General features: G+C 43.2%; 1 protein-coding gene across 1 annotated transcript; it reads left to right on the forward strand.

The window, feature by feature from the left end:
• Positions 1-12,710: 12,710 nt before the first annotated feature.
• Positions 12,711-57,698, forward strand: SLC9A4 (solute carrier family 9 member A4). Its single transcript, XM_004460399.4, has 12 exons — positions 12,711-13,525; positions 18,756-19,219; positions 29,711-29,970; positions 31,179-31,396; positions 33,721-33,923; positions 34,439-34,525; positions 37,630-37,700; positions 40,984-41,145; positions 47,235-47,331; positions 51,068-51,199; positions 51,913-52,000; positions 55,268-57,698. Exons 1-12 carry the CDS (start codon positions 13,270-13,272, stop codon positions 55,621-55,623), a joined length of 2,394 nt encoding a protein of 797 aa, XP_004460456.2. The 5' UTR covers positions 12,711-13,269; the 3' UTR covers positions 55,624-57,698.
• Positions 57,699-72,089: the final 14,391 nt, after the last annotated feature.

The following is a 72,089-nucleotide window of genomic DNA, read 5'->3' on the forward strand; positions in this document are numbered from 1 at the left end:
GGCACCCTTGTTAGGGGCATAGATATTTATGATTGTTCGATCTTCTTGACAGATTTTCCCTTTGACTAAAATGTAGTATCCTTCTTTGTCTCTCACAATTGTTTCACATTTAAAGTCTATTTTGTCTGATATTAATATAGCTACTCCTGCCTTTTTTTGGTTATTGTTAGCTTGTATGATTGTTTTCCAGCCTTTCACTTTCAATCTCCATGCGTCTCTGGGTCTAAGATGTGTCTCTTGTAGACAGCATATGGATGGGTCATATTTCCTTATCCAGTGTCCCAGTCTGAATCTTTTGATAGGTGAGTTTAATCCATTGACATTCAGTGTTATTACTATCAAGGAATTATTTGTGTTAGCCATATTTTGATTGGATTTGTGTTTGTCATATTTTGTTTGTATATTTATTTTTGTCTTTTTTGTTGTTGTTGTTGGTCTTATACTCTCCTCCAACTTTGCCTTTCCTGTTTTTTCCTTTCTTCCTGCAGAACTCCCTTTAGAATTTCTTGAAGGGGAGGTTTCTTGTTGGTATACTCTTTCAGTTTCTGTTTGTCTGCGAATATTTTGAACTCTCCATCATGTTTGAATGCTAGTTTAGCTGGATAGAGTATTCTTGGTTGGAAATTTTTTTCCTTTAGTACCTTGACTATATCATACCACTGTCTTCTTGCCTCCATGGTTTCAGAAGAGAAATCAGCACTTAATCTAATTGAGCTTCCCTTGTATGTGATAGTTTTCTTTTCTCTTGTTGCTTTTAGGATTTTCTCTTTGTCTTGAGCATTGGATAATTTGACAAGTATATGTCTTGGGGTGGGCCTGTTGGGGTTTATGACTTGTGGAGTGCGCTGTGCTTCTTGGATATGTACATCTGTCTCTTTCAGTAGATTTGGGAAGTTTTCAGCCATTATTTCCTGCAACACTCCTTCTGACCCCTTTCCCTTCTCTTCACCTTCTGGAATGCCTATAATACGTATGTTTGAGCGTTTTGCATTGTCATTCAGGTCCCTAAATCCTAATTGGATTTTTTCTATCTTCTTATTGACCCCTTCTACTATCTGTTTGATTTCTGATGTACTGTCTTCCACATCACTAATTCTCTGCTCTGTCTCTTCTAGTCTGCTGATATTTGCTGCAAGTGTATTTTTGATTTCTTGAACTGTGGTGTTCATTCCCATCATATCTGTTATGTTTTTGCGTATGTCTGCAATTTCCCCTCCAAGTGATGTCTTCATGTTGTTAACCTCTTTCATTACTGCATCAAATTTGTCGGTGATAAATGTTCTGAGATCTTTCATTGCTTGTGCCAAGTTTTGCTCCCCTTCGTGATTATTGGTTTGTTGATTGGATTCAGCCATGTTTTCCTGATTATTGGTTTGGTTCGTAGATTTTTGTTGCTTTCTGGTCATCTCTTTATTTTGACGAATTTAATCAGTTCCTTAGCTTCTTTGTCTGCTCTTGGAGGTTAATTAGTTGTTATTTTTGCACAGGTGTTATATCTTCTCTTTGTCACTTTTTTCTTCTTATTCTAGTTACTTGTTGTTGGTTAAGTTCACTTTAGAGGAAAGTATTAGTGTTGGGGAAAGGCAATTGTGTAAGCAAGGGAAAAGTGTAAAGTTGTATTGGTGATGTATGTTAATAAAGCAGGAATATGAGATCTGGAAGGATGGAGGTTAGATTCATGTAGATTGTATAGAGTTATAGCTGTAGGTAGAGTACCTTTTATGAAGTTGATGACTGAATTTGGGAGGAATATGGTATGAACTACAAAGCTATTGTTTTCATGAGAGAGGGAAAAAGAAAAGAAAGGTAATAGTTTCAAGAGTGGATAATAGACAGAAAACAGAACAAAGGTATTAGAAATTAAGAGTTAGACACTTTGTGGATCAAAGAACGGGAGGTGGGGGGTGGAATATAGGAGAGACAGTAGATGATAGTGGATATCAAGATGCAGGGGAAGGGGGATAGTGTAGGTAGCCTAAATCAGTTCACACAGAAATGAGGCAGTGGAGGATGGGAAAACCCAGCAAATGTGAGGTGTTCCCTGTAGCACCTATTGTATACTTGAATTAAAGTAAAAATAAGTGGAAGATGAGGGACAAGAGGGAAAGAGAAAACCGAAAAAAAAAAACAACAAAAAAAAAACAAACTAACTATAATAAAGAAAAAAGAAAGGCAAGAAGAAAGGAAGAAAGAAAAAGAGGATGGGCAAACGGTGGGGAACGGATAGGGAGAAGAGAGATACAGGTACACACGTGTCACAATTGCAACACTATCTAAAACAACAACTTCCCCCCGCTTTGCCCTAAAACCCCCCCGTCTGTCTGCCCAAATGGGTCTGCAAGCACCTCCCTTCCCACAAACCCCCAATAGGCCGCCCAGGACCCACGAACTCCCCAGTACTGCAGATGCTCAAAAAAAAAAAAAAAAAAAAAAAAATTAAGTAAAATTAAAAAAAAAAAAACAAAAAACAAAAAACAAACAAACAAACAAACAACCAAAAAAAAAACAGAAACCCCTCCGCAGGCCCGGCTCCGCCCGCCGCGGAGGCTTGGACCGGCTCTGCCCGGCTCCTCACGCCGCCTTGGCCTGGCCTGGCTCCGCCCAGCTCCGCTCGCTACAGCGGCCCAGCCGGCTCCGGCGTCCACCTCCCGCCACCGCGGCCTGGACCGGCCCTGCCCGGCTCCGTACCCGCCGCGGCCTGACCCGGGCCCGCCCGGCTCCAAACGCTACCGCGGCCCCCAGCCGGGGCCTGCACCGGCCCCGCCCGGCTCCAAGCGCTACCGCGGCCCGCAGCCGGGGCCTGCACCGGCCCCGCCCGGCTCCAAGCGCTACCGCGGCCCGCAGCCGGGGCCTGCACCGGCCCCGCCCGGCTCCAAGCGCTACCGCGGCCCGCAGCCGGGGCCTGCACCGGCCCCGCCCGGCTCCAAGCGCTACCGCGGCCCGCAGCCGGGGCCTGCACCGGCCCCGCCCGGCTCCAAGCGCTACCGCGGCCCGCAGCCGGGGCCTGCACCGGCCCCGCCCGGCTCCAAGCGCTACCGCGGCCCGCAGCCGGGGCCTGCACCGGCCCCGCCCGGCTCCAAGCGCTACCGCGGCCCGCAGCCGGGCCTGCACCGGCCCCGCCCGCACGGCCCCGCCCGGCTCCAAGCGCTACCGCGGCCCGCAGCCGGGGCCTGCACCGGCCCCGCCCGGCTCCAAGCGCTACCGCGGCCCGCAGCCGGGGCCTGCACCGGCGCCGCCCGGCTCCAAACGCTACCGCGGCCCGCAGCCGGGGCCTGCACCGGCGCCGCCCGGCTCCAAATGCTACCGCGGCCCGGCTCGGCCTGGCTCGGCCCCGCCCGGCCCCGCTCACCGCCGGCGCAGCGCGCCGGCATCCGCCGCTGCGGCCCGGCCTGGCTCAGCCCCACCGAGCGGGGCTAGATGCCTCGTCTCCGCCTACCCAAGAAGGGAATCCTCTACAGGTAGCTGGGATCTCCGTGTATATTTCACAGACGAATCCTCTCTGTTACCTTCCCTCCAAATCGATGTCCAGACACCTCCGGACCAGCAAAAATCCCGAAACAATCCGGTCCCAAAGAGTCTCCAACGCCGCCCAGCCGATTCCCTGCAGAAGACTCTAACAGGGATGTTCACTCAGCCGCCATCTTGCCCCCTCTCTCCACTTGATTTTTAAAAAATAACATCTCGTGTTGATATTCTACCTTCTGTTGTTGCTCTTACATCCCCCCTCTCTTTGTTTAGCCCCCAGTTTTTCTGGCTTTTTAAAATTTCTAACACTTCTATTCTATTTTCTATTTTTAGTAACTCTTTATGTTGTTGCCCTTTCTTTTCTCTTTCCCTCTCTCCTGATCACACTAACCTTTTAATTCATACTATATTCTTCTCCATATTCATTTTCCCAGATCATTGTAGGTACTCCACTTTTTATTCCTATAACTTTATCCAGCTTACATGAGTTTAATATTTATTCTCCTAGGTTTTATATGGTTCTTCTACTAAAATTTACTATCAATACTACTATTATACTCTTTATTTTCTTACCTCTTTTGCTTTCCCTGGCCTTAATCTTTTTCCTTCAGAGGAACTTAGACAACAACAAGGAAATAAAATAAGAACAAAGTGCCAAAGAGAAAACTTAACACATACAAAAACAGCACCTAAATAAAAACCAGGCTTAGATGGAGAGGATAATCAACTGAACAAACCCATCAAGATAAAATGATGACTGGACAACAACAAAAAATTATGAACCATACCAATAATCAGGAAGACATGGTCCAATCCAATGAACACACTAAAAACCAGGAAGAGGAGCTTAACATCGAACAACTAATCAAAGCTCTCCAAACAAATATTGTGGACCAACTTAATGAATGGAAGGAAAGATTAAGGATATTAAGAAAACACTTTGAGGGCATACTGAATAAATTGTACACATACGCAAGAAGATAACAGACATGATGGTGATGAATGGCAAAATCCAAGGAATCAAAAATACACTCTCAGCAAATAACAGCAGATTTGAAGAGGCAGAGGAAAGAATTAGTGATGTGGAAGACAATGCATCTGAATCCAAACAGATAGTAGAATTGATTGATAAAAAGCTAGAAAAATATCTGGCAGGGATTGAGGGATTTGAATGACAACACAAAACATGTGAACATACACATTATAGGCATCCCAGAAAGAGAGGAGAAGGGAAAGGAGACAGAAGGGATGTTGGAGGAAATAATGACTAAAAACTTCCCAAACCTATTGAGAGAGATGGATGCACATGTCCAGGAAGTGCAATGCACTCCAAATAGTATAAATCCCAATAGGCCTACTCCAAGACATATATTTGGCAAATTATCCAATGCCCAAGACAAAGAGAAAATACTGAAGGCAGCAAGAGAATAGAGAACCATCACATTCAAGGGAAGCTCAATAAGATTAAGTGCTGATTTCTTATCTGAAACCATGGAGGCAAGAAAGAAGTAGTAAGACATAGTCAAGGTGCTAAAAGAAAAAAAAAATCCAGCCAAGAATCCAGCAAAGCTGGCTTTCAAAAATGACAGAGAGTTCAAAGTTCACAGAAACTAAGAATAGAATCAGAAACTAAGAGTATGCCAATAAGAAACCTGCCCTTCAAGAAATACTAAAGGAAGTTCTGTGGGAGGAAATTTAAAAAAAAAAAAAAAGGAGAGAGTTGGAGGAAAGTGTAAGAACAACTAAAAAGACAAAAAGAGAAATAAAAACAACATATGGCATACACAAGTCCAAAGAAAATATGGCTCATGTAAGTAATTCCATGAGAGTAATAACACTGAAAGTTAATGTATTAAGCTCACCTGTCAAAAAATGCAAATTGGCAGATGGATAAGGAAATATGACCCATCTATACGCTATCTATAAGAAGCCTGCCTTAAACCCAGGGATTCTAAGAGGTTGAAAGTGAATGGCTGGAAAACAATCTTAAAAGCAAACAATAACCAAAAAAGGCAGAAGTAGCTATATTAATACCAGACAAAACAGACTTTAAAGGCAAAACTCTTGTGAGAGACAAAGTTGGACACTACATATTAGTAAAAGGGGTAATCTTTCAAAAAGAAAGAACAGTCATAAACATTTATGCACCTAACCAGGGTGCTTCAAAATACATGAAGAGGGAAATGGACTTGGCCCAGTGGTTAGGGCGTCCGTCTACCACATGGGAGGTCCGCGGTTCAAACCCCTGGCCTCCCTGACCCATGTGGAGCTGGCCCATGCGCAGTGCTGATGCACGCAAGGAGTGCCCTGTCATGCAGGGGTGTCCCCCGTGTAGAGGAGCCCCATGCACAAGGAGTGTTTCCCATAAGGAGAGCCGCCCAGTGTGAAAGAAGGTGCAGCCTGCCCAGGAATGGCGCTGCCCACACTTCCTGTGCCACTGACGACAACAGAAGCAGACAAAGAAACAAGATGCAGCAAATAGACACAGAACAGACAACCGGGGGAGGGGGGGAAGTTAAATAAATAAATAAATCTTTAAAAAAAAACAACAACAAAATACATGAAGAAAACACTGGAAAAACTAAGTGGAGGAATAAGTGCCTCTACAATTATAGTGGAGGACTTTAATACACAATTATCACCATTAGACAGAACATCTCAACAGAGAATCAATAAAGAAACAAAGACTTCGCATAATATATTAGAAGATCTGGACCTAATAGACATATATGGGACATTACACCCAAATACAGCAGGACATACATTCTTCTCAAGTGCAAATGGATCATTCTCCAAGATATACCACGTGATGGGCCACAAAGAAAGTCTCAATGAATTCAGAAAGATTGAAATCATAATTTCTCTGGCCACAGTGGAATAAAACTGGAAATCTGTAAGGCTCAGAGAACCGATTAGGCACAAAGATATGGAAGTTGAGCAACACACTCTTAGACAAACAGTGGGTTAAGGAGGAAATAAAAAGAAATCAGTAACTACCTTGAAAGTAATGAAAATGACAACACAACATATCAAAACTTATGGGATACAGCAAAAGCTATACTGAGAGGGAAATTCATAGCCATAAATTCATACATCAAAAAGGAATAAAGAGCTAAAATCAAAGACCTAACTGCACATTGTGAGGAATTAGTAAAAAACAGCAAACTAATCCCAAAGTAAGAAGAGAGAAAGAAATGACAAAGATCAGAGCAGAACTAAATGAAATAGAAAATAAGAAAGCACTAAAAAAAATGAAACAAAGAGCTGGTTCTTTGAGAAGATCAATAAAATTGACAAACCCTTTGCTAGACTAACAAAGAAAAAGCATGAGAAGATGCAAATACACAAAATAGGAAATGAGAAAGGAGATATCAGCACTGACCCCATAGAAATAAAGAGTATCATAAGAGGATACTTTAGAAAACTATATGCCAACAAGAAGGACAGTTTAGGGGAAATGGCCAAATTCCTAGAAATACAAAAGCACCCTACATTGATGAAAAAAGATATTGATGATCTCAACAAAAGAATCACCAGTAAAGAGATAGAATCAGTCATTAAAAACTCCCAACTAAGAAGAGCCCCAGGTCACATGGCTTCACAGGTGAATTCTACTAAACATTCTGGAAAGAAGTAACACCAATCTTGCTTAAACTCTTCCAAAAAATTGAAATAGAGGGAACATTGCCTAACTTATTCAATGATGTCAACATTACCCTAATACCAAGGCCAAACAAAGAGACCACAAGAAAGGAAAATTACAGACCAATCTCTCTAATGAACCTGGATGCTAAAATCCTCAACAGAATACTTGCTAGTTGTATTCAACAACACTTCAAACAATTTATACAACATGACCAAGTGGTTTCATCCCTGGTATGCAAGGATGGTTCAACATAAGAAAATCAATCAATGTAATACACCACATAAACAGATCAAAGGAAAAAAAATCACACGCTCATATCTATAGATGCAGAAAAAACATTTGACAAAATACAGAACCCTTTCCTGATAAAAACACTGAAAAAGAGAGGAATAGAAGGAAACTTTCTGAACCTGATCAAGGGTATATATGAAAAACCCAGAGCTAATATCATTTACAATGGTGAAATCCTAAAATCTTTCCTGCTAAGATCAAGAACAAGACAAGGATGCCCACTATCACCCCTCCTATTTAACATTGTGTTAGAAGTACTAGCTCGAGCACTAAGGCAAGAAACAGATAAAAAAGGCATCCAAACTGGAAAGGAAGAAGTAAAAAATTCATTATGTGCAGATGACATGATCCTATACATAGAAAGCCCTGAGAAGTCTACAACAAAGCTTCTAGAACTTATAAATGAGTTCAGAATGTCGCAGGTCATAACATCAATGCACAAAAATTAGTGGCATTTCTGTACACCAATAATGAGCAATCTGAGGAGGAAATTAAGAAAAAAGGGCCATTTACAATAGTAAATTAAGAAATCAAATATCTAGGAATAAATTTAACTAAAGATGTAAAAGACTCATACACAGAAAACTACACAACACTGTTGAAGGAAATCAAAGAAGACTTAACTATATGGAAGAATATTCCCTGTTCATGGAAAGGAAGACTGAATAGCAACAAGATATCTAGCCTACCCAATCTGACCTGCAGATTTAATGAAATCCCAATAAAAATCAACATAGCTTTTTTAATGAACTGGAAAACCTAACTATGAAATTTATTTGCAAGAGAAAGAGGCCCTGAATAGCCAAAGACATATTGAAAAAGAAAAATGAAATCAGAGGAATCACAACCTGATTTTCAAACATACTACAAAGCTATAGTGGTTAAAATGGCATGGTATTGGCACAAGGATAGACATATTGACCAATGGAACTGAATCGAGAGTTTTGATATAGATCTTCATATATACAGTCATCTGGTATTTGACAATGCCACCAAGCCTACTCAACTGGGAGAGAATGGCCTCTTCAACAAACGGTGCTTGGAGAATTGAATATCCATATACAAAAGAATGAGAGAGGATTACCACCTCACAACTTATACAAAAATCAATTCAAGATGGATTAAAGGTCTAAATATAAGAGCAAAGACTATAAAAACCTTGGAAGACAATGTAGGGAAGCATCTACAGGATCTTGTAATAAAAAATGGCTTCATGAATTTCACACCCAAAGCAGGAGCAGTGAAAGAAAAAAATAGATAAATGGGATCTCCTCAAAATTAAAGCCTTCTGCACCTCAAAGAAGTTTATCAAGAAAGTGAAAAGACAGCCTACCCAATGGGAGAAAATATTTGGTAACCATATATATGATAGGAGCCTGATATCCTGCATATATAAAGAAATTCTATATCTCTAAAATAAAAAGGCAAACAATCCATTTAAAAAATGGGCAAGAGGGAAGCAGCTGTGGCTCAGTTGATTGGGATCCAATCTACCATACGTAAGGCCCTGGGTTCATGTTCCAGGGCCTCCTTGTGAAGGCAAGCTGGCCTGTGCCAATGAAGAGCTGGCAACCTAACCTGTGGAGAGCTGATGGCCTGCATCTGTGGAGAGCTGATGGCCTGTGCCCACAGAGAGCTGGTACAGGAAGGTGACACAACAAAGGGAGACAAGCAGACACCAAAGAATGTGCAATGAGTGGACACAGAGAGCAGACAGCAAGCAAACCACAGGGGGGGGGGGGCGGGGGATAAAATAAATAAATAAATAAATAAATAAAAAATTTAAAAAAATGAGCAGGAGATTTGAATGGATACGTCTCCAAAGAAGAAATATAAAAGACTAAAAAGCACATGAAAAGATGCTCTACATCACTAGCTGTTAGGGAAATGCAAATCAAAACTACAATGAGATACCATCTTATATCCATTAGACTGGAGGCCATTAAAAAAACAACTACAAGTATTGGAGAGGATATGGAGGAAGGGGAACCCTCATCCACTGCTGGTGGGAATGTAGAAGGATCCAGCCATTCTGGAGGACAGTTTGGCAGTATATGCAGAGCATGCATATAGGGTATATAGATAAGTTCGAATGTTCATTGGGTATTGACATAGAGGGTAGAGTTTCACACAACAACTGGGAAACTTTCTGGGAAACTTTCACACTCCCCAATGGGGCAGCAACAGTCCCCCAAGTACAAGGGCAAAGACCAGAGAAGAATGATGGTCCAATGATGGGTCCTTGATACTGATGACTATGCTTATGAGCCTGTGTGTTTGAAATTTCACCTAGGCCTAGAACTTCAGGGTGCCTAAGAGTTACCTCCTGAGAACCTCCATGTTGCTGAAATGTGGCCACTCTCTAAGCTAAACTCAGCATGTAAATGCATTACCCTCCCCCCAGCATGGGACATGTCTCACGGGATGAGCCTCCCTGGCACTGAGGGATTACTACCAAGCACCAGCTGGTGATGCAACCAGAAAAAGACCTTGAATAAAAGGGGGAAATGGTAAAAACAAATGAGTTTATATGGCTAAGAGACTTCAAAATAAGTCAGGAGATCAGCCGGGGGTCATGCTTTTACACATCTTAGCAGGTTCTCAAATCTTAGAGGCAGCCGAAGTAATACAACCCCAGGTAGTGGTGTACCTGAGGGATAAGGAGATACCCAGGCCCTATGGTCATGACAGATGACTCTGGAGTTTGGTGCCTTGCCAGTTGGCCCTACTTTGGAATTTGTCCTCCTGAGTGTGATCGAGTTGGACTCAGATATGACTTCTCTATGCCTGAACCTATGGTTGGCACTGGGGCTGGTATATGCTCAGGAGATTTGAATCTCTGGTCTGTCTATGTGCCAGCTGGGCCCTGAGCCTCAGCAGAGATGTAACATCTATTCTCTAGTTTGTTGGACTTACCCAGGTCAGCTAACAGGGAGGTAATGATGGTCAACCACCACACCAGGGATCCGAGACAGCCTACAGTTGCAAGCAGGAGAATTCCATCCATCAGCCATGTGGGATCTAAGCCCCCTCTCAAGTTAGAGGTGGAGTGGATATCGCCATCTCAGGGTCTACAGGATGGAGGAATAAAATATGGATTAGAGTGGACTTACTGGTATACTAATATAGAATTATTGTGACCCTAGCAATGAAAGAAAGTATATCGTTGATGTGGAGATAGTCGCTGTGGGATTTGCTGAAGGGAGGGAAAGGGAAAAAGGTGTGATATGGGGGCATTTCCAGGACTTAGAGTTGTCCTGAATGATATTGCAGGGACAGAGGCAGGACATTATATATCCTGCCATAACCCACTGAATGGACTGGGAGAGAGTGTAAACTACAATTATAAACTATACTCCATGCTGTGAAGAATGGTCCAAAATGTATTCATCAAATGAAATGAATGTACCACGCTAATGAAAGACGTTAATGTGAGAGGAGTAGGGGTGTGGGGAATGGGGTATATGGGAGCCTCTCATATTTTTTATTGTAACATTTTGTGTGATTTAAGTATCATTAAAAAAAGATAGTAAAATAAATAAAATAAAACAAAAAGCAAGAATTTAGAGGGAGCAGATGTAGCTTGGTGACTGAGTGCCTTCTTCCCATATACGAGGTCCTGAGTTTGATCCCTGGTACCACCTAAAAAAAATAAACAAACAAGTGAAAAAACAACTCTTACCAACACTCATTGGGGAGCAGATGTAGCTCAGTGGTCGAGCACCTGCTTCCCATGTAAGAGGACCTGGGTTCAATCCCTAGTACCTCCTTTTTTTAAAAAAAAAGCATTTAGAAAGTGTTCAGAAAGCTGCATGGGTGGAATGATGCTGAGGGATGACAAGGAAGGCAGCAAAACCTTGGCTTGGAAGACCAGTTAGTAGGGTGCTGCAGAATTCAAGCTTTTCTCCTACGTTGGCATCACCTCCCTGATAATGCATATACTATCAGTTATCTGTTAGTTTTAATGCTAAACATTGTAATATATTCACAACGATTTGGAATTTTAGGTCAGGAAAGGCATGTCTGGTATAGGCAGCATCTTCATTTTATAGATGAGGAAACTGGGGCTCAAACAGGTAAAGTGAATTTTCCAAAGTTAATCAGATGATCAATGCCTGAGAAATGTGGTCTTCTGATTCTTAATTCTGGTCTTTCACAAAATGCTGTGGGAAGCTCTCAGACAATAAAATTGCAGGATAATAAAATAAAATGAAAATGAAACTAAAAATATAACAACTATGATAAAGAAGCTTGGATTGCAAAGGCATTCACGTATTTCTTTTTGAGAAAAAAATGACCCATCCATGGTGCCCTTCTTGTGGCCATTTTAATGAATGGACCAAGTCTCTTTTGGAGTCAAACTGAAAAGGGAAGAGAAAAATAGTCATCTATTGTCTTGCTAAGTTGCCTCTAGGTGTTAGCCCTCCTCCTTCTGTCTCAATTTTCCAATGACCTTTGCTGTATGTTTAGGGGCAATCATCTGCACTAACTACATGTACTAAGAAAAACAATTACAAATCATTCTGCAGTTTGACGTGGAAGAAATGTTGAAATAGTACGTAAATAATAATTCTCATTTTCTACTGAGTCCTATTGATCATTGCAGTAGAACTGTGATTTATATTTTACAGTTTAAGAAATATGTAAAAATAATTTAAAAACTAACATTGATTAAGTGCCAACTATGCGCCAGATACTTTACTTGCTTTTTCTCATTGAATGCTCCTTGACATACTATGGAGAAGTTATTATTTTCTTTCTTTTCAGATAAGGAAGTTTTGAAAGTTAAGTGACCTGGCCAAGGTCATCCAGTCAGGTATAGAAGAACTAGGTATAGTTCCCTAGAATTCATTTCAAAATTCTTCTATAAACACCCAGTTATACTGATTCTTTTAAATGATAGATAATAAAATACTTTAAAATGAAAATATTGGATGTGTCAAATTTTAGAGTCCTTCAAAGCTGGGTTTTTAGATGTCTTTAATGGAGCTGTTTTTCTGTACCTTTAAAAAATTTTTTTCATTTAGTACTGTAAATTTCATTCCTTCAGTGGTGTACACTCATGGGCTGTGCCAACCTTTACCTCCCTAGTTGCTATCCCCTTCTCTTCCCCGTCCTCTTCTCTTCATGAGATATCATATGAGACAGTTTTCCAGGAAAGTCCTGGTTTGCACCTGTGCTTCTGGCATAATTTACACGGTTACCTTCTTCAACCTTTATGACTGTACACGGCCGTGGTGTGTGCGTCCCGGCTGCCCACTAGGTGTCAGCAGTGTAATCTTTGGAGAACACCCAGGGAAAGCATTTTATTACAAAAGTCAAATCAGAGCAAATAATTAAGTGTAGCTCAAGAGCTACCTGCTGCCTTGGCCATGCAAAACAAGTGTGCGAGCACAGGGCGGAGAGAAGGAGCACGTGTGGGGCAGGTAGCTCTGCCCGGGCTCTGACAGAGCGGAAGGACTGTCCCTCCTCTGCAGGACTCCAGGGATGTCTGGAAGGAGAACTCTGGTGTCCTTTTTAATTCTCACTCGCAAGGTGAGGCCACTGTGCCTCAGAGCTAGGAATCAGCATTGCATGAAGGGGCACTTCCGCCCTCATAAATTGCTCTTCCAGTCATGATCAGATGGAAGGCATGCAGGGCTTGACGATGTTTATGAATGGCTGTGTTTGAGCCAGAAGCTGAGTTGCCTAAAAACAGATGCTTCACAGAAGGTTAGAAAACAACATTTAGAGCTCGACGACATTCTTGGACTCTTCTTGGCCTGTGGACAGCGCGGACCTATGACACAGGTGGAGGTAGCTGCTCTCTAGAAGTCCTCCTCCCTTCAGCTGTGGCACACGGCAGGCAGGAGACAGAAGCTCAGGCCATGTTTCCTCAGATGTTTGTGGCTTTTGGTCCTTGGAATTGGCTGCTGTTGCTGGTGAGCCTTGAGAATTCTGAAGCATCTTCTGATTCAAACGTAGCTGCAAATTCCACTGTCCAGCATGCACTTAATGCCCGGTTTGCTGCTGCCAGCCCAGAGCCAGATGAGAGGATATCTGTTTTTTCACTGGATTATGACTATGTTCAGATTCCTTATGAGGTCACCCTCTGGATACTTCTAGCATCCCTTGCAAAAATAGGTAAGTCCAAAACACCTGGCCGTGGGAGTTGTTTGCCATACGAGATAACATATATGAACATGCCTAATAGTGAATGAAATGGATTTCTTAAACTAAATTGCTATTACTTCAAAAATTCTGTTCCTTTGGAGTCAAGGGAATGTCATAACTGCTTTTTATAAAAACTACTTAAAGCTTCAGGATTGTGCTTTGAAATTTAAGAGCATACTTTTGGAACCTGGGCTGTTTTAATTTCTTCCCATTTCAGGGTTACAGCCATGTGACAGTATCAGCATGTTCAAATCTCGCTATGTTTTCAAAAGCATAGAAAGCAGTGTACGTAAATCTCAGAATAATGCATTGGAAAGTCCAAGTATCATAGGGTTCTTCTGTAAACTATCCTTCCTTCATTCTTGCCCAGGTAGCCTTGGCTTCACCAATGGCTCCCATTATTTATTCTTTAAAGTGGGTCTGCATTCTTTGCAAATTGATAGAAAGCAAGGAGCAAGGCAATCCCAGGCAATTCTGACATGCCTCCATGATGGGAGTTGTGGTTGTGTGAGATATTATCCGTCTGTGAAATATTGGTTTCTACCTGAGCCTAATGAAGCGTCAGTGGGGGCACCTCCGGGTCTTTTTGTAAAATAAAGTGAATTCGGGTTAATCGAGGGTTTTTTGACGTTAAAAAAAATCCCAAAGTGGTGGTTCCTGTTCTGTGAGGATTTATCTCAAACTCCACCTCCTCACCTCTTTAAAGCCAGAGTATTTCAAACTGGAAAATTGATAACATTCTCTCATTATGAAACATAACTTTTCCTTTGTTTCGGTTATTAACGCTGTTAATTGAGTAGGGAAATTGCCTTATTGAGAATGAATCTGTGGAACATTTGGATGCTCATTTATATTTCTTCTCTAGGAGAGGTATAAAACAGGAGCTGAGCCATGGAAATCTGGCGGTTAGCTCCGTGGCTTCCAGGCTGGGGGCTTTGTTCATCCCCCAACGCCCTCTCCACAGATGCTGGGGGCCCTGGCAGGGTCCCCAGGCGTCTTTTCCTTCATTTTGAGTTAGTAAAGTGTGAAGACTAAATGGGAATTGTCAGTTTGCAGAACTCTTGTGCTAGTTGTTAAATGATTACACCAAGGGTCTCACATTATATCTAAGAAGTGCAAAGTAAAAAAAACAAAAACAAAAACAAAAACAAAACCCAGCTTTCCAAATGAGTCATATTCTCAGTTCTGAGGTAGGGATCTAACACCTATCATGGAACTACATGGAAACTGAGAATTCTCAAGGCCATTTCCTGTGAATCTTGAGTCTTGTTTTGTAAGAAATAGTAGGTGAAGTTTGTCTGAGAATCAGGAAACTAGATCTGTCATTAACTAGGTAGTCACTTTGTCTTGCAAAGTCTCAGTCTGTTCATCTATGAAAACATTTCTAAAAAATATGCAAGAATACCAGGGACTGGGCCGGTAGTTTTACATATGGTGTTTAATTTATCAGGGACAAAAAAAAAAAAAAAGACTTATAAAACTTTAACGCTAGGAACTTATATGTGTTGTCTAGATTCTATATTATAAACTTGAAGTAAGATATAATTAATAAAGTTTATTATATCATTCATTCTTTTATTCAGTTATTCTATCAAGGCACATTTATTGAGCAGAGATGCAGAATGTGAGAATGATCATGGTGTCTCACCTAAGAAACTTGAGTCTAATGGAGAAGACAGGTAAACCTAGTGCACCTGTTCCTCTGACAAAAGAATCTCAAAACTTGCCCCATACCATTTGAAAGCACCCATCTCTGCATGTTATAAAACAAAGATATCACAAAACAAGGATAAGATAAAGTCACCTTGGACTTCATGGTTTATTCTTTATTCTACTTTTTGGAATGTTATAGAAGAATGTTCCTTGAATCTCTGGTCAATATTTTTTCAGGGCCATCTTTTGGCTTTCCAGGAGGATTTGTTATTTATGGCTATTTAAGTTTCAGGTGTTGGAACTGTGAAATCTCTAAATGATTGATTCTATTATCCATCATGAAAGGGGAAGAGTTTTAAAATGTGAAATAACTGATGTATTGCATTTGTCTTTCTAGAGTTTATGCAACATCCTACATAATATAACAATGCACGTAGCATTTCCCTTTACAGTAAGTACCCTACTTGAGGGTATGTAGCCTCTTCCTACTGCCACTGCTGTAGGGTGCAACTTTGGCTTGAGGCAGGTACCTGTTGAATCCATTCCAGGAAACTCGAGTCCTGGAAGCAGAGCCAACCTAGGGAGCAGTGGACTTGGAGAAAATAACACTAGGGTCACTTCCATAAAGTTAAACATAATTAAAATAAGCATTAAGAAAGGAAGATGTCATTAGGAAATGCAGAACGCAGGACTCCAGGAGGAGGCCTGAAACTGGCCTTGAAGCCAGTGGGATAGGGGTGTGGTGGTAATAGTGCCCCTTGATTCTCAGCATACTCCATTGTATGAACCTGCTGAAGGTGAACAGGGGCGTTCAAAGCCAAGGTCAGGGAAACTTGCTGAACATAAAAATAGATGGCCGAACCTAAAACTTCCTCAGGAGACACTCACTCGCTCCCCATAGCCTGTGGGAGGAAGCCCTCCCTACTCAGCCTTGAATTCATGGCCCTTCTTTACCTGTTCCTACATCTTCTACTCCCACTACTGCCCAATTCAAAATTTCTTCCAGCCGGGTGCAAATGAATGTCAAAATTGGCTGACTGGACCATTCCTCAATCTCTTCTTTTGCTCTTGAAATTTTCTCTGTCTAAAATACCTCCCACTTGTTTTTCTTTTTTTTTTTTTAAAGATTTATTTTATTTATTTCTCCCTCTCCCCTCTCCCCCCCCCCCCCATCTGCTCTCTGTGTCCACATGCACCCTCGGCAGCACCAGGAAACTGCATCTCTTTTTTGTTGCATCATCTTGCTGCATCAGCTCTCTGTGTGTGTGGTGCCACTCCTGGGCGGACTGCGCTTTTTTGCCCAAGGCGGCTCTCCTTGCAGGGCACACTCCTTGCACTCCCGGGTGGGGGTGCCCCTGCATGGCACAGTACTCCTTGCATGTGGCAGCACTGCATGTGGGCCAGCTCACCACACAGGTCAGGAGGCCCTGGGTCTCAAACCCTGGACCCTCCCCTATGGTCGGCAGATGCTCTATCAGTTGAGCCATGTCCGCTTCCCATGACCCACATCTGCTTCCCCCACTTGTTTTTCAATGCTATAAATCCTAGGCATTCCTCAAAGACTTGTTTAACTTCTGCTTCTCATGTCAAAGCTTCCAGAGCAATGTTTAGTCTGTTCATTTATTCATTTATACACATACGGATTATTTCAGCAAATAGATGAGCTGTTGTGGACAAGGCATCTTGCTCAGCACTCTGGGGAGATGTAAAGACAGAGAGCATTGTGGTGGAGTTCAAGGGTGTTAGAGATTAACAGGGGAGATAAGTCATGCACCATAAATGGTAGGCAGGATCACCACTGCTAGACAGGCACAGGTAAAATATTATGATAACCCAGAAGAAGATATTATTTCATTGGGAGGAAGTCAGGAAAAACTAGGCCTTGAAGGGTGAGCAGGAACAGGCTCAGGAAAAGGACAATCCAGGCAGCAAAAATAGTTAAAGAAGATAAGAAAGGGGCCATGCTGGTAAAAAGGCATTTGGTTGGCATCTATTTAGGGTGTGTAAAAGTACTGGAGGGTGTGTGGGAGAATGATTTGGAGATGGCCCTACAGTGACCCACTGTGCTCTTCTTTCTTCCCACACTTGTTGGGACCCTCCATCAGCACTTCATTGTATATTATAGGCCATCTTGTTTTTAACTTATTATTTGGTCATGTCTTATTTCTAAAGCTTTGTCAATAGCGGGAATTGTAGTAAACATTTTTGGTCCTTCACCTCACAGTACTTATCAGAGCACAGGAATGCTTAATAAATAGCCTCAGTTTAAAACCCATGAGAAGCTTTGTGTACCATCAGAATGTTAGGCAGGGAAGGAGAAAATCAAATACTCCTGATGTAGAAAGCTCATTCTGGGTTGCAGTGTCAGAATGGACTCAGTGATTGAGGGTGAAGTTGGAGAGCAGGAGGATAATGCAGTAATTGTGATAAAAAAGGGGGAGAGCCTGAATAAAGGCAGTGGCCATAGAAATGGAGAAGAGGGAATGGACTTCAGCAGTAGCTAATTTGACTTGGGTCTGATGAAATATGGAGTGACTGCATAAAGTGGATCAAGGTGATAGAGGAGGCCCTGGTTTCCCTCTGACTGCCTGGCTGGATAGCAGTGCCTTTGGTTAAATACAGAAAATCAAAATGTAGGACTTTTTGTCTTTTGGTTTGGTGGAGAGGGGAACAGAATAAGGTAAGTTTGAAAGGAGCAGAGTTTAGGTGTCTGTCTTAGTCTGCCAGGGCTGCTGTGACAAATACCACACAGTGGCATGGCTTAAGCAATAAGAGTTTTATGTCCCAGGGGTGCAGAGGCCAGAAGTCTCAAATCAAGGCGAGAGCAAGCCCATGCCTGTTCTCAGAGTCTGGAGCATTCTGGTGCTGGCCTGCCCCAATCCTGGGGCCCCTTGGCTGGCATCTCTGCAGCCCACCACGTGGACATCCATCCTCCTTGTGTTTGCTGATGTCTGGCTTCTTCCTGTGTGGCCTCTGCTGCCTTCTCTTTCAAAGGCCTCCACTAACACAAGAGAAGCCCCACCTGACTCAGCTGAGCCACATCTACATGGGATTTTAGAAGATCCTATTCACAGATGAGTCCACAAGCATCTTCCCAGGGCCTTTTAGACAAGGGGGTTCATATGCACAGGAAGGCGGATGAAGCTTAAGCGCGTGTCTTCTGCTGGGAATGTAGCTCCTGCACACTCTACCACAGACACTGGCAGAGTGTTTTTTGCAGGAGTGCAGAAGAGTGTTGTCCACTTCTCTCCTTTTCCCTCAAAGGAAAGCAGGAAGGAGGACGGGGACGGCTGGCTGGGAACTTCTGTAACCTGCGCTGGGCCCTGCCTGCTAAGTCCTTGACCACATGTAAAGCTCACACGACCCTGCCAGGTGGACACAACACCTGCAACAGATGGGGTGCTCAGGCTCAGGGGTGCCAGTCAGCTGCCGAAGGTCCCACCTATTTGGCTTTGGGACCCCTCTTGTATGCCTGTCTCCTGGCGCTAGTGTCCAGAACTGTTTTACTGACAAAGGTCTCAACACGCGGTTGTCTGCTCTCGCCCAGGCTTCCATCTTTACCGCAGGCTGCCGGGCCTCATGCCAGAAAGCTGCCTCCTCATCGTGGTCGGCGTTCTGGTGGGCGCCATCATCTTCGGCACAGACCACAAATCGCCCCCCGTCATGGACTCGAGCATTTACTTCCTGTACCTCCTCCCGCCCATCGTGCTGGAGGGAGGCTACTTCATGCCCACCCGGCCCTTCTTCGAGAACATTGGCTCCATCCTCTGGTGGGCGGTCCTGGGGGCCCTGATCAACGCCTTTGGCATCGGCCTCTCCCTCTACCTCATCTGCCAGATCAGGGTGTTCGGCCTCAGCGATGTCAACCTGCTGCAGAACCTGCTGTTCGGCAGCCTGATCTCGGCCGTGGACCCCGTGGCCGTGCTGGCCGTGTTCGAGGAGGCACGTGTGAACGAGCCGCTCTACATGATGATCTTCGGGGAGGCCCTTCTCAACGACGGCATTAGTGTGGTGAGCTGCCAGGGACGGGGCCCCCCGGGGGGGTGAGGGGTCGGATGGGTGGCTGGGACAAGGGGCTATGGCAGGACAGTGATGGGCTGCAGACGACGGCGTGTGGTCAAGTCCTGGTGACTTCCCTTAGGGTCTCTGCTGTGTACATAATTGCTCACCGGTGCTGCTAGCTTATGTCAAGTGAGGAAAAGGAGAAAGACTTAATTCTGCAGTCAAATTCACATTTTCACTTAGTAGGTGGGAATGGTGGCTAAGGGCTCTTCTGGGTTTTTCATGCCAGGGAGAGTAATAACTTATATTTTTATGTTCTCCCATTCACCTGACCCCATCCTTATTATATGTTTTGTCTTATGTAACCTGCTGCGTTAGAGGAAGTTAAATAAACGTCAGGGGTGGGGGGAGAGGACCAGTGGGTTTGTGCAAGTGGGTAGCTTGTATATCAGTCTCAATTGCGTGACTCGTGTGGCAAATGTGAATGAGGCCTTTTTGCTTAGCAGCTTCCTGCGGCGGAGTCATGTGGGTCCTACAGGCCAGAGCAACGTCGCGCAGAGAGGCACAGAAGAGGCCTGCAGGCTGCCGCTTCTGGAATGTTCAGGATGAGCCGGTCATTTTGCTCAGTTTCATCAGATTCTACAAACCCTTAGCCACTTGGTAGTCTATGAGACTTGTACATTTGCGTTATTTCTAAACTCATATCACATCACCTAAGTAATTCTAGAATGCTTTTTCATTTTAAAAGAGACGAACGTACAAAGTTACACAGCATAAAACAAAGGCCTCACATTCCCTTCTTCTCACCCTCTCCCAAGAGGCAACCACTCTTACCAGTTTGGCATTTGTGCTCCCAGTCTTCGTAATAATATAGATTGATCTAGGTGTAGATGTAGATTCTTTTCCTAAAGATTATAAGACTGTATTTTATCAATTGCTTGGATGTCAGAAGTCTTAAAGTTCTTGCTATGCCTTTTCAACTGCTGCTTAGTATTTCATCGACTGGGCTTAGTGTAAATTATTTAACTATTTCCTGATTGGTAGTTACTCAGTTTGTTTCTAATTATTTACTCTTCTAGCACTATTGTAATGAGTTCCATTTTTGCATTTTCAAGTTTCCTTTTTTTGTCTTTGTTATTTCCATAGGATCTATTCCTGGAAGTGAAATGTCTAGGCTCAAAAAAAATAGGTACATTTTAGATTGATACAGCTTCTGCCAAGGAATTTGGATTCTTAACAAGCACCTCTGGTGACAGCAAAAGTTCAAGAACTCTCGGTTCATGCCTTTAGGTCAGGAGAGGCTGCTGGAGCTTTCTCTAACACGATGGTCCACCTAGAACCTCTCCCAGGACTGAGTTCTTCCCTGGGCTCCCCTTTTCCCTGCTTCTGCTACCAAATACCTCTTTCTTTTGACTCACCTATCCCTTCTTCAGGTACTTTCATGCTGTTGGTTTTGTTGTCATCAAGTGAGAATGTTCTTGGCTGAGAACCATTCCACCTTTTCAGTGGCCTCTCTGGACAATTGCTTGGCAATTTCATAGTTCATCTCCCTGACATGATCTTACTCACATTCAGGTTTTTGGGGTCACCTTGCTTACTGTTACCCCAGTACTGACAATGCTATTGAACATGGTCATCTGTGATAACGTCACCCCCTCTTGGCAGCCTCAGTCAGGTAATTATTCAACCTTCCATTCATAAATTATTAGAGAAGTCTAGAAAGGACTTTCTGAAAACCACCTCTTGAATTTTCAGCAGCACACTGTTTCTTCATTGGGCTCTCCCTGGCCTGGAAACAGAGCCTTTGTTCATGACCAGCGAAGCCTTTGACTCTGCTGCCATTTGGCTGCTGCCTGTGACATCGGGAATCTGACGTCCCCCTGAGTTTTCTCTGGATTGGCTATCTAGAGGCAATCTCCTCTCCGTTTCTGGTTGGGGTTTCTTTGCTAGCAACGTTTGGCTTGCTTAAATTCCCCAAGGTTTAATTCTGTCTGCTTGGGCATCTTTTGACAATGATAATTTCAGAATAAAATTAGACATTTCAACAACCAGAGTGTCTGGCGAGGACACCGCCGTGACCATGAACCAGCAAAGCTGCTGCCGCGTCGGCTCGGGCAGAGTCACCCACACGCCACTCCCGGGTCACGCCGCGGGCAGGCCACCGCGCAGTGGGCTTAGGTGGGTGCTGGGGCATCCCGTGTTGCTAAGTGAAACCAGAGAGTCTCCCACGCCCGATTTAGAAAGCAGTTTGAAAGCAACTGATACTTTATCCCGTCCAGTTGTACTTTGAGAGTCAGGGCCTTGAACTCGCCCTTTCTTCGAGGAACGCGTCCTCCCTGAGTGCGAGGCACCGAGCGTGCTCTTCCAGCAGAAAGCCTGAATAACGTAGAAGGCTGCCCGAGAGCGGCGGGTCCATGTGACAATGCCCCAGATCGTTAGCTGCCAACGCTGTTCTCTCTGGAGAAGGAGCTGCTCCAGGGCTGTCCAGTTACCAATGAATCTGTCTCTCCAGGGCTCCTGTTCCTCCCGCTGTTCCCTCCTTCCAGATATTTCAGGCTCTGACTCTTGGCTCACAGGACGTACTCCTCCTGCCAAAAGAGGCAGAGATGTACCCCAGTCGCCTGAAAATGGCCACCGCTATCCTACAGAGGCTAATGGCCAAAACCACAGCAGGAAGCAAGGGGTCCTGTGAGGGGCACTTTTAGAGTTGCTCTTTTATTAAATCCTTTCATCGTACTGCGAGGCATAAATTAATACCCTCACTCCACAGAGGAAGAAAATAAGGCCAAGGAAGTTAGAGTAAACAGGAGCCCGCCCAATGGCAGAGCTGACCCGGCGCTCAGGGGCTGCGCCATTCCAAGTCTCCTTCCTTCTTTTACCTTTCTTTTAAAAGATTTATTTATTTATTTATTTATTTATTTATTTATTTATTTATTTATTTCTCTCTCATTCCCTGTCCTCTCCCCCGCCGCCCCCCATTGTCTGCTCTCTCTGTCCATTCACTGTATGTTCTTCTGTGTCTGTTTGCATTCTTGTCAGTGACACCCAGAATCTGTGTCTCATTTTGTTGCATCATCTTGTGGTGTTAGCTCTTCATGCGTGCGGCACCACTCCTGGGCAGGCTGTCCTTTTTTCCCACTGGGCGGCTCTCCTTATGGGGCACACTCATTGCGTGTGGGGCTCCCTTACGCGGGGGACACCCCTGCGTGGCAGGGCACTCCTTGTGCCCATCAGTACTGCCCGTGGGCCAGCTCCACACGGGTCAGGAGGCCCTGGGTTTGAACTCTGGGCCTCAAATGTGGTAGGTGGACACTCTATTTGTTGAGCCAAATCTGCTTCCCTTCTTTCATTTTTGAATTCACAGCTCACAGAGCTGGGAGGGACAGGAGAGAACCCTCCGTGTTATCCAGGAGGAGGCTGAGGGCCTGGGTTCATGTCCAGTTAGTGAACCAGCGCTCTTTCTCCAAAACAGAATTATCTGGCTCTGCCAGTTCGCTGGGTGCTCTAGGCGAGATGCTGATCCTCTCTGAGCCTCATCTCTCCATCACATTGGAATAATGCTATGACTTATGGCATGGGGTCCCTGGATAATTCTTATGAAGCTCTTAGTGAGGTGAATGCCTCCATGGAGTGAGCGCTCAATTGCTGCTAGCTGTTTGCAGACACTGCATAGTGCCTGCTTCATTCTTAATGGGCAGCTGATTTTAAACATAGCATTTTTAGCTTGACATCCCTCCTGAATTTTCCCCAATCAACTTTGTGAATAAGCAGCAAGGCGAAGCTGCCAGGGTTGCCGTTGCCCCCATCTCTCCCTGCCTCCCCTCTTCCTCCAGCTCATCTGTGAGGTCCCAAGGGCCAGAAGGGGCCCGCAGCTGGGACTTGAGTCCTGGTCGCCTGGCTGTGGGGTGCCTCTGCTCCCCACTGTTGCCTCCACTGCACCTTCACAGGCTCTCACTCGCGCCCCTCCACTTTCTTTCCCACTTGTTTTCTCTCGTCCCTGGTGATACCTGTATTAGTCCCGGCGTAAATGAGAATAAGCAAGCCAGAGGGAACTACCACTTCCACGTGCTGACCTTGGGCTGGCACCGTGCGCAGTGCTTCACACACTTTTCTGTTCAAGTCTCATCACAGCCTCATGGGGAGAGGCTGTTGTTTTGCTATTTCATGAAGGGCCAGAATGAGGCGGTGCTGAGAACATGGACCGCCTGGGCCGGCACTGGGCCATACCCCATGCCTGGCTTCCTGTCCCAAAACTGCTTCCTTCCTGGTCCTGCGGGCCTTTTAGCTGAGTTACCAGATTGTACTTGGCATATATTTCTTCACTGTTATTTCCAATTAGAGAGCTAACCTCACAGAGAGGTGCCTTATTTACTTTTTGGATGTAGTTTATTCCATGATTCTTGAATACTTCCTAGTCTTTCTACTCAATATTTACCCAAGAAAAATGAAAATGTAAGTCCATGCGAAAGACTTGCTCATGAATATTCATAGCAGCTCTACTTCAATGGCCAGAAACTGCATGTTGGGAGAGATGCAAATGTCCATCAGTCAGTGAATGATGAACAAAATGTGCTGTAGCCGTGCATGCAATACTACTCTGTGAACAAAGGAATGGACTAGTGATACCTGCAACAACAAGGCTAACTCCCGAAGCATCATGTTGAGTGAAAGAAAAGGCACAAGAGCTTGCATAGGGTATGATTCAATTGGTAGAAAATGCAAAATAATTCACAGTGGCAATAAGAGATCAGAGATTCCTGGGGCTAGTGTGGACAGGGTTTGAGATTTAGCATTGGCTGACTTTTTTCCTCCAGGATTTGAAAACTACACACTCACTACTGTGATTTGAAATGAATTAAAAATATATATATATTTTGCTACTGTGATGAGATCTATAGCCTGGAAATCTGAAATATAAGAATTGGTTTTCATATGGCTGGGATCTTCTTAATTATATGCACTACTTTACGTTCTGAATCTGTCAGTGCATCTTCCTGGCAGGATGCGCTGTGTCCAGGGACAAGACTCGCCCCCTCGGCTTCCCCAGGCCATTGGAACCAGCTAGCTACTTGTGATCTGGCAAGCTACATAAAAGCGTTTTAGCTGTGGCAACCCTATGCAAATCTTTAAATGCTAATCACATTCCCTCAGTGTCCCTTGGGTTTGAGAGTCAAATAAGCTCCCAGATCCCACTTAAACTCATGCAAACTTGCCCTTTCTGGTTCTTGCAGCGTCTTGCTCCTTCTCTCGGGTTGCTCCTTAGCACACGTGCTGAGTCTAAAGGGACAATGCCTAAGTGGGCTAAGATCCAGGCGTGAGTTCCTCCAGGAAGGCAGGAGGTGAGACCCGACTTTAAAAACTCACTTAGCTGCAATAAAACCATTCTCTTTTGAATTCATTTTGAAATCATAAATCACTATTTTTTTTTCCAAACACTTAGTCAAGATTTTCTCGAAGGATAACCTGCTTGCTTAAATAAAATATACCAGTATCAAAACATTTTTGTAAAATGTGATTAATGCACAAACGGAAAGATAGTATTGGCCAGGTCCAAGACAGAATAAGATGTGCAAAAGATTTATTTGGGGAAATGCTTGTGAGGGAAAATGCAGGGGAGCCCTGGGAAGTGGGAAGCTGCCAGACCGTGGGCTGATTGCCTCGGGTGAAGGGGAAGTAAGGAAACTGACTTAAACTGGCATAGTACAGTTCTCAGAGAGCCCATCAAGCCCACTGTGGGGTCCTCAAACTAAGGACGCCTGTCCGAGGAGCCCTGCACCTTTCAGCAATGGGTGCAGGGTACCTGCCCTCTCAGTCCTTCACCAGAACAGCCCATGGGGATCTCAGGGGAGCAGCTGGTCTATCAGTTTCTGTATTAGTCAGCCAAAGGGGTGCTCATGCAAAATACCAGAAACTGGTTGGTTTTTATAAAGGGTATTTATTTGGGGTAGGAGCTTACAGATACCAGGCCGTAAAGCATAAGTTACTCCCTCACCAAAATCTGTTTGGAGCAAGATGACTGCCGAAGTCTGCGAGGGTTCAGGCTTCCTGGGTTCCTACGTTCCTGAGGCTTACTTTACTCTGGCTTCAAAGTTCCTTCCTTCCTGGGGCTGGCTTCTCTTTCCTCTGTATGCTGACTTCCCAGGGCGGCAGCTTAAGTCTTCAGCATCAAACTCCAACATCAAAACTCCAACATCAGAAACCCTCAACTCTGTCCTTTGCCATGCCTTTTATCTGTGAGTCCACACCCACCAAGGGGTGGGGACTCAATGCCCTAATCATAACTCAATCATGCCCAGGTACAGGTCAGATTACAAGCATAATCCAATGTTTCTTTTTGGAATTCACCAATTATATCAAACTGCTACAGTTTCATTCCCTGTATTCAAAGATCTGAGAGTCTCCAACTGCTGCTGATAAAACAGATAGAGGTGGAAAGATCGAGACAAGCAGGATTAGAAAGGGCATATTTATAAAATACTTAGCGTAGTTATTTTTGAGAGGGATTGTGGGACATTGGTAGGGTTTTCCTTTGCACTTTTCTGTTTTCTAAAAGTTCTGTGCTTCGGCATGTGCACTCTTAAGCAAGTCTTGCTTAAGAGTTCAGCAGGTCTCCTTGGAAAAAAAAATCCTCTCCTACTTATAGAAATTCGCAGGGGATGTGCGTGTGTGTTGGGAGCACTTTGCACTCGGCTTTCTGAGTCTTCTCCTTAAACGTTCCCAGCTTCTTCTCCTTCCAGAAAATGTCCTAGAAACTTTTCTTTGAGGATGGAAGCAGTCTGTTTATAAACTTCCATCCACATTTCCTTACCAAACCAAGCTTATTAGCTACTGGGTGCTTATTATATTTAAAAAATAGTACCTAATCCATATACTCAAAACATGTGTGCTAGCCTCACCAAAGAAAATAATGGAACATTATGGGGGAAAAGGCACAGGTTAGGACCTTGTAAAATTCAAAGAGAAGTGATTTGTGCCCTGGGATAGTTATAACTAAAGTTTGCTGGTTGATAGTGCATTAATTCTTTTGTGTAGTCTTCTTGGTTATAGAAGCCAATGTGAAAAGCTGCTCAGGTGAAGTGCATGCAACCAAGAACCTGTGAGGAGACAGGACATTGTGTGGCCATCCTTCTGCTCCCTCTGCCCTGTCAAACAGCCTAGAGGAGGATTGGTTACATCTGAGCTAATTTGAGGAATGCCTCTCTCTGCCAACTCACATTCCGAAGCCAAAGCCCATGCTATATGGGATAATAGTTTTGATTTCTATGTATAAGTGGATAGCAAAAGTGTATAAACAGTTCACACGGTGACTCTAGGTCACCTATTTCAGTTTCCTTAGCTGCTCAAGCAAATCCATGCAATGGATTAGCTTAAACAAGAGGAATTTATTAGCTCATGGTTTTGAAGCTAATAGAAATCCAAATCAAGCCATCATCAAGGTGATGCTTTCTTCTCAAAGACTGGTGTTCTGGGACGGTTGCCAGTGGCCTTGGCCCAGGCTCCTCTCCTGGCCTCTCCTTGCTCTTCCAGCTTCCGTTGATGTTTACTTTCTGGCTTCTTCCTCTGTGGCTTTCTCTGTCTCTCTCTGAATTTTATTCATCTTATAAAGGACCCCAGCAATGGGATTAAGACCCCTCCTGATTGCATTGAGACACACCTTAACTGAAGCAACCTCAACTAAAGGTCCTAATACCAGGGGTTCACACCCACAGGACTGGATTAAATTTAAGAACATGTTTTTCTGGAGGACATAGCTCCAAACCACCACAGCTCCCCAAAGGTAAGGATGCTCATCTCTCTATGTCATAGGCTTCTGCTTCTCTCTGTCACTGGAGGAAAGAACAGCATCACTAAAACAATTGTGAAGGACTTAGAAGAGAGGTAGATGAGATGAAGCGGGCTTTGTCTTAACTGTAATTTGGTTGTTTATTATCATGAACATAACAGGAAACCAAGCTAGAGACCTCTCCTGCAGACAATCATTTATCACCAACCTCTCTGTGGGAAAACAACCATCTGTTGTCATGGGGAGTCAGCAGCGGCCATGGGCAGACCTGGTGGGGCCAGAATGGAAAGTGGGCTGGGTAAGGAAGGGTGATAGCTCCTTGCAGGCTGGAGACAACAGCCAAAAGGTCGGCTTGTACGTATCAACTGGCAGCATGCAGTTCTGGTAAGCCTTGAGCGTGAAGCCAAAGTCAGACTCCAAAAGCTGTCAGGTGACACTGAATAACAGAGGTGACCCTGAGTGCCTCAATGAGGAAGGCCAAATGGGGACTTGAGAGATCAGAGACGAGCAGGAGGCTCGGGCCTCGGCAGGCTGCAGGGTGTGGGTTCATGTCCAGAGAGAAGGCAAGAGTGAGGGGCAGCGGTGAGGGTGCCCCCCAGAGACCAGAGACTTGAGGGGACAAGGGGGTACAGTTCCAATCTGTTCTGGAGAGGCCACTGCTCCCCTCCTTTGGGTTTTAGCTTTCTGCCCTCTCCTGTTTTCCATCTTCCTGGTGTAGACAAATGAAGGTGTGAACTGTGGTTTAGCAGGACTCTTTAGGGACTGAAGTTCTCAGGGGTCGTTTTCTGCCAAGATCTTACTTTACCTGTGTGTCTGCTGCCACTTTTCAGATGTTAGATCTAAGTTCTGTGCTGCTAAGTAACATGAAATAGTGCTAAACAGATCCCTGTAACTTCTAAGTAAGTTTTAAACATCCCAGGGTCCATAGAATGGAGGAATAAAATATGGATTAGAGTGGACTTACTGATATTCTACTATAAAAATATTGTGATTAGTAATGGAAGAAATTGTAGCATTGAGGTGGAGAAAGTGGCCACAGCAGTTACTGAAGGCAGGGAAAGGGAAGAAGAGATGTGGTGTGGGGCATTTTTGGGACTTGGAGTTGTCCTAAATGATATTGCAGGGTCAGATGCTGGACTTTATATATCCTGCCATAACCCACGAATGTACTGGGGGAGAGTGTTAACTACAGGGTAAACTATTATCCATGTGGTGCAGCAGTGCTCCAAAATGTGTTCACTGAGTGCAATGAGTGTGCTACAATGATGGGGAAGGTTGTTGGTGTGGGAGGAGTGGAGTGGGCCATGGGGGGTATATGGAACCGTTTATATTTTTTATTGTAACACTTTTTGTGTGATGTATATATCTTAAAAAATATACAATTTACAAAAATGATGGGGTGGGGGGGTGGGGGGGTGGGGAGTGGGTTATGGGAATCTCTTATGTTTTTTATGTTTTTTAATGTAATGTTCTGTGTAATCTATTAACATTTTAAAAGTGTAAAAAAATAAAATAAAAAAATAAAATAAGTAGAGAAACAATAGGACCATGAAGGGTGTGTATCACATAGAATAGGGTTGTTTGGGAGATTCAGTGAGATGATGATGTACATGGATAGGGTAGCAGTCTGGGTACAGTCAGGAAAGAGAAACCACACAGGAGGTTAAACAGAGGAATTTCAATATCCAAGTCCTACATATTCCTATAATAAAAGAATAGCTGTAGATGTAAGGGAACAGTCTATAGTACCCACAGGCGAGGGGGCGTACCCAAGGAAGGAAAAACTGGAAGTAGGGTCAGTGTGCATAGGGCAAGGTGTGGTCAGTCACTGGCCAGCAGAGAAGTTCCCTCCTTTACTCAGGCTGGAGCTGGTCCGAAATTGCCGGGCAAACAGTAGGCCACCTCCGGAAGGGAGGCGGGAGCAGGCCTCCGCAATCGGTGGCACGGGTATGCGGTGGGAGTCGGGTGCCAGAGTGGGCAGAGGATCTTCAGAGCTTAGAGGGCTGCCTGGTGGGAGCAGGGGCTTGCTGAGAGCACAGCCACCCTGGGTGGACCCCAGGCCACGTAAGGGTACACGCAGCCACGCTGGGGCTTTATATCCATGTGGAGAGGTCTGTGGAAAGATGATCTCCAGGCCGAGGCTGCGGGGGTGCAGAGAGAGCCCCTTTGGGACCTCAGGCAGGTTCCATAGGATGTCCTCACACACCCACAAAGCTGATGGCCTGCCTTCCCCTCTCACCTGCTAGGCCTCGCTGGAAATTGCTACAAGTCCTTTCCTTCTGCAGTGTTCCTTCAGCGCCCTCTATCCAGAGAGTTTTGCAAGTTGCTCACCTTAAAGGAGAAAGGCTTAAATGGAGAAATACCACTGTTTATTATAGTGTCTATATTGAAGGGTGCATTTGGAGCTGAGAGGCAATACAATTCTAACAGACCAAGAGTTTAGCAAAGAGACTGGCATGTAGTAAGCATACAGTGGTTGAAAGCTGTGGATATCATACTTCTTAGACAGAGAAATGGAATAATGTTAAATTATTCACAAAAATTTAAACCTTAGGTAGCCATGTAAATATTTATGACTGTGTAATTTATTGTATATTATTTAATTAGGCACAAATTTAGGTATCTGTGGATAAAATATATTTTTAATTTCTAATTCATATTTCTTTTTTCTCTTCTTTCTTTCTCTTCTCCTTCTTCACCTTCTTCCTTTTGTCTAGGTCTTATACAATATACTAATTGCCTTCACAAAGATGCATAAATTTGAAGACATAGAAACTGTGGACATTTTGGCTGGATGTGCCCGATTCATCATTGTGGGGGCTGGGGGTGTGTTTTTTGGCATTATTTTTGGATTTATTTCTGCCTTTATCACACGTTTCACTCAGAATATCTCTGCAATTGAACCACTCATCGTCTTCATGTTCAGCTATTTGTCTTACCTAGCCGCTGAAACCTTGTATCTCTCCGGCATCCTGGCGTGAGTACAAACCAAGGAGCAGCTCTCATGGGAGTAAGAGGAAATTCAGAAGCTAATGATGTGGACCATGCATCTGGGAAAGGCAGGACTTTTGAAGTTAATCTCAAAGGTGTTGCAGGATTCAGGATTTAAACACTTTTGTAAAATCTGATTCTGGTCCTTTGCCAAACAAGTGTTCTCTCCAACATTTGTGTGTGCTCTCCTCTCTTCATTTGCTGAAGGAGAACATAGTAATTACACGGTCAATTAGAATGCTCAGAGTAGCTGATGCAGAGTAGAGCTGGGAGAAGTTCAAGGTTAAAATCTCAGCTCAGTATTTTTTTTCCCCTGAAAAATCAATTATTTTAATTTGAGGGGAAGCATGCCATGAGGGACCATCATTCAGCTACTTCCCTCAAAGCACATCACAGCACTGTTTCTCCTCAGTGTAGAGTGAAACCAGGCTGATGGGGTAAGACTGGAGATCTAGATTTCATTTTCCTAATGAAAATAGTTTTAGATGCTTATCCTCACATAGCTCTTGGAATGATGTTTCTCCACTTGGCTTATTATATCTGCTCACACCATTTTTTCAATGATGTCCTCATGTCCAGCTACTCAGGTAGAAATATTAACTTTTATTTTATAGAAGATTTCATTAAATTTAATTATGTAAACTCTAGGCAATCATCATCTTCTCAACACAGAAATGATCAAAACTCTAAGACAAGACATAGGTCTTTCTTTTTCCACCATACTTGCTTAGTGGCTCCAGAAAAGATATATTTTAAATGAAAAATCTCCCATAATATTATTGTAAGAAATATTGTTCCATTGGAGGAGATGGGAGTCCTGGCTAAGTTATTCTTTCTAGGCAACTGAAACAGATTTATTTTGGTTTAAGACAGAGCAAAGTAGAGAGCAGAGGTGGGACTAAGAAGCTCTTGGCAGGGGAGGGGAAGATAAAGTGTCGTGCTTCTGGTTTGCCCGCCTGAATTGTGTCCCCTACTCCACTTCACTTTACTCTTGGGGAGAAAGAAGAGAAAGAAAGAAAATCTCTGAAAAATCTGCAGCTAGAGAAGGGGAACAGATGAGATGTTCTTTCTGGAAAACAAAACAAAACAAAACAAAACCAGAATCTGTGTATCTTTTTCATTGCCAGTAAGGAGAAAGTTAAGTGGAGTGGCAAAACCGGGTCAATTCTCCCTGAGCCTCTGCCCCTTTTGCAGAATCACGGCTTGTGCAGTGACCATGAAAAAGTATGTAGAAGAGAACGTGTCCCAGACATCCTACACGACCATCAAGTATTTCATGAAGATGCTGAGCAGTGTCAGCGAGACCCTGATCTTCATCTTCATGGGCGTGTCCACGGTGGGCAAGAACCACGAGTGGAACTGGGCCTTCGTCTGCTTCACCCTGGCCTTCTGTCTCATCTGGAGAGCCATCAGTAAGAGACCGGCCGGGCCTGAAGAGGCTCCTGTCCTGCCACTCTTTAGGTTTCTCGTTTTCATTCCTTCAGTGTAAAATGAACAAGTAGCCCATTGCTGCTAACTGGTTTTACTGGTTAGGGGAGTATAGGCACCTGGTATTGGCCAAGAAGGTTTTCTGTTTGCTCCATCAATCAGTTCAAAGTAATTAGTCCTTGATAAGGTTCTGCACTGACTTGGCTGGAGCAAACGAATATATATATTTTTTTAATTGAAGAGAGCACTTTCACATCAACACATTTAAATATAACTCAGTAAATTTATCCCTTTCACTTCTTTGCCAGTTTGTACCGTTTCGCACCTTAAATCAGATAGAGATTATCAACTGTGGGTATTTACACTTTGTTACAGAAAAAGCAAGATCTCACAAATCATATTTTATGTCATGCCAATACTATTAGAGAACATTCCCCTAAATAATATAGGTAATTTTATTTGAGGGTTGAGTTTGTAGGAAACAAAGAGCCAAGAAGTGAATCTTCATTTTAAAAAATCCTTAGCTTTAGAGTAGTACCTAAAAGGAAACTCTATAAAGCAACTGGAACCACCCTGTAAAATAAACCTAATTTTTAAATGAAAGGAACATTAAATGCTGAACTATAACGTGTGTTGCCTTTTGATTAGAAGTAATTATATTTTTAAAAGACTTTGGCCAATATTTGAAGCTTTAGATATAGTGCTTTTGGAATCATCAAGCCAATTACTCAATGAGAAACTAGAGGAAATGACTAAGAACTTACCTGGAATGCATCAATTCTAAATTAATTCAGGATAGGTCTTTATATTTAGGATCCAGGAAAGACTTATAAGAAGGCAAAAAGTATTAAAATATTCATGAAAGTAACTCTGAATATATATGCCGATTGGGTCCTCAGGAGAGAAAGAAATAAACTGTAATAAGAGTTCATAATCTCAATCCAAGTCCTGGCTCTATTCCTGACTAGCTATTTGACCTTGGACAAGACAAATTTCTTAAATCCCTTGCAGTCTTAATATACTAGGAATTTACAGGGAAGTAGAGAAAAGGTCAAGAGAAGAAATACAACATAGCTTAAGTCCAGGCAGAATAGAAACCATCCAGGAGATGATTAATATTACGGCTACCCCAACATTGCTGACCCTTCATTTTAGTTCCCAGAGAGTGACAGACTTGGCCCATATCTCCGGATCGACACAGTCAGGTGTCAGCATCCAGTTCTCTGAGTCCCAGGATGGGTGATCTCTGTCCACCCTGATGCTTCATAGCTAATAATATCTCATAATTATGAAGGCTTGCAGGATGTAAGGTCTTGTTTTATGTTCCTCATGGATATTAAATTTATTCAATCCTTACATCCATCTTTGCAGGTAAATACTATTCTTACCTCCATTTAGCAGATGAGGAAATTGAGGACAAGGAGACCTTGCCAAGGTCACCTAACTGGTGTATGGAGGAGCCAGGACAAACAAAACAAAAGAAATCATTTAAAACTCATTGTCTTTTTCACTGTCACCGTGGTTGTTATCAAAGGATGCTGGCTGTGAAGTCCAAGTGATTAGAAGTCAGATGAGGATACTAAGGACTTTCTTATACCAAAATGAAACCTTTTCTGTAATTAGTCAAAATGTTAGTGAAGGGACCTTTCTTTCTAACCAAGAACTACATGTTAGTGGTAGCCACGTCAGCTGGGCCACTTGGCGCTGGATGGTCAGCATGGTGAGAAACACTTCTACATGTGGAGCAAGCTCTCCCGCCCTCCACCCTGCGCTCATGGAGCTCACTGGCCAGAGTGCTACCTTCCTTTTTTGTTTGCACGGAACCACGAGAAGAACCGAATCAACCTTAAAGAAGTGCTCACTCTTCCAAGATCAGAGTCATGGAGAGGGCTCCTCTCATATTTAAAATTAGAGGCTTCTTTTGGATACCCAATAAGAACAGGAAATTATACAATTGTTTTTATACCTTTGCTTCAACTGGTTTTAAAAGGCAGAGCAAAAATCATGACTACAGATTAGAAAATGGCTGCCATTTCTTACATCAAAAAGTATCAAGAATTTATTATTTTAAGTACACAACACATATTAGGAAAGTGAGAATGAAGACCTCAGACTTGAAGAGTTACTGTCTCACAGTTAGTTGAAAGGGGAAAAGTAGGATGTTCTGTTTGGGAATGACCATCACCAGATGTGTAAAGGAATTGGACCACATTGTTTGGCGGGCATGTGCACACTACTTTCTTTCACTGGCACTCTATATTTCCTCATTTATGACTTTTGTTGTAACATTAATATTTCCTCTTTCCAGGTGTGTTTGCTCTCTTCTATGTCAGTAACCAGTTTCGGACTTTCCCCTTCTCCATCAAGGACCAGTGCATAATTTTCTACAGTGGTGTTCGAGGAGCTGGAAGTTTTTCACTTGCATTTTTGCTTCCTCTGTCTCTTTTTCCCAGGAAGAACATGTTTGTTACGGCTACTCTGGTAGTTATCTATTTTACTGTATTTATTCAGGTTAGTAGATTTCTTTCATACTTCAACTAAGTAGACTTGTTCAGCATTATGTAAAAATTAGTATAATACAAAACAGGCAATTTATCTAATTTTCAATCCTGTGCACTAAATCCCCAGATATTTCTAGATCATGTTTTTGATCAGCCTTTAACCTCTCATTAATCAAAATATCCCTAGGTAACAAGTGAATAACTGATCTGTTGCACGTCCCTGAAAATGAGACTCAAGTTAGTACTAAAGAGCTCGAGCTTTTGTTTTATCTGTAGTTAGCTCTCAGCAAACTAAAGAGAAGTTATTTTAAGGAATGAAATCAAATTCTAGTTTCAAAATGCAGACAATAATATGTTTTTGTTCATAACTTAGAATAACTGCTTATGAAATAAAGTGGCTAACACTAGAACATTTATCTAGTAGAAGATATTACAAAACAAACACATAATATTGAAGGTCCTAATAGTTTTGCTGACAGTGACAATTGTCACTACAAAACATTTTCCCTTGTATTTATGATCTAGGGAATTACAATTGGCCCTCTGGTCAGGTACCTGGATGTTAAAAAGACGAATAAAAAAGAATCCATCAATGAAGAGTTGCATATCCGTGTAAGTTATCTCTTTGTCCGAATTAATAAATTAACACATTGTTTCCCGTTTGTCACTATGGGAGTAATTGAAAGCATTGGGGGGATGTACATAGCATGTCACTGCACTTTCCTGCCCAGGTTCTGTCAAGATTGACTATACTTGTTTCTTACTGCTGCTGTGCAAAATCAGCCACAAAGTTAGAGGCTTGAAAGAACACAAATTTGTTATTTTACAGCTCTGGAGGTCAGAAGTTTGAAATGGGTTTCACTGAGCTAAAATCAAGGTCTTGGCTGGGCTGCGCTTCTTTCTGGAGGCTCTAGGTAAAATCTGTTTCTTTGCCTTTCCAGCTTCTAGAGGCTGCCAGCATTCTGATCCCCTTTCATCTTCAAAGCCAGTAATGGCCAGTCAACTCTTTTTCAATCTGCATCACTCTGAAACCAACTCTTCTGCCTCCCACTTCAACGTTTAAGAACACTTATGATTGATTACATTAGGATGGTGTGGCTAATTCAGGATAATCTCCCCATCTTAAGGTCCAATAATTAGCAACTGTAATTTCATCTGCTACCTTAATTTTCCTTTGCCATAGAAACTAACATATTTACAGGTTTTGGGAATTAGGACATAGACTTTTTTGGAAGACCATAGTTTGCCTACCACTGTCTGCCCTCTGGCCCTCCAAGAATCTGGTCAGTCTCACATGCAAAATACATTCACTCTATGCCAACATCCCCATAAGTCTCAGTGCATTATAGCACCAACTCAAAGTCCAAAATATCATCCAAATTTTATCAGCTCAAAAATCCCAACCTCATCATCTGAGTCATCTCAGTCAGGTACAGGTGAGACTGAGTGTAATCCATTCTTGGGTACAATTCTTCTAAATCTATGAATCTGTGAAACTCAAGAAACAAGTTACCTGCTCCCCAAATCAATGGTCGGACACTCATAAATGAGATAACAGTTTTAAACATTCCCTTTCCAAAAGGGCAAGAAATGGAAAGAAAAAAGGAATCATTGGTCCAAAGCAATTTTGAAATCCAGCTGGGCAAAGTCTGATTTGTTTTAAGGGTTTGGATACATCATCTGTGATTCTTTGCTCTGTCCTCTGGGTTTTGACTCTGCTCTTCGAGTCATTCTTCTGTTTTGATGAGAGGTAGCACGTGTTTGGAGATGAATGGTTTTATCATCCTGTTTCTTTCCTGCAGAATTTTGGGGTCCAAAATCTTCCTTTCATTGCATTCTTTTTCTCTTTCTGTCCAAGCTGATAGTGTTTCAGTCAGGGTTAGGCCAGCAAAGCAGAATCAGCAAGAGATACATACTAAGAGATTTATTGCAAGAAATTGACTTATACTGTGAGGGCTGGTCAAACAAGTCCAAAATCTGTAGGGCAGGCCATCACAAAAGGCAGGTGGGAGCTCTCAGCAGAAGCTGCAGCTGCTTTCTCCAGGCAGAATTTCCTCTTCAGGGAAAACTCAGCCCTGAATTTAAGGCCTTTAAACTGATTGGATCAGGCCCACACAGATTAACTAGGATAGTCTCCCATTCTTAAAGACAACTGATTATAGACTTTAAGCCAGATGCCTTCCCAGCAACACCTGGATTAGTGTTTGTCTGAATAACTGGGGACTGTAGCCTCACCAACTTGAACCCTCAAGAGTCTGTTAATAGGGAAAGGACAAGGTCTATTATTGCTTCTGCAAATTGGTCTACTGGCAATATTTGGTGAAAACATCCCACTCTGGAAAAAATGAAAATAAATTGGAAAATGGTTTCTACTTGTTGATTTAAAATCAATGCAATATTTGAAGGGATGCCGTTCTGTAGGACTCCAAAGAATAATAATAATAATAACTAATATATGGAAGTTATAGGGAGAGAGATATCCAGCTCAATAAATAATTATGGTTCTAATAATCATTGCATTCATGGCAAAGGTGATATGGAAGTGTTCTAGCAGTGGTTGGGTTGAACATGGTAGAATTGCTATACAGGATATTCAAGTTTTGAAAGGATAATTGGACTAGATAATTTTTAGATTTCTTCCTTCCCTGAGAGCTAATGATTTTAATGCTGTAGGAACAAATGAGGCTTCTAAAATCAGCCCTGTATTTGATGGCCAAGATCACCTGAGGAAATAAAGTATCTTAAATTCTAGGAAACCCAAACCAAAATTTTTGAAATTCATGAAACTTAGTATTATTTGAAAATATCCAATAGAAGAGGATAATGAGTGTTTTTAAAAGTGTAATGCCTGAACCTGATGCTGTATTTCTGTCTTTGTCTTTATAGTCTCACATTCATTATTCTGACAAATTAGATAATAGACCTAAGAAAACAGAATTTGATTACTCCCTTCTCATTTATTTTTCTTTTAATGAACAAAATATTAATTAATGATAGGTAGAGGACAACATGTCAATTAAGTATTTAATAATTAATTTAGTCTTTTATTTTATTTCACAAAATACTCAGAAGCCAATAGAGACTTTAATGATTACAAATATAAATTATTTGGAGAGATTATCTCATAATTACTTTGAACAGATTGCATTTTTCCCAAAATTCCTATAGACAATTTTGGATAAAATAAACAGTGTAATTGACTTGAATGGTTAAATATATATACTGCCACCAAATGATCAAATTTTAAAAGTGGGACATTTAGATAAATTTTGTCATTGTATGTTATTACTATAATAGGATATCTAGATAATTATATGTTAAGACAACATAACTTGGATACTGGCATGTTTTCTTTTTTGCAGTCAAATTAAAAGTAATAGTTATTAGACTTTGCATTAATATGATTTCACTAATAAGAAATTTCTTAGATTATTCTAGTAAAGTATTTTTCAAAGCAAGTAAAATATACGTGGTTTTTGTCGCAGATTATGTGCAGTATTGATAAACTTATCTACACAAGCTTTGAATCATGAAACTAAGTTGAATTTTTATGGAAGGCATTACGTATTTTCAGTTACATGAACAGAATGATAGGAAAGAGGATAAACTTCAGGAAATTAAAACCTCTTTTTTTTTCAAAATGCATTAACTCGCCTTCTTTGTCTTTCAGATTTAGCATTTCCCCAGCAATCATTTTCTTGTGTTTGTTTTGGCAGCTGATGGATCACTTGAAGGCTGGAATCGAGGATGTGTGTGGGCAATGGAGCCACTACCAAGTGAGAGACAAGTAAGCAAGCAGAGGGTTCCATGACCTGGGGAAGAATATCTGTGGTATGGGGCCCCCTCAAATGTTACACGGGAACCTGGGCATACAACTAGAAAGAATCCAGGTAGAAAAAGAGCCCAGCAGCCGTGTCGTACAGGAAGCAGCGGGAAGTGCTGGGAATACCTAGCCTGGAAAACGGAAGGTGTCAGGTGAGGAAGCAACCGCCTTGCCCTAGATTGCTTCAGAGAGAGGAACAAGAACCACTGACGGATGGAAGTTAGAAAAGTCAGACTTAAGTTCAGAACAAGCGTTCTCAGTGATAATAGCAGCTCTATTACGGAATGAATGGCTTCATGAGGCTGCAAAGGGAATTTGAAGACCCATCAGGACTTCTGGGAAAGGAATTTCTCCACTGTGGAGGAGGCTGCAATGAAAGACATTTAAGGGTCCTTCCCACATAACTCCATCAAAGCATCAAAATCTCTCTCCCTACCTTATTCCACATTTCAGAACTGGTTATTTTACTGGATTCAGTCTACAGTCGTATTTATGAACTATGTGGCTCTGAGGAAGAGTCCCACTGAGGATGAGGATGAAGAGAGTTTGGGACTCTGCAAAGCTGTTGGACGATGGAGGAGTTAGGAGCAGTCTGAGTTAACCAAACGGAGGAAGTTTTCTCTCTAGAGCTTTCCTTTCAGGCCTCATATATATAGATGTTGGTGATACCAGGAGAGATCAGCCTTAAAAGGAGTAGTTGTGGGATGGTGACACCTAAAAGAGAAACAGAGGTTTTGGGTGGGCTCTTTTTATGAGATGAAAAAAAGAGATAGTTTTAGCAGTCCTTATAATGTTACAGTGGCATAAAAATTATATGATCTGGAATTGGGGCCATGGATTTTTAAGTCTAAATCCTATAGCTTGCCAATGAAAAATCATTCAATATTCTTTCGTTTAGCTAGCACTAGGTATTGGATGCTTTGATAGGCGTCAAGGCGGGTGTGATGAGCAATAAGGCGATATCGTGCCTAGCAGAGGGAAAAACTAAGAGCCTGAACAAGTGCTGACGAGTCATATGGCTAGTGCTGTTACAGAGGTGAATGCATAAAACTAGAATAATGCAGAAATGAGGTTGAATTTTGAAAGCGAGGAGTTCATCAGGCAAAGAAAAGTGAAAAGCACTGCAGGTGGCAGTAGCAGCGTATTTAAAGGCACAGAGCAAGAAAGAGCATCCCGTGGTTTGGAGACAGGAAGAAAGGGTGATGTGGTGAGATGAGAGCTTGGAAATAGATAAGTGTTCATGATGTAATGCCAAGGAGTCCTATAGAACTAGGTAAACTTTAAAATTCTACTGACCTTGAAAACATCTATCAAAAGGTTTTGAAATAGGGGAGTAACATGATCATACTTGGCTTTTGGAAGGCAAACCACAACGGAAATACGTAGGATGAATTAGAGGTATTGGTGGGGTGGAGAGCTGAATGGAGGATTTTGCAATAGATGGGCGAATTGAAAAATTTAAAAAAAAAAAGGAAAGTATCATTTTTAAGCACAAAATAAGGTCTAGGCACCATGCCAACTATTTCATATATTATACCTTACAAAATCTCCCAAACAGTCCTGTGTAATAGCCACTGTTTTCATTTTAAAGATGCAGAAGCCAACCTGAAGGCCAAGTTACCAGTTTACAGCAGAACCTTGCTCTGAACTCAGGTCTGGCTTTAACACCTCTCCTCTTTTCAGTGAACCACAGGGCTTTCGGAGCAGTGAGGATAGGGAGCAGCAGAAGTGTTTCTGAGGTAGGCATAGTGATGGGCACGGACGTGGGGGGAAGGGGATGAGGAAAGGGAAAATAAGGTGCCTCACCTGGAAGGTATCCACTAGGGCGCCGAGGTGGATAGCAATGCTAGGGCTAAGTACAGACCACAGAAGAACGTGCTAGAGAGTAAGTACCAGAGTCCACATCGGGCGTCCCCTGCGTATACGCAGCCACCTCTTGGAGATTTAGTCTGAAGTTCAGGAGGAGGAGCTTCTGAGAGTAGCCGCAGCAGCAGCCCTGGGCACGGGTGGCAGCTGCCTGAGGACAGGACCCTGAGAAGCTCCCCTAGCTCCTCTGGGGCAGGTGGGGAAGAAGAAAGGCAGAATGAGGCTGAGAGGAAGTGGGCAGGGAGGCAGGGAGGGACGCGGGCGTGAGAGGCACCAGGTGATGTGAAGCAGCAAGTGGGCAAGGACTAGGGGGCCCTGGTTTGACTGTTAGCAACGCAAGCGACGCTCAGGAGAAGAGCGTCAGAGAGGCCGTCAAGTCTGGAGGCCTGGCACAGGGAGCTGAGGAGTGGAAGGAACGACGGCATCTTCTGAAGGAGGCCGGAAAACTAGAAGGTGACCAAGTCGGAGCAGGAGCGGGCACAGATGAGGCAAACACAAATCGCCAAGCTCAGGGCATCCCCGGCTCTTAAACCCGGAGGGGACTTGACCACGGTGCCACCCGCAGCCTGGACCAGGAAACCAGTCAGGAGACGCTAAGCCAGCAGTCCCGGAAGTTATGATCCCCCCCCCCCCCCCCCCCCCCGAAAACAACGCAGGCAGACAAACTGCTCTTTGAATGTAAAATGTCTGAAAGTGTTGAAACCCTAACTACAGATAAACGGCAACCTCTGCAGGTGGCACGTGCGAACGAGCAGCTCCGACTCTAAGGGGCTGGCCCGGGGCACCGCTGCAGGTGTCAGCACCCGTCGCGACTAGCCCATTTGGTGTCTCCTCATTTCTACTGCCAGGACAGGTGGAGGGTTTCTCCCTCCTTAATTGGCGGGGTTCAGTGATCTGCAGCATAATGGGGCAAAACTACTGTTAACTACCGGGCCATCGAGATGTATTGGGTACAGGTTGAATAGGCCAGAGAAGCTGAAGTGCAGCTGCCTGCGGCTGTTAGAGGCTGTTAGGAAGGAGCTCTGCTCAAAAGCCTCCACCACCCCCATTTCTTTTCTTACAATTGGAGCTGAGTTGGACTGCGCCTACCCCTCCCCCCTTATTTATGCCCACTTTTGGTCCTGATTGTAGCTTTCCCCTTCCTTTTGTTTAGACGATTTTCAATGTATTCAGGCCAGTAGGCCACTTTTCCTTTATTTGAAAAAAAAAAAAGTATAAACTCTAAATTTTTAAAAATGTGTTCAGAGGCTATGGATTCTAGACACTTCCCCAGTGTTTTGCAGAACAAAGTACGTAGTCATTTCTTTTAAGGAAAAACACGTACTTCAGAACACCTGTAGATATTAAAGTTTTCCAAAACGGTCATTTTTGTTTTTTTTAGGTTTAAGAAGTTTGATCATAGATATTTGCGGAAAATCTTAATCCGAAAGAACCTGCCAAAATCAAGCATTGTTTCTTTGTATAAGAAGCTGGAGATGAAACAAGCTATTGAGATGGTAGAGACGGGCATGCTGACTTCCACAGCTTTCTCCATCTCCCAGCAGTAAGTGACACCTGCTCCTTGGTCTCGACGTCCAATGTCAGAATTCCAAGAGGGGCTGACTCATTGTTCCACTCGAAGGTAACACAGGGAGTGAAGAGACAGAACTATGTGGTGGGAATCATGAAGATCTAAAGTCTTGGAGCTGTGTGAGTTGGTCCATGCCCACCATGGTTCACCTGGTTTCTGAAAACTTTCAGCAAAAGTTACATGCTTAGGGTATTTCCACTCCATTTTTTTTTCTGGAGAAGGGCAGGGCAGGTGAATTTCTAGAATGACAACCATTTTACAAGACTTACTCGTTTTCCTCCTGGTTAGAAATCTCTACCCTTTAACCCTTGGTGATTAGATTCTGTGGTTCCTGTTTTGGCATTTCTTCCCTAAGTCATTTCTTTTCCTCTCTTCGATGAGGTGAGATCAGGTAAGCATCCTGTGGTGCTAAGCTGGCTTTGGGGATGAGGGATGGTAGCAAGGGGTATGGTAGGTACTGGGTGAGCTCTTTAAAGAGGAAACCGTATGTTTGGCGAAGGTCGATGAAAGATTGTGGAACTTGCCTTGAGTCTACATGGAACTAGCTTGGAATAAGGGCAGTGATTTTGCGGACTTCCTGGGGGTTGGGGGGCCCTGGGGAGCTGGGATGGAGGTGGAGCCCTTGTGGGCAGGGAGTCATGCCCATGTAAAAGTCCATCATCGTAAGATGTTTCCCCTTTGAAATGTGCTTTTCTAGAGGCATTTGAAATTAATTGCCTCAAGAGGTGGCCAGACATTTTTTAAGGCTGCCTTAACTCTCTCAGGCTTTATGGTCTGACATTTAGCAAGAGCCCCTTCAGTGTCACAACCACCTCTCCCAGGGATATCCAGCTTTCTTCCAAGGAATGGTTTATGAACTGAAAAGTCTATCACAACATAGTTTTAGGCTAAGGAACATCAGTCCTCTCCATCTTGTCATCTTCAGCAGGTAAAGACACTTAATCATGAGCTTTAATTATGTCCTCACATTTAAAAAGCAAGTTGAGAGAAGAGCTAAGTATACTTCGCTTTGAAATCTTCACAATACCTGGAGTGTGATTTCTCAAAAACACCTTCATCTCTTATCTGCTAATGAATCAGAAACACCTTTGCCTTTCTTACAAGTCCTGGGCAAATCTACACTAGCTTCCCCGAGGGGATCGCCATATAAATAGAAAGCTTTCTGCCTTATTTCTCCGGAACATTGTTTTTGTTGTTTATTTTGGTGCTGCCAATAACATTGTTTTAAGGGCACTTCCCACACTACAATGGGAATGTGCTCACAAATATTTATTGCTGAGCCATCTTGGAGCCTGAGGCCAAAGGAAGATCGTAATCCTGATTCTGTCTTTATTTAAATCTGATATTTTAACCATCCTGGACCTTGGCGTTCATCTGTACTTTCTAAAATAGTCCATTAAACTATTTCTTCTCTTGATTACTGAGATTTTTGGCACCCTTCCATTCTCTATCTGAGGTGAGCACCTCGCTCGCAGCACCCTAGACTGAGCCTGGTTATGGACACCTATTATGCACCAAGCACTGTGAAAGAAGGCAGATCCCTGCATGAATGGAGATCATGCCGTAGCAAGGTCACAGACATTAGTTAAAAAACCAAAACCAGTCACACAAACACACCATCCTAAAGAACAGGGAGCTAGCAAGCATGCCGGAGGTAAACTGCATGTGGCGCCAGCACTGACAGGTGCCTTGGTGTTAACTGGCTGCGGTGCAGGAGGCCCACTCGGGGAGCGGGGAGCCGTGGCGACTTCCTCATTGTGGTTTGCTTACTAGCTTTGTGAACACTTGGTTTAGGTATGTAGGAATGTTTATCTCACATGAGAACCAGTCTATCATGAGGTAAAACATGTTTTGAATCTCTGTATTACATTGCATAGGTCATAAACAATTGCCTTGATTTCTGACCTCAAGGCAATTTTTAAACCAGTTATTTGGAAGGGGCCCTTCTCTGAGTCAATTATTTTTCAGATGTTGATTCGAGATGAGTTAAGATAGCCTTATAGATAAGGGAGTTTTTCCCCTCCTATAGCCCAAACCAGTTCATTAACTGGAGTGGGAGAGGGTTTTTTGTTTTTTTTTAATCTGATGTTTAATAAAAGCTTAGTATTTAAATTGTACTTATTTGATCTCATCAGAAATCTGTAGGACATCTAGCAAAAAGGAATTCCTCTCCTGAGATCAAAGCAGCTAATTTTTAAAAAAACAAACCTTCATACAATAATAGGAAAAAGAAGTGTGTACACAGCTCGCTTTTTATTATTCTCTATGAGATGATAACGAAATGCACATATATTTTTTTCTTCAGAAGTTTAAGCAATTGTTTTACAAGAAGTTTAGATTCCCAAAACCTTGGGACTGCCATGAAAATGGTACCACAGACTCTAGAGAGAGCACAGTAAGGATGATGTTGATTCTATAAATTTCTTCGCTTTTACAAAATTATCTTATTTGACCCTCAAAACAACTCTTTGAGATAGTCAGATACATATTTTGATTACTGTTACAAATATGAGGCTTTGAGTCTTGCCAAAGAGTGGTAAATTCTTAGAAACAGCAGAGAATTCTTAGAAAAAACAATTGAAAGGGCTGAAGCTTTAAAAGCCCAAACATTTTGATTAATATTAAAGAGATCTGCAAATATTTATCAATATGCATGCACAACAAACCCTAAATATACAACTTTAAAATATTATATTTTAAAACTCCCAGTAATTTTAACATGTCATTCAGAAAATAGTGTAACAATAACTTCATTATGGTTTAAGAATTTTTTCATCAATTATAGATTGACAGCTCCAGGTTTAAATTTATGCTTTCTTACATGGAAGACTCCAGAATTCAGATTCACCGATGTCATTTTCATTTCCGTATCGAAACTTTGTGTGTTGTAGGGAGCAGTGCAGCTTTTCACTCATTCTAAATATTGGTCATCTTGGTGACCTCTCAAAAAAGGCACAAAGCAAATTCCACACAGGTAGCAATTGTTAAGCACCATTATTTCCTCAGTGCATATGTCCTGCACTGAGGGCATATTATTTCCTCAGTGCATATGTCCTGCACTCATCTTCAAATTACATTTACATGTACAAATTACATTTCCCACAGATTCCATTGTCTAATAAAGAAGGTGGATTCCTCTAAACAAGTTGGGGGGGGCATACTATTTGATCCTTTCAAAATACATAATATGGTATGCATGTAACATCTACTAAATTTCATATTGGTACTAGTATGTCTGGAATTGAAGCTTTTTTTTTTTTCCATTTGTATCATCTGGCCAAAAAAACCCAACGGAAACACAAAATACACACAGAAAAAGACAGTTAAGAGAAATGTGAGCCTTTTATTCAAATTAATTTGGATTCAGGTTCTCCTAGTTTGATTTAGTCACTATGAAATGATCACAGACCTTCTCTTTAAAATGACAGAGATTTCCTTTATGGATGATGAATGAATGCTCTAGCAACAAGAGTCTTAGTTTTTAGATCTTCACCTACACCTACGTATCAGATTTTTCTAAGAACTGTATCTGTGCTACTGATCTGAGCATATCAGGGATGAGTCTGCTCATAAAAGGCTAGGTGGAAAACTCCAGGTTTCATGTTGCATGAGTTAATCATTCCTCTCTGCAGTTTTATAGCTACAGTTTCTTAGTGTGGATCAGTAAGAAAGATGATGGCTTTGGAATTCCTGTATTATTCATTCTGGCCAGCAGCCTGAATGGGCCTTGATTAAATCTGGTCCTTCCCAAAGTGGTCAATTATAAACCTGGGAGAGTGTCAGGTTAGGTCTGCTGTTGTATTAAGTTTAAGTTGATGCATTTGTGTGTTCTTTTAAAAATCTGGTTGTTTTATTATAAACACAGAAATAGAACTGCTTAGCTGTGTTTCTGCTTAGCAAAAGAATATACCAACTATAAATAATGTGTTCAGATTGGGGGTGGGGCAAAGGTGTGTCCAAATCAGAATAAATTCCATTTGAAGGATATTTAAACAGCTGAGTTGAAATGCCCTGATAATAATGTTTAGATCACCTAGGTGGCAACTGAATATTAACAGAGGTGGCATTTGTAGCTTTAAGAGATGGAAACTCTGATTTGAATAATTTTGTGGAAAGATCATTTTTCAGTCTACAGTTAGCCTTGCTCAATAAAGTCCACATATCATGGTAGCTAGTATTCAAGCCCTTAAAAATTGTCTACTTATCATACATTACTTTCAAAACATCCTTGCTTTTTATGGCTATATTTCTACTCATGTTTGGAAACATATACTTCAAAGGTGGCCTGTATTGAAAGTAGTAAGTGTTCATCTCTGTGATCAATTGTCCTAAGCACATCTCTGTCATCAATTGTCCTAAAAACTTTTGCAAGCAGAAATATAAATCCATCAGTTCCCTTCTGCATTCAGAAAAGCTACAACTAGGAAAAAATTCTGTAAGGATTTATACCAAGAGGTTAACAGAGGTGGTAGTATTAAATAAATTTTGTTTTGTTCTTATTTGCTACAGTGAATGTATGTTATTCAGGTAAGAAGAAGTTTTGAAAACGATTGCTGCTAGATTGAAATTAAATATGTGTCACATGAGAATTCTGAACATAGCAATGCTGTGACTCTGAGGTCCCGAAGGACAATTGGGCATTGAGGGCTAGCTTGTCCATGACCTGGTTTGCGAACACTTTAGAGGGGGTTATGGTGGAGGGGGCCAGGTGGAGACGGGCAGTGCCGAGGAGGTGAGCAGCTGACTGCTGCTAGACTCCCACAGAAAGCGTCCCATGCCCGGGAGCTCAGGCCGGCTCTTGTAGTGGAAATGGTCTAATTCCCCTTGTAACACATGCTTCTAGACTCCTATAACCATTTTTTAACCAAATATAAAATCTCTAAATGGACAGTCTCACAATAAATATACTCCTCCTAACACTTTAATATTTCCTTAGATCACTGCTACTCAAAACATGGCTGAAAGGGGAAATTTTAGGTTGTGCATATGCTATTCGAATAGAAGTTAAACAAACAGGCAGGACTGTCCAATACAAACAGCGAACCCTATTGTAAACCATGGACTATCGTTAATAGCACAAGTATAAAAATGTTCTTTCATCAGTTGTGACAAGTGTACCACACTAATACAAGGTAATAGGTGGGAACTCTGTACTTTATGTGTGATGTGTTGTGAAACTACAACTTTTCTAATAGAAGAAAAATGACCCAAATGTGGTAGGCGAGCTAGCATTGGTCTGCGAACTGTCTGCTGTGAGAGACAGGTACAGGACTGAGGGTCAGCCATTGACAGAATGATTTCATTTCTTTTGAATCTAGCAATAAAACTTTGGTTTGCATTTGACTATATCTTTTCAATATTTGATTTTTTAATAATTTATTTTGAATTGCATTTTATACATTGATCAGTTCATGACAGATTTGGAAGGAAAAAAATAACTGGTCTCTCACCCCCTTAAATCCTGTTTTAAAAGTGATTTAGGCAGCCCTCCCCATTGGCCCCGAGAGCTAAGAGGTGGGGCAACTAATCAGAACGGCAAGCAGCTGGACCCCCCAACATTAGAAAAGGGGGAGGAGCAAAGGGCTTAAAAAGGCCTGACCTGGGGCCCACGAATGTGTCTCACTCAGCAGCACACCTGCAATCTGTCTCAGATTGTATACTGTTTCCCATTTCTTGTTTCTTAATAAACTCTTTACAACCTTGCCAAAAAAAGAAAGTGAGTTAGGAAAAACAACAACATCCATTCGGGGAGTGGGTGTAGCTCAGTGGGTGAGCGCCTCTGTTGCTATACTAGGTTTTGGGTTCAATCATCAGGACCTCCTCAAAAAAAAGGGAGATAGGAAAAAGATCTAAAAGCACAGGGACCATATTTTCTAAGCTGTAAGTCCAGACACATGTTCTGATATTTTAGATATACTTACAATAATAGGAATCATCACCTGAAAACAAGAGTAATAGAAGTTTGGATTCCCACAGGTACAGCAAGGGCTGTTGATACTTTTATAGCACCTCTAGCTAAGATGAAAGAATAATGCTTGGTTTTCCTCCGATCATGTTTTCAGAGCTCAGAGGATACAGGGGATCAAAAGGCTTTCTCCTGAAGATGTGGAGTCCATGAGGGACATTCTGACCCACAACATGTACCAAGTCCGACAAAGGGTGAGTGCAAGCCTTCTGCAGGGTCCCATTGCCTGTCCTTGGAACCAGTCCTTCAGGAGTTGGTTCTTTATTCATATTACCTTCCCTAAAGCAGTTTTCCTGCTAAACAGCTTCTCTCTGCTTATTTTGGAGAACACAAACTCAATTGTTTGGTTTCTGCTGAAAAAATTGGAACCTGTGGTGTCAAGAGAACTGCAAATCCAGTTGCTGTCTGTAGGGGGCAGGCTGCCCTAGCTGTCAGCCCTGGGCTTCCCAGAACCAGCAGGTTTCCCTCCAAAGACAGACCTGTGACGAAAGCTCCTTCACCAGCTCCATGGAGAGGAGCCGCCAGGGCGCTGTTCACAGTGGAGGTGTCCCAAACGTGTTGATGATCATAGAGCTCAGAAAATTGAGATGGTTTCGACTAGAATATTGATGGTATACAGCACTTAAAGCCTGCATCAAAGAAGACATTTTAGACGTGTTTTTATCTTCGATTTGGCCTAGACTTACATATTAAAAAGGAATAGGTAGAAGTCTCTATTCATCAGGGCAATGACTCAATGAAACGAAATTTAAACTTGCATCCTCTCTTTAGGAGATTTTTTCAAGTTTGAGGGTTAAATTGTCCATCACAATTCTTGGGTAGATTTTTAAGTTAATTCATATGGAGGGCTTTGGTTTGCATGATTATGTCATAGATCACAGTCTTGATGGAACAAAAAATCCCATCCAGTCAAAGCTTTTCATTTTTAAGTTGAAGATGCTGAGGTTAGAGAGGTTGGGCTTCTGACGTGTTTGAGGACACAAATGCAAGCTAAGAGCCCATGTATTCCAGCCTCCATTATACTGCTCCTTCCTGAACTCTATACTTACATAACCTAGTGAAGGTGAATGTCTTCTGGGTTCCTGTTTCAGAAAAGTCAATGATTAAAGAGAATGTGTCAGTGAAAGGCTCTGTACCAGCCGAAAGAACATAGATTGCCTCAATCAAAGTGTGCTTAGAGTAAATTCCTCGGCTTTCAAATCATTCCAAGTAAAACTGTTTCAGTAAGACTATCACATTCTGCCTTAGATAGGTAGATAAATACTTCCTGGTTTGAAGAATGCCAGCTAGCTAAGCCAGGAAGGCCGAACCCAAAGGGTACCTGAAACTCAGCTTTTCCCCCCATGCTGATGAAGGTCGAATTTGGGGAAATGTTCAGGAAAAGGGATGAAGATCCTGGAATCCAACCCCATCTAAAATAAGGTCTACTGTCCATTCTCTCATTTTTTCTTCTTTGACAAAATTTCCAAGATAGCCAATTTTCTTCTATTATAAGTATGCCTACTCATTCTGTCCCCAAGAGTTCTCTCTTCTATGCAGCATCCCAATTCCTTGTGCTCCCAAAATGTTCTTACATAGGCCACTTTTCATTTAAAGAATGTACCGCTGATCACTATGGGGAGAACATGAGTAATAAACAAAGGGACATTAACAAACCTCGGAGATGGTGTTTTATCTCCACTTTTATTACATTAAGAGAGTGAAGCCCCCAGTCCTTCCCCTTACCATCTTCATTTCCACCCACTCTTCCACCATGGTCTTCCTGCCCTCTTGAAGTTATAGTCACTCTGAAGATGCAACTCAGGACAGCCATACATGACTTTGTTTCCAGGGCACACTACATTTTTTGAGGTTCCCTCGCCTGAGGACACAGTGCAGGGTTGGTGTTTGGGGCATTTTCTCACTGTCACATTTTGGAAGACGCCATGTTGGGAGTCAGGGGCCACTTCCGGGCAGGGCCAGGATGAGGGTGGGGTTTGAATCTGGGGGAGCCTGATATGCAATAAATCTGGGAGCTGAGGGGGATCTGTGGGGACTCTTGCATCTGGGAGGGCTCTGGCCGCTTCCCCTCGGCAAGCCCAGTACAGGATCTTCATTGGTGCAGAGGGTGTGAGGACTGATCCTCTGGAGAGTGAGACATGCTCTGGATTCTGCTTCCCTGTGGGATGAACACAGAGGAAGCTCTTCTGGAACAGAGTGGGAATGGAGATTGAGAAACACTCTTTCAAACTCAGAAGAAATGGCCTCAGCCCAGACTCTAGGATAGGACAAAGATTGATGTGCACTCTCAAAAGTGCCAAAGGAGGAAAGCAATTTATTAATTTTGGTTCCTTTCAGTGAATATTTAATGCACATCTAGAATGTTCTAGGCATTAAGAACAGTGCACTCAGACAGATATAGCTCTTTCTAGTTCAAAGTTTAGTGGAAAACACAGGCTGTATGTTATCACCAACTCCTTCATGAAAGGGTGAACGAGGAGAAAGAAAAGAAGCTTGCATATACTGCTTCCTATGGATAGGCAAACTAGACAAGCATCTGGGTGATGTGATGTGAGGCAAAACAGAAGACCCAAATGTCCAAATGTTGCTTAAAACACAACCTTCCCTCAAGTCTAGGTGTGGGAAATTCCCCGTGAGTGTGGGCAACCTCCTTGGCAGGTTGTCCATGGCTTGGCCCCTGGCCTCTCCCCACCTCCGCAGTCTCCTCTTATCACACTTTGAACTGGACTTCATTCTCCAGGGCAAACAAATTCCGGCTCTGCTCTAGGGTCCCCTCCTACCCATCCCCAAAGTTATTTCACAGTTCCATGCCTTAGCTCAGGTGGAGTTAAGGTAAATTTCCTCTTCCTGGAAAATTTTCCCTGGAATAACACCCATCTTTCAAGATTCAACTCAGGGCAATAAATCTTGTCAACCCCAAGACTAGATTAAGTACCCTTTTTCTGTGATCTTATAACTCCCCATGGATCCCAGCATCTTATCACTTACTCTAGCTTATTTGCTGGACTCTGCCTAAAGACTGTAAGCTTTCTGAAGATCAGAATTTTAACATTCATTTCTTCAACCCTGTGCCTAGCATTTGTTATATTGCTATTGAACTGATTATCTTTGTCCAAGCATTCGTTTACCTGAATACTTGGACAAAGATAACACCTGTAGTTGCAATCACCTGCTATCCAGTGGGAACTTGTGGTTTCTCAGTGCACAGTGTGGTATCTCACTGACATCAGGAAAACTGGGCATTCATATGTGTGAACCTCAAATGAGCAGGAAGGTGGAGAACTTCTGGTGAAGTGCTTTGCAAACACCTATCTGAGGACTGATGTTGATCCACAGTCCATGACAAGTTTTTACCCCACAAGGCCTCCAGTAAGGACAAGAAAGAAATTTTCCATAAGGCCAATTTATTGAATTTATAGGACTGTTCTTTATTTGAGATTATGTACTACCTACTATTTTGTTTAAAAGACCTCTTCCTGTTTGAATTGGTGATGATGGTGATAGTAATGGATAGATATTTTTACTATCCTTAATAGGCCAAATTAAAAATAAAAAATAGCAATCCTATGGAAATTCCCGAAATGATTTTGTCATTTTCCTGATTCATCAAATCCCAAAGTCTAGGAACTTCTTGTCTAGCACAAAAACCACGACTAGGGAAAGGCCGTGTGTGTGGGGGCAACCAATGTTTGTTGGTACCTTAGTGGGGTACCTGCAAGGATAATATGGTGGAGGGCACTGGCCCAGCCCCCGCCTTTCCCTCAGGTGCACCTGCCTTTCATCTCTGGGCTATGCTCTACAATTCTTGGCCTGGACAACCTCCACAAAGCCTTCCTGCCCTCATCTGTTTGTTTTGTGATTTTTCAAAAAAAAGGCTGAAAGTTGCACCGGCGATGTTCTTGTACACTTGTCGTTCCATTTTCTCTGCAGACCCTGTCCTACAACAAATACAACCTGAAAATCCAAACAAGCGAGAAGCAGGCTAAAGAGATTCTGATCCGCCGCCAGAACACCTTACGGGAGAGCACGAGGAAAGGCCACAGCCTCCCGTGGGGGAAACCGGTACGGACTAGGACTGCTGACAGGGCATTCCTTTAGTCTGTAAATGCTGGTCACCTGCCTTGGGCCTCCTCAGGCAAACTACCACTGATATTAAGAAAACAAACAAGCCAGCCAGCCAGCCACCTTGTTGCTGGAGAAATACAAAAGGAAGAGGGTACAGGGCACCAAGACAAGCTCCCTCTCTCATCTAGGGCCTTAGGAGAAGAGGCATCTGCCTGTGGGGTACATGGCAGGGATCTGCCCTCCAGGATGGGGCATTTCTGGGCCGTGCTTGCTGGGGTGACGACTAGGTAGTGAACATTCCAAGGGAATCCTCTTGGATCAGAGCAGCTGGCTCTAGGAGCTTCCTTCTTCCCTAGAAAGGTAGAGGAGGGGATTTGCTTTTGCCAAGCCCCTTGCACCTTGTCTTCTGATCACCCACTGTGCACCTGAACTCTTCCTGTTTCAAACCAATCTTACTAGGACTTCTCGATGGCAGTTGGGTCTGAGGCAGCCTCTTTGAGAGGTTCATAATGGTCCATTTTATCATGAGAGGGAAAGGAACTACATATTGAAGGTCAAAGCATTTTGCTTTCTTGAAACAAAAGTAACTGAAAGCCAAAAATCCCAACAAGGCACTTCAGTGTAGGTCTGTATCCTTCACTTTATTTGCCAGGTGAAGCTCTAAATTGCAGTAGCTAATGTGGCCTTTTCTTTTCACTTGTTACTCACAGGCTGGCACCAAAAACATCCGCTACCTCTCCTTTCCTTATAGCAATCCTCAGGCAGCAAGAAGAGATGCAAGGGATGCTGAATTCCCAGGTAAACCTGCCTGTTTGGTTGTTCTTCCTCTTAGAACAAGGGTCGGTAAACTTTTCCTGCAAAGGATCACCTAGAAGGTATTTTAGGGTTGGTGGACCTCGAGGCAAAATCAAGGCTATGATGTAGGTTCATATATAAAAAAGGAAAAAAGAAACACATGTTTTAAATTGAAGACATTCAAATTTTATTTATTGACCTTGATATTTGAATTTCAGATCATTTTAACTTTTTTTCCCAACCATTAAAAAATGCAAAGACCATTCTTGGCTCTTGGGCCAAAGAAAGAGGTAGCAGGCTGATTATGCCAACTCCTATCTTAGAGAAATGTAAACGGGTCACTTCATTGAAGGTGTGGGATGCACCCACATTTTAAATAGGATGGAAATTCTCCAAAGTTGATTACATTTTATTGAAAAAATTTAATCACATTTACCGATTAACTGTTTCACATTTAATACCTAATTCTTAAGTGGATTTCTTGGCATTGTTGAAATTGGTCATTGTTCTACTCAAAACCAAGTTACTTGTTTAATGTATATATATATATAATGATTTTCTATAAGCAAAAGGTGGCAAGAAATACATATAATATGCCCTGTCATCTATTTTGATTTTACTAATTTTTAAGACTTAAAATCACATTGAAAATTCTAATAAACGAAGGACACAGGATTTTAGAATTAGGTGTCTGAAGAGTAAATGTAATTTTTCTTTAGAATGAATATTTTTTCTGATTAAAAAATATGCTTGATGTAAAATAAAAATCACACAATAGAGAAAAGGCAAGTTAAAACACTTGAAATCCCAAAATCCAGATATAATTATGATAAAACATTCTTCTATAATTCCCTTTACAACATCCCTGCCACTAACTGTACTACATAAATTTTTACATATATTGCCGAACTGCCTCTCAAAGCATTATATCCATAATTTACCCTCAAACCAACAGGGTGTGAGATTGGCCATCCCTGGGCCATTGTCAAATTTTTGAATAATTGGTGACATAGTACAAAATGTATTTAGTACATTGAATTGTCATATGATCCTGCTTTCTAGTGAGGCTGAGAGTCTCTTCATAGTCTTATAGCCAACTGTACTTCTTGTGGGGGATTTTCTGTTTCTGCTTTTGCCCATTCTTTTCTATTTGGATGATGGTTTTCTTAAACTTAATTTGAAAAAATGCTCTTTATATAATAAGGATATCATCTGCTGTCTCGCACTTGCTGCAAATGATTTTTGCTCAAGTAGAGAGGTAGTCTTGAAGTGCCCCCCAGCACCCCTGGCACCCCCTGGCACCCCTCCCTCCCCCCAGCTCCCCGAGGCCACCTTCGCTCTGGGACAGGAGGGGAGGGGAGCCTTGCAGCGGGCTGGGCCTCGAAGCAGGGTGTGCCATAGCGGGCACTTCCATCCCCCACCTCCACTCTGCCCTGCCCTGAGTCGAATACACCTTGCCCACGTCTTCTCCTTTCACCCACCCTGCCCTGGTGCTCACGCCCAGAAATTCAGGCTGTCAGCAGGCAGAGGCAGACACAGACACTCGGGCTTTGCTGCCTGGGACCCAGGTCTGCCCTGGAGCTGCACCTCGGGTGCTCTGGGAGGGCCCCCGTGAAAGGAGGGCAGGGCACAGCCCCCCTTCCTCCTTCCCGCTGCTGCTCCACAGCCAACTTCCCAGCATTCCGGACAGAGCGAGGGACGTGGGTGGGATGGGTGGGACTCGGCAGGCACCTGCCCAGGCCTCTTTCTAAGTGCTCTGAACTCGCTTTACAGGAACCCTGAGGCTGGCTAGGAAACCGTAGTCTGTCCACTGACGGGGAGCTCCCTGCCTCAAAGGAATGAGCAGCAGCCAGACAGCGGGGTGAGGCCAGGAAGGGGCTTTCCTTGGGGGCTGAGTCATCAAGGCAGGCTTTTTTTTAACCCTTAGGTAGTGTTCCCAGCACCAAAAACAAGGGGAACTCTGGACAACGAAACCGACTGCTACAGTTTCCTTTATTCAAAGGAGTTGATTTCCCCCACTTCACCCTCAACTTCCAAGCTCCCTTCTCAGGATAGAAAATTTGGTCACGTTTTTGGAAAAATCATTTTTTAACAGCACATTTTAGATTTTCTTGTGTTCCCCATCTAAAAACACTTTTCCTAAGTAGACCTTTGGGCATGTAAGTGCTAGCTGTAGGGTTTTGTTTTGGTTAGTAGGGAATGGCAAGTAGGAGAAAGGAAACTACTTTCAGATTCAAATATACATGTCTTAAAATATTAAATTCCCAGGAGAATATTTGAAGGGAAAAATAAATGTATGAGATAAAACCTTGAGGAAACATGAGTGAGTGAGATTCGTGGACACTGCTCCTGTGACCATGAAGGCACATGGAAGGAGGATAAGCTAATGCTGTGTGCACAGTTTGGGATATGGAAGGAAATCGGGGAAGGGCTATTACCTAACTGCCCAGGTGGCTTCTCTCATTTGTGTAACCCCTTGACCCCCGCCCTGTGGTGTAGGTAAAGGAAGGCACATGGCTTTGGAGCTGGGCAGGCTCTGCTCATATTCCAGTTCCATCTTTCCCAGCTGCGTGGTATTGAAAAGAAACGTGACGTGATGAAATATCAGCCTCTTTATATGATAATTTTGCTCATCTTAAAGGGCCATGATAGGGATTAAATGGCATAGTGTATTTAAAATGATAGCACAATGGCAGGCACATCCTAAGTTCTCTGTACATGACTGCTTTCATCACCATTATCATCACAGGCCAGCCACAGTGTGTCTGACCCTCTTCCTCCTTTGTAAAGAGAGCTGCTCTCTGCTGTGGCCCTCTCAACTCTATTTCTACAAGATTGTCTCTTTCAAGGTGAAAGGGATGCAACTCAGATTTAATGCTATGTTGTATCCATTGATTTAAAAAACAAACCAAGATAAAACCAACCATTTTCATATAGCAATGGCATGTAGCCCTCAGTTTTGTGCTATGTGTTTCTTTGGCTGTGTCGGCAGTGGTCTTTGACAACACAAAACATTATAAAACCACTGATCTGATATTGAAAACAGACCCTGCCTTACTCATGTGGGGGTGACTGGCTTGGTGCATTTCCATGGCCCTCCTTTGGGTAGCAGCCTGGGAAGGGGGAAATCATGTGGATAAGAAAATTGAGTGTAAGAGCTGGAAGCTCCAAAAGGACTTTGCTTCTCTGAATTCCTGTTCTCTGGATATTAAGTCTCAACTCTGATATCCTGTCTTGTTCTTTTCTCCTTTTGTCACTATGGTTACCTAGATGATGACAGCAGTGAGTCAGGATTTCCTTCCATCATGTTCAACACACACCCTCTCACAAGGTCACATGAAGACAGACAACTGATGCAAGAAAGAATCCCAATGAAGAGCTTTCAGAAAGGAGCACAGTCATTCAACTTCAATTATCAAAGGAATACAAGCCAAGAAGAATATTCTGGCAGACTCAGAAGGGCAGCTTTACGGCCCAAACCACTGTTTCATGCAGTAGATGAGGAATATGAATCTGGAGAGGAAAGTGAGGAAGAGGCCTCAGCAAGTGGATCCCGATGGACCGCTGAACACAGAAACAGGAGGGAACACCATAAGTCCCATAGTCCTTTGCTCCAAAGAAAATAGTTGTGTTGTCTACAAGACTGTTTCTGTAATATCTAGGAGTCTGTCTTCATATTATTGTGAAAGAAGAATTTCTTTCAGAGAACTTTTCTGTTGAGAGCCATTGGGTTGACTTTCTTGAAACCATTAGACAATTATTTATGAAGGGGACAGGGAGATTCTTTGGAGGACAGTGAGCAAACTTGCGGGACCTGCCACATTCTTAGTTGGTGTTCCTTTGTAAGTGAGTTCCCAGTGATGGAATAACTATTTATTAGGATTTCCTAATGAATCTGATCCATGTCACATATTGACATACAAGTATGATTGGTCAGTAATTTACATTGAACTATATGCATGTGCAACTTATAACCAAATTAGTAGAACTAGGATAGGTCTTAGCCATCAGATGGCCCTGTGTTTACAGCTAAGGACACTTTGCTTAAGCCCACATGGCTTCAGAGCTGATTGTCCTCCTCACAGGTGGATGCATTCCATTTGGATTTTGATATTCACTATACAATGACTATATTTATGGGGAGAGGTAAACTTTGTAATAACATTGCTCTATTTAATCAGTGCCAGTGATAGCCAGGTGTGATGTAGACTGCAGGATTAACCTGTGAACAATGAGTTTGTAGTCGATTTTATCATTGGAATAGTTACTGAAAAACAAATATGAGAAAGAGAGCAGCTGTAACGACTTTAAGAGCAATGGCATGAGCAATAGATGTTTATAGGGTGTGATATTTTGCCCTAGGATTTGCACCTGTTTTCCAGTCTCATTTTCCACCCTCAGCACTCCTAAACTTGGCCTGCAACCTCACACTCCAGCTTGCCCATGTTACTAGACTCTTTGTTCTTTCTTTCTAATGGGCCTTCCCTCCCTTCTGTCCAGCCATCTGTAGATTAAAAACTATTAAGTGCAATTTTTTGTGCCAAATGACTAATCTATAGTAATTGGTTAACCAAACCATCCTTCTATTATTGCTCTTTTGACATCTCTACCATCTCTAACTTGAAAGGCCAGGATCAAATGCCATGTGCTCCAGCGGCCTGCATGAGGTTCCTGGGGCAGCTGTGACACAGCTCCACAGAGTGGATGGCTTAGAACCACAGGAATGGGTTCCCCCATGGTTCTGGAGGCCAGCATTTCAACGTCAAGGTGTTGGCAGAGCCAGGGAAGAATCGCCCCTAGCCTCTTCCTAGCTTCTGGTGGTTGCCAGCAACCTGGGGCTTGCAGCTCAGGCTGTGGCTCTGGGGCCATAGCCATATGCCCTTCTCCCCATGTCTCTATGTCCAAATCCTTTTCCTGCCTCTTAAGCCAGTCATTGGATGTAGGGCCCACCCTAATCCAGTATGACTCATCTAAATTGATTAAATCTGCAAAGACTCCATTTCCAAATAAGGCCACACTCACAGGTGCAGTGTATAGGACATGAGTGCATCTCTTTAGGGGACAGGACCCACGGCACCTGGCTTTAGCCCCGTAAAGCAGCTGTTAGGGGCTCCTCCTTGGGGACCCACACCACTCGGGGCACACCTGCCTTGCCTGTGAAGTACGGAGGTCTGTTCTAGTGGTCTGTGGTCTAAAGGACAGGAGAGAGTTGGTTCATTTTACATTTTATTCATGCACCAATTGTTTTTCATCTTTTGGCTTTAACTTTTTCTCTTTTCCCTTTTCATTTCTTTTGGCTTTTAGCGGTGTTTTTCCCTTGCCAGTTATCATAGTGTCTGGAACATGATATATTATTGATAAATATTGAACTGATATTAACATTTTAGAACTGGAAAGAACATTAGAGAGGATTTTCTCATACCTTGTTATTTTCCAGATGACAAAATTAAGGTCTTGAAAAGCTCCCTGGCGCCAGTTCAGGGTCTGCTTTCCCTCGAAAGATGCGGGCTTGTCCTCTATTATAACCTATGGATACCTGTTACAGACTAAGGATATTTATATTTTGTGAATGGCATTTCGGCAGGGTCCTGTAGGCATTCAAAAGAGCCCACTTGCCTTTCTTCTTTGGAATCCGAAATATAAATGCTGTTTCTAAGTTGTCTAAGGATTTTGATTTTAATAAAAATGATGCACCACCAAATAATAGCCATCAGCCCACATATAACTCGGGGGTCTCTGGGTTTTACTTTTTGTTTAGCAAATGATCAGTCAAAGCAACAGAGAAAATTCTGCCCCAGGGGCAATCAGTGAGTCCTCCTGTACTGTGATGGCGATACAGAGAGGGGTCATCAGAAATTACCTTCCCAAAGTGACACGCAAAACTAATTCTCCAGAGGTGAAGGGTGCCAATGTCCCTTTGGACTCTATCCACATAGCAGCAGAAATCCAAATGCAAAGGCCTCTTCCCAGAGTAGCCAACAAAGTCTAAGGATTTATGGATTCCATCAAACTCTGTTTGCTACTGGTGCTATTTGGGAGGGTGGTGGTGGGATTTAGAGACTAGATTGGAATTTGTCCCTTTAGTTGGCAGAAGCCATCCTGGAGTTGTTTTTCCCTGGGCAGTTGGGTCATCTCAAGGGGGGCTCCTGCCTGCAGGGTGGCGGGTGGAGGGTCCCTTTGTTCCTGAGAGTTGGCCAGCTCCCAGGTGGAAATGGCCTCTGATTTAATCTTCAGTGTTGTTGCAAAATGCGGTGTGATCTGATTGCCAGCCCATGTTTTCTTAAGCAGTAGTCCCCTCTGGGGTTTGGTTGAGTGTGGAAAAAGACACCCTGGGAATGCTCTAGAGTATTGGTTTCACATGATGAATTTTTCCAAGGGCACCGAGCAGTGCAGCAGAGGGAATCTCCTGCTTTGTGCTGAGGGCCGCCTGGTGCTTGGTCCTGACGTCGCCTCAGGGAGGGAATGCAGCGCGAATGTAAGCACAGCTCTCCTGGGCCGGGCTTCTGGTCCACTGAGCTGCCACCTTTCTCCAGGACAGCCCTTACCCTGAACCTAAAAAGTCAGACCATGTTTAACTGTGGGATATGTTCTTATTCATCCTGCTCAAACCTGGTGTGAGTCCAGGAACTCCCCTCATGCTTCTTCCTGCTAAAAGAGATACTTTTGCTGCAGAAGGAAATCTGACAAAATGGAGAAAGGGATTCTGGACACTTTTTAATCCTTCCATCAGGCGTTTCGTTCTCTCATAAAGACCGTAAACGGCTGTGCTTTTCTTATTCTTGGATATAAGCAAAAGGCTCACGGGAGATCAGGTTGGAAATACCATCTGAATTTAGCAATAGAATTACCGTTTGCGTCTAGGAGGTAAATCTAGCAGGTGTATGTGGCAGGGGATGGGGTGGGGAAGTGGGGCTCAGGGCTTCAGCCTTCAGTGGAGGCTTCAGTCTGCTGGGACGTTCCCATTTATTTCCTTTCCTCTATAGGTGCCATCTTGCAGATCATTTGGAGTTTAAGTCAATATAGGTAAGGGGAAACGGACTTGGCCTAGTGGTTAGGGCGTCTGTCTACCACATGGGAGGTCCGCGGTTCAAACCCCGGGCCTCCTTGACCCGTGTGGAGCTGGCCCATGTGCAGTGCTGATGCACCCAAGGAGTGCCTGCCACGCAGGTGTGTCCCCCGCATAGGGGAGCCCCACGCGCAAGGAGTGCACCCCGTAAAGAGAGCCGCCCAGCGTGAAAGGAAGTGCAGCCTGCCCAGGAATGGCGCCACCCACACTTCCCGTGCTGCTGATGACAACAGAAGCGGGCAAAGAAACAAGACACAGCAAATAGACACAGAGAACAGACAACTGGGGGTCGGGGGTGGGGGGGAATTAATTAAATAAATAAATCTTTAAAAAAAAAAAATATATATATATATAGGTAAGAACTCAAGCTCTGGCCTGGGACTACTTTTAGCTCTTATGTTCCCTAAGCTGAAATCTACTGATAGGTAAATAGGGTGATAATTTTATCTACCTCATAGAGGGAATGTGAGGATGAAATGAGGCACTTTATGTAAAATTCTTAGCTCAGTGCCGGTTTCATAGTAAAAGCATGATCACAATTTATTATTTTTTAATATATGCACATGGGAGAAGGGACATACATTGATTCAATTTCATGATGACGTATAAGTAGTGGACATCTGAGGCTTTTCTGCTGGAGAATTTGTCAGAGTAGAGGATACTGGGGGTGCTGGGGAGGTTGGGGCAGAAACAGAGAACATTGAAAAAAAACCCTCCAGCCAGGCGCACAATTCTGCCTGGGCATGTCCCTTCCCAGGAGCCACCAGAGCAAAACCAGGGAGACGGTGTGGAGATGAAGCCACTTAGTCAGAGCGCAACTTGGAATTACCCACTTTTTGCGCTGTGACCTCAAAATTATTGCATCTTCCAGCTCTGGGGTCATTTCTCTGGTGTAGAATTCTAATTACGTTGTATTTTCAAAGAGATAGTGAATTTAGAGCCCCTGCCTGTACATATTCTGAAGGGCACCCAGTGAAGAAAGGGAAAATTCCTCTTTGTTGGGGAAAAATTCAACGAGAATCAATTCCTCAGCATGGAATTTCATTTCTATAAGAAGTAGCCTTCCTTCACCCCCAAAAGTGATGCTTTTACTTATGAACATTAACTAGACAGTAAGTATTTAATCATTTTAAGTATGGAGGAAAAAATAGTTTCTACTATGCTTCATAACTTACCAAAATTAGCAAAAGTAATTTTTTTTCCTAAATAAAGTGAGTGGGTATGTTAGGGCTGCCGATGGCTGTTGAAGTATATTTTTTTCAACAAATAAGACAGGTGGTTTCTTGAAGTGCTTAATTTTCTTTTTCCTGACTAAACTCTGTCAAGCATCTTGTTTCTAACTCCTGCTGAGAAAACGCAGCACTGCAGAGAGAAAGCTTCCTTTTAGGACATCAGTCACTGTTAATTGTAAATCGGGCCATAAGCCAAGGAGAATAAAAGAGATGTCTTCATCAGTGCTAGTCAATCCGATAATTAGCAAGTGATGTGTCGTTTCATCTGTGCACAATAATTGTTTTACTAAATTATTTTTCTTTGAGACTCTAATGAACTTCCAAGCCAGAGATACTCAAGTAAGGATGGCAGGTTTGCCATCAAGATTTCCATTGCCCAGCCTTCTTCAAGTTAGGGTTTATTACTGAGATGGTTGCCACTGCCGGTTTCCAGGCACAGTGATGCAGATCTCAAATCAAAATGGGTGCTTAGGAAAATCAAGATATTTACTCTGTGTTCTAAGAAATCAGTCTTGACTAGAAGGATGATAGCCATCATGTATAGAGTGTTTACTCTATGCCAGGCACTATGTAAAATGCTTTACCATACAAAGATGCCAGTATCACCCCATTTTAAATGAGAAGTAACAGTTCAGGGAGATTAAGTATTAGGTCCGAGATCTCGCACCTTCTAAAGAAAACTTTAAGGAACAATCTGTCTGGTTCATAAGCACAAGCCTAGACTGCTGGTCCCTGAAAAGAAATGAGAATTTGATAGTGACAGATCTACACAAAGTTTCCTTTTTCCCTTGTGACAGACCTTAAAGGAAGAGTAGCAGCATCCTACCTTGGTGTGTATATTACCAAAACAGAACTTAGCTTTAAAGAAAGAAAATGTGATCTATCCATACAAGGGAATATTATTCACTGTAGAAAGGAATGAAGTTCTCAGACATGTGACAACATGGGTAAATAAAAATAAAAAGGTAAAATGAACAAATAAAGTGGAAGCTGTTGAGGTTTTGAAATTGTTTTTATAAACTTAATGCCTGTCTAAAAAGAGACGACTGGCAGAATTAATAATTTAAATTATTAAGAGTAATTTGGGGGGACTCAAAATGTACTGTGTATGCTTTTACATCGAACTTCTTAAAACCATCAATTACATGACTTTTCTAAAGAATTTGGTTTTTGATTGCCAAATGAAGTTCCAGACCAGACCATTTCCTCAGCCCTAAGAGCTCTGAAACAGCACTCTGTGCTATTTATTTATGAGGGAAATAGAAGTCAGCAATCCCAAGTAAAGGATGGAAAAGAGTGGGAGAAACACGTTGCCTTTTGAAGCACTGAGCTCATATTTAAAAAGAAGTCACTCTACCATTAATTATAAACATACTATGTGCCTGGTGTTTTACTGAGAATTTTACAGACACATTAAAAAAATGGTCCTCATAACAATCTTATGAAGTAGTTATGATGATATTCATCCATCCCCATTTCACAGATTATGAAACTAAATTTCAAGAAAATTTTCACCAAGTCACACAGCTAATAATTGATAGTCAATACATTTTAGAGTCATCTGACTCCAAACCCACTAACTCCATCCATTAAGCTGTGACACCCTGTACTACAAAGGCACAGCTGTTGTAAAGAATATATTGAGTAACTTTTAAAAATGAACCATAAACATCACTTCACCAAATTAGGTGATAATTTAGGTCTTGTTTATCTACTGCCACAAGGTCCTTTCTGTTTTCCTTGGTGTCAACATGATACTCAGCCATAGTGGCTGTGGCCACATCATTCATTCAGGATTCTGCATCTTTGGTTGAGTTCTCCTTTAACCATTGTTTTAAAAAACGTCAATATTTTTATTCCCATTGGACTTTATCTTTGCACTAATGGAAATAGGAAATACAAGAGAGTTAGGTAGAAACTTTCAAAAGAAAGGGGTAACCTTGCCCCGTGGGCCTGGACCAGTTGAAAAGGAAGGAAGGAAGGCCCCACTGGGTTTTCTTGATCTTGTTTCTGAACCGGGGTTTTTCTGGGTTACAAGAAGTGAGTGAAACTCTGACTCTGGGTTTCGCTGGTGTATTATTTCACCAGTGAAGGCTGCCCTTGTTTTCAGTTTGTGCTTCTCCTGGACTGATTTCAGGTTGCAGCTTTGTTATCTAACTGTGCCATCTTTATAGAAGCTGTGTGTAAGTAGCGAGAGAGGGGGTGAGAAGGGGTCACCACAAGTCTAAAGGCAGAAGTTGAAAAACCAATCCGCCAGAAAGAGGAAGGACGGGGAAATATGCTTTCTTCAAAAAGGGGTGATTCTTAAAAGGAGGAGACAAAAAGGCAGGTCCTTGAGCAAGCAAACACCCGCAGGAAAGCCGCCGAGAGCAGGGCAGAACAAACCAGCAGTCGAAAGGGCATGGCGTTGAGCAAACAGTGCTGGCTATGCCCCTACCCACACCCTGGAGCTGAATTTCAAGTTCTGAATTTAGACAATACAGCTGGAATTTCTGCAGGTTGATTCCACAACCACGCGGCGTTTCAGGCAGCTTTCTGATGGAAATACCTGGTCAAATATTACAAGAATGATTATAAATTGAAAAGTCAAACACATCTATAGTGGATTGGATTGCAATATTTTGTCACGTAGAATGAGCGAAAAATAAGTGGAAAGTACCTCGTTCAAAGGGTTGACTTCATGATGACTTTAGGTGGTAGGATATACTTGATGAAAGAGAAAAGTTACTTGTGATTAAATCTCAGCACTAAGCCCTTCCTGGTATTTAGGGTAGGCCCAGTGAACTTTCACACATGGGAAGATAATTTTACATTTGAAAATGATTTGCAAGGCTTGGGGTACTGCCAGTGTCACCTTCTAGATTACAAACCTTTTGAGCACCAGAAACAAAGAAAGTCCTGGAAAAAATATTGCTGCACTAATGTGTGCTAATAAATCCTAAGATTGAAATATCTTAGCACACTGGACAAATCTTGGTTTACCACTCTAGGGTCAGCTATTAGCAGGCTTCTGAACATTCCCCCAAATTAGAGTGAATTTAGCTCCCTTTACAGGACCCCACCCACAGGGCTTTGCAGCCTGTCTGGGGATGACTACAGCTCTCTCCTTCAAGGTCAGGGGGCAGAATAAGAAGGTAGGTTGAGTACCTGCACCATTACCTAATAGCTGCGTTGCTGGATTTCCTCTAGGTTCTTGGCTATGTTACATAAAAGAATTTAAGAATATACCAGTTTAATTGGGCCAGTAGTTTATTAAAGAAATAAGAGAAGAGAATAGAAATGGGAGAAAATAACAGATTACAGGTTGTAGGTCTTCTTGCAGTCTGGTCCAGGCAGAAAAGAAGAGAAAAAAGGGACAATTTTGCCTCTATATTTGCTTTTTAAACCATTAATTATTCCTCCTACTTGAGAATGTTCAGGGGAGGGGTTCCAGATGTTTGGTGGTTTGACTGATTACCCATCAATTCCTTTGGGGGGCCCAAAGATAAGGCCCCTTGAGACTATTTGAGGCTTTTCCTCGATCCCAGATGATCAGGGAAAAACCTCACGGGTTCTTCCAGCAGCTTTGGTGGTGATGGTGGTGTGGTGGGGTCTTTCTCTCAGAGGATTTCCAGGGGGCTTCCATGGCCACATGTATCATAGCTGTGTATTTCTGCCAGGTCCCAGATTCATCTTCTCATTCCCAAAACTAGCCTGCTTCAGTTACGTGATCTTGACCAAGCACTCTAATGTCTCTGAGTCAGTTTTCATAATGTTAATTAGGCACAATGACATCAAAGTTGTGGTGAGACTGGAAGGAGATGAAGAGTTCAGTAAACTCCATAGAGCTCTGCATTAGGCTTGAGAGAGCAGAAAATTTTTGTGGCTGTGAAAGAACTTGAGGAATTATTACACAGTGGTTAAGAGGATCAAAACAAACCTGCATTTGAATCCTGAATCTGTGGCTTTGTACAGCTTTAGTTGGACAACTTATTTAACCCCTCTAAGCTATTAGCAGATGGTTTGGCATATAATATACAATAAATGTTAGCTATTACCCTAACAGTAATTTTAATATAGTTTTGAGGTTAAAAGTATGGGCTCTGGAGTCAGACTGCCTGGATCTTATTCAAAGAAAAATTATTTTAAAAAGTAAAATAAAACTATAATTCTCAAATATAAAATGAACATATCAAAGATTATATTTGACTCATTAATTAATGAGGGAAACAATATGATGATGTTTCAACCAGTTCAAAGAGAATTCAAAGCACCATACATTTATAGGCTGTTAGCTGTGCTAAAATGAATTTACAAATAGATGCAAAACAAGCCTTTTGCACAGTAGGAAAGGAAATTAATTGTCTCTACACCTGACAGAATCTATTTGCATGTCTACAGAAAAGAATTATTTTCATTGCTATCAGTTTTCTGTAACAAAGCAGAATTGTAATTAGCTCAAAGACAATTAAAACAATTCAAAGACAACGAAAACTCAAAGAGATGCCATAAATTCAGATAACCTGGAAGGCTGGGCTAGATAATGCTTAGTGTTCCACTGAAAACTCCCAGGAATCATTGTGATTATGTCAAAGCCATTTATAAGTTTCCTTACTGTCCTTTACCTGACCTCCACAGGTTAGCTTTCATGAGTTTTCATGAGTTTTCTTATTTGTAAAATGTGGATACCAAGGGTACATATCTCATAGGATTTAGATGAGTTTCTTCATATTAAGAGCTTAGAGTTGAGTCTGACACAGGTATTTTCTCAGTAAACAATAATGACTGTTAATAATTCTAGAGGCCAGTGCAGAAAGATTATTCATTTCTTAAGTCATCCTTCATTGGGCATTGACCAATAGAAGATTGTTTCCCCTTTGGCCATTCCTCTTTGGATATCTTTAAAGAGATGACTTACTAATAAGGAAACCAGCTAACTGGTATTGTTAGTGGAATACTCCGGGTTCTGGGCTTCTGGAGTCTTGGTTACATCACATAAAAGAATTTAAGGAAGTATCATTAATATGGCCGGTGCATGAATTCAAACTTATCTTTTTCTATAACCAAGTATGCCTAGTTCCCAGAAAGCCAATTAAGTGATATAGGCTTTATAGGGAGGATGCATATTGAATGTATATTCGAACTTACATCCAGATGGAATGTTAATTCAAGCTTACCTGGAATGTGGGGATATGTTAATTCAAAATCTATCTGGTACTCAGACAAACACTTAAAACTCTAAGAAACTAATAAAGTAAGTCCCTTTTGCATAAAAATGCCACTTCACTCCCCACTCCTACATGCTCTGTATAAAAGGGACCCAAAAATCTTATTCTAGGCTTGGCTTTTTGGACAGGAGTCTGCCAGGCCTGGCTGGTCAAAATAAATCTTCCTTCTCAGAGTTTTCTCGCGTCTTGGCCTTCAATACTGCAATCATTTGACTTCTCTCTGCCATAACATCTCTGGGGGCTTGTCCAGAATCACTGAGAAAGCCAGAGGCACCAAAGGTTGACTGCCCCTCTCGGATGCCTCCAAGAAGGCTGGGAGGGCCCAGGTAAACCCCAGCCGTGGGTGCCCCTTGGGCTCCTTTTAGTCCAGAAAGAGGTTTGTGGACTCTGCTGGAGCCCTCCTGGAGAAACCAGAGGCACTGGAGGGTTCAACAGAGACCCTGAGAATGAAGCAAGGAGCTCCGCACACCACATGGGAAGACCCCCGGGGGTATAGTGCAGGAAAAGCCTAAGGAGGGGAGCTTGATCAGCTCTCAAAGAAGACCTTAGCACTCCTCAGGAGAAGGAAGGAAGCTGTCTTCTCTAGGTCTGAGAAAGGAAAGGAAGGAGAGTGATTGTGTGCATGTGATTGTGGAGACTGAGTGAGCCACAGAGACACACTTCTGTGGGGTAAGTGTGGAGTCCCAAGCCGCAGTTCCATGGTGACCTCATTTGGTCAAGGGTGGTCTGGAGGGCCTCCCTGCAAAGGGACCCTCTTCCGAGTTGGAAGTTTATACTGACCTGCTAAGACTAAGAGGCACTGTAAGGTCCTGTGAGGGCCATGGCAGGAGACGGATGAAGCGAAAGCCTGAGTGAGTGTTGTGCAGTGTCAACACAGGGTGGAAATATGGGAAACACACAAAATAGGACCCCGTTAGGTTATATGCTGAAAAACTTTCCCTGGTGTTCCATGAAGATGTATATGGCATAAAGTTCCAGCCAGGAAAGCTTAGAATGCTTTGTGAATTAGAAAGGCCAACTTTTGGCTTGGGCTGGCCCCAGGAGGGCACCTTTGACCCCTGGATCATCCGTAAAGTCCACGACATGGTAACCAGGAAACCAGGGCCCCCTGACCAGTTCCCCTACATTGATGCCTGGCAGGACTCTATGAGTCAAAGTCTGCCCTTGTTAAGGAAATGTACAACTAAAGAAGCCAGGATTTGCCTGATACAAAAGCCTAGAGGTGATGTCCCAGGAACTAGGTCAAACAAGCACCGTGCAAAGGGTCCAGAGGAAGTGAGCCCCAAATCCAGTGCTGACCTACCCATTCTAGAAGGGCCAGATGAAAATGACCTCCTGCCACCTTATGCAATTGCTCCTACCATGCCAGTGCTAAGGAGTGAGGATGAGCCAATTTTCCTGAGCAGCGCATCCTTGCCACCTCCGTAGCCATCTCTGCCACCATCCTCCCTGAGCAGCACATCCTCATTGCCCTCACAGCTGTCTCTGCTGCAGTCCTCCCTGAGCAGTGCTACCTTGCAGCCATTTCTGCAGCTGCTGCAGCAACCACCCCTGCAGCCATTTCTGTAGCCACTGCTGTAGGCGCTTTTTCTAAGCAACAGCTGCTTTCTCCAAACAGTGCAGCCTCTTCACCTCCACAACTGCTATCTCCACCAGTCTTGGCCCCTGGCAATGTAGTGCCAACCAACAGTCAGGAAGGAGCCCCTGAAAGACACAACTCAGGCCACAGGGAGCCTCGGGAAGCCCCAGGGACAGGTGGAACAGGGAGAAGGGCTGCCCTATAGCTACCTTTCCATGAAGACTGAGCTCCAATTTATTATGACGCAGATGGCCAGATTCAAGGAGAAAACCCAACATTCATATACCAACCCTTCACAGCCACTGACCTCTTTAACTAGAAAAGTCACACCCCACCATACTCAGAGAAGCCTCAGGCCATGACGGACCTCTTCCAGTCCATCAAAAAGACCCACAAACCCACCTGGGCTCACTGTAAACAACTCCTCATGACCTTACTCAACTTCGAGGAGAGAAGGCCAGTCACACAAGGGGCTCTAACCTGGCTCAAAGAACACCCACCTGAGGGAACCCTGGGCAGTGACCAATATGTCAGACGAGGGCCCTCGATGGGATCACAATGACACGACCGGGCTCAACCGACTAGAAACTTCCATGGGGCCTTAACTGAAGGGTTCAGAGCTGGGAGCTGAAAGGTAAGAAACATGGCAAAGACCACCCAAGTCCTACAGACTCTTGATGAAAGTCCAGCTCAGTTCTATGAGGGACTGTGTGAGGTGTTTCATGTATGCACACCCTTTAACCCAGGCGCTCCGAAAAGCCAAACAATGGTCACTGCAGGATTCATTGCCCAGTCACAGGCTGACATCTGAAGAAAGCTGCAGAAGTTAGACAGTTTTGCTGATATGAAGATTTCCCAGCTCATGGAGGTCATCCCTGAGATTTACATCAACCATGATGTAGAAACCAGGAGAGAAGAAAACCAGAAAATGGAAAAGAAAGCAGACCTTCTCACAGCAGCAATAGTCAAAAGAAGCAATCCTGTGTCAAGGAAAGTAAACTGGAAAACCCCTGCCCCAAGCAGGGCACCCCTAGGGTGAAATCAGTGCACATACTGCAAGGAGGAAGGGCACTAGAAGCAGGAGTGCCCCAACAGGCCACTCAACCCTGTCGCCCCCAAGAAAGTGGCCAAAGCATTAGCCAGGAGAGCAGAGGAGCATCACAAACTAAACCCTGGGTTTGCAAAAATTCAGAAGGAAAACTTGCAAATCAGCTCATCGGACTTGCAGGAATAGAGGGCTCTGATGAGGATTATTAGGCCAGACCAGGCTCCTATTCTCTTGGCCCTGCAGAGCCTATGGCCGGAGTGCAAATTGGGGGCTGTACCACACATATGATGGTCGACACTGGGGCTCAACACCCTGTAATGACCAGGCCAGTTGGGCCATTATCAAAAAGACAAGCCACCATCATAGGGGCAACTGGTAAAAGCACGCAGCGGCCCTTCCTCCAAGCTGGGACCTGTAACATTGGCAGTAAAGAAGTCATTCACGAGTTCCTGTATCTCCCAGAATGCCCAGTCCCCCTCCTGGGTCAGGACCTGCTGTCTAAACTACAGGCTCTGATTACCTTTGATGCCACAGGGCAATCCACATGAACACTGGCACGACCAAACCCTCTGAAAATAGCACTAACCCTTCCTCTGCAGGAGGAATGGAGACTGTTCTGCCTCAGTGAAACTGGCCGATCTATGGCTGCATAACTCCCCTTCGAAGATGTGCCTGAAGTATGGGCAGAGGGCAACCCAACGGGAATGGCACATGAGATTCCTCCAATTATTGTTAAAATAAAGCCCACAGGCAGCTCAGTGAGCATAAAGCAATATCCAGTTCCATGTGAAGCACAAGGAAAAGTCCAGTTACGTATTCAGAGATCGCTGGATGAAGGCATACTAAAGCCAGGCCAGTCTCCGTGGAACACCCCACTCTTCCCAGTTAAAAAGGCTGATGGGGATTACTGCCTGGTCCAGGACTTGCGAGCAGTCAGCTCAGCAGTAGTGACCCTATACTGGCCGTCCCCAACCCTTACACTCTCCTCAGCTTGACACCCTCATTGGCAGTGAACTTTTCATGCCTGGACCTTAAAAATGCCTTCATCTGCATTTGAATAGCACCCCAGAGTCAAATGACTTTCGCCTTTACGTGGGACAATCCAAGCTCTGGCAAAAAGCAACAGCTAATCTGAACATGGCTCCCTCAGGGATTAAAAAATGCACCCACTATTTTTGGACAAGCACTGGCCAACTATCTCAAATCCTTTAAACCAGAAAGTCATAGTTGTTTTCTCCTCCAATATGTAGATGACCTCATCCTCAGAAGTCCCACCTACCAAGACTGCCAGCAGAACCCATGCCCTCTTTTTTTTTTTTAAGATTTATTTTTTATTTATTCCCCCCTTCCCCCCCCAGTTGTCTCCTCTCTCTGTCCATTTGCTGTGTGTTCTTCTGTAACTACTTCTATCCTTATCAGCGGTACTAGGAATCTGTGCTTCTTTTCGTTCGGTCATCTTGTTGTGTCAGCTCTGTGTGTGCAGTGCCATTCTTGGGCAGGCTGCACTTTCTTTCACTCCGGGTGGCTTTCCTTATGGGGCTCACTCTTCGAGCGTGGGGCTCCCCTATGCAGGGGACATCCCTGCATGGCACCGCACTCCTTGTGCACATCAGCACTGTGTATGCGCCAGCTCTACATGGGTCAGGGAGGCCCAGGGTTTGAACTGTGGACCTCCCATGTGGTAGGCCGACACCCTATCCATTGGGCCAAGTCTGCTTCCCCCTATGCCCTCTTAAAACATCTGCAACAAAAGAATTATCAGGTGTCCAAAAGGAAAGCCAAAATCTGCCTACCTCAGGTCAAATATCTAGGTTATAAAATAGCACAGGGGCTCTGTGAATTAGGACTGAAAGAAAAGAAGCAATCTGTAGCTTCTGTAAGCCCAGCACTCACCAAAAGTTGCAAGAATTCCTCAGAGCAGCTGGATTCTGCCGCATTTGGATTCCCAATTTTGGGGTCCTCATGTGCCCTTTTTATGAAGCCACAAAGTGGGGAGATCATGATCCCCTGCTCTGGGAAAGCCCATAGAAGGGCACTTTCATTGCTCTCAAGCAGGCTCTGATGGAAGCACTGAGCCTCAGGCTTCCAGATCTCAATAAACTGTTCTATCTCAACCTCCATTATCACCAAGGCATTGCAGTACTTACTGCAAGGCATTGCAGAAGTATTCACTTAGTACCTGGGTTTCTTGCAAAGATCTGTAGCCTATCTATCCAAACAACTGGACTCTGTAGCCTAAGGATGGCCCTCAGGCCTGCAAGCTGTAGCAGCTGCAGCAATGCTAACACTAGAAGCCATAAAATTAACTCTCGGGCAGCCTATGATTGTTCGGGTTCCACATGCAGTAGTCACAATCTTAGAAGCCAAAGGAACACACTTACTTGCTAACAGCCACCTGGTTAAATATCAAACCCTATTAAGTGAAAATCCATCCATCCAACTGGAACTTGTAAAAAAACCCTGAATCCTGCTACCCTGCTACCCATGGAGCTAGGGGTTCCAACCCATAACTGCCTGGAGACATTGCAAGAGGTGTATTCCAGCAGGTCAGACCTCCAAGATCAGCCACTACCAAATCCCAACATGGAGTTCTTCATAGATGGGAGTAGCTCTGTTCAGGGCAGTAACCAGCAAGCGGGATACACTGTGGTGACCTCTGAAACTACAATGGAGGCCCAGCGTCTCTGGGGTAACACATCAGCACAAAAAGCTGAACTCATTGCCCTCACCTGAGCCCTACAACTTGCGGCTGGGGCCAAGGTTAACATCTACAGATTCCAAATATATCTTCCTTACCCTGCATGTGCATGAAACCTTATACAAACAAAAAGGACTCATTAACTTGGGAGAAAAGAACATTAACTGTGGCACACAGATTCTGGAACTACCAGAAGCACTTTGGGAGCCCACCAAAGTGGCCATGATGCGCTGCAAGGGACACCAGACAAGCCACAGCCCCATTGCTCAAGGAAATCAGAGGGCAGATGCTGAAGCAAAAAGAGCAGCACAGGAGGGATCCCTATCTGAGAAACTGGTCACTGCCTTCATTCCCCAACCTCTTAATTATCAGAACCTCCAGTATACTCTGCCTGCTCTCATCCCACAGCCTCTGAATCACTGGGAGTTGCAATATACTCAAGCCAAGAGAGAGTGGATAGTCTCTGAGCGGGACACAAGGAACAAATGGGTGGTGGACATTGCCCAATCACAGAATAGTCGTGTCTTGAATATTAGCTGTAACCATAATTCAGGACTATGACGAAATCCATCTTAAAGAAGTGTTAGAATCCAATGCCCACATAGAAGAGGTGGCATTGGATTGGGAAAAGTGGACATGGTGGACGATGGGTATGGGGAAAGGCAGGAAGAGATGAGAGATGGAGGCATCTTTGGGACATGGAGCTGCCCTGGATGATGCTTCAGAGGTAATCACCGGACATTGTAAATCCTCACAGGGCCCACTGGATGGAATGGAGGAGAGTATGGGCCATGATGTGGACCATTGTCTATGAGGTGCAGAGGTGCCCAAAGATGTACTTACCAAATCCAATGGCTGTGTCATGATGATGGGAACGAGTGTTGTTGGGGGGGGGTGAGGGGGGGTGGGGGGGTGGGGTTGAATGGGACCTCACATATATATTTTTAATGTAATATTATTACAAAGTCAATAAAAAAAAAAAAAAAAGAAGTGTTAGAAAGATTCTTCTCCATCCCAAGTCTAGCCACTATCACCCATGCTGTACGCCAATGGTATGTGACATGTGCAAAAAATAACCCTTGCAGTGGGCCAAGGGAGCCCCAAGAGTCCAAAGAATTGGCAGTATGATTCATGAAGATCTAGTAGTTGATTTCACTGTAATGCCATGATCCAGAGGCAACAAATACCTCCTAGTCCTCATTTGTACCTTTTCCGACTGGGTGGAAGCCTTCCCCACTCGGACTGAAAAGGCTGAAGAAATA

This window comes from Dasypus novemcinctus, chromosome 17 (genome assembly GCF_030445035.2).
Source record: "Dasypus novemcinctus isolate mDasNov1 chromosome 17, mDasNov1.1.hap2, whole genome shotgun sequence".
Lineage (NCBI taxonomy): Eukaryota > Metazoa > Chordata > Mammalia > Cingulata > Dasypodidae > Dasypus > Dasypus novemcinctus.

What these genes read in the sequence shown, in the direction of transcription:
- SLC9A4 (XM_004460399.4), top strand. Translation starts at nt 13,270, where the DNA reads ATGTTTCCTCAGATGTTTGTGGCTTTTGGTCCTTGGAATTGGCTGCTG. An exon ending in ATTTTACTGTATTTATTCAG is followed by an intron (nt 33,924 to 34,438) that starts GTTAGTAGATTT and finishes TTTATGATCTAG; the next exon opens with GGAATTACAATTGGCCCTCT. An exon ending in ATGAAGAGTTGCATATCCGT is followed by an intron (nt 34,526 to 37,629) that starts GTAAGTTATCTC and finishes TTGTTTTGGCAG; the next exon opens with CTGATGGATCACTTGAAGGC.